Source organism: Colossoma macropomum, unplaced genomic scaffold, assembly GCF_904425465.1.
Source record: "Colossoma macropomum unplaced genomic scaffold, Colossoma_macropomum, whole genome shotgun sequence".
NCBI classification, from domain to species: Eukaryota; Metazoa; Chordata; class Actinopteri; order Characiformes; family Serrasalmidae; genus Colossoma; species Colossoma macropomum.
The window spans coordinates 33,811,075-33,872,022 of NW_023494786.1; the positions used below are offsets into that span (position 1 = coordinate 33,811,075).

General features: G+C 40.6%; 1 protein-coding gene across 1 annotated transcript; it reads right to left on the bottom strand.

Moving 5' to 3' along the window:
- Window positions 1–3,738: 3,738 nt before the first annotated feature.
- On the bottom strand, window positions 3,739–56,619 carry palm1b (paralemmin 1b). The gene is made up of 7 exons (XM_036565415.1): window positions 56,231–56,619; window positions 31,134–31,179; window positions 23,743–23,823; window positions 9,302–9,423; window positions 5,686–5,752; window positions 4,629–4,650; window positions 3,739–4,418 (listed from the first exon to the last, which is right to left on the bottom strand). Exons 2-7 carry the CDS (start codon window positions 31,176–31,178, stop codon window positions 4,021–4,023), a joined length of 735 nt encoding a protein of 244 aa, XP_036421308.1. The 5' UTR covers window position 31,179; window positions 56,231–56,619; the 3' UTR covers window positions 3,739–4,020.
- Window positions 56,620–60,948: the final 4,329 nt, after the last annotated feature.

The following is a 60,948-nucleotide window of genomic DNA, read 5'->3' on the forward strand; positions in this document are numbered from 1 at the left end:
TATAGCTGCGCTGTAGCTGAAATCAGAGTATGATTCAAAGGACTTTTATTTAAACCCTCTGCATTTCACCATGCAAAGAACCATTTAAGCATGCAAAGGGTTCTATATGTAACAGTTCTATATAGAACCATTGTCTTTACTAAAGAACCCTTGAAGAACCATCTTTTTTAAGTGTGTATGTTTAGGATGGTTTTATGTCTGCTGCGCACTCAAAAAGATGGTTCTTTATGGGTTCTTTAGTAAAGAAAATGGTTCTATATAGAACAAAGAACACTCAAAGAGCCCTTTGCATGATGAAATGGTTCTTCAGGTCGATGGAGAACGGGTTTTATATGGTTCTATCGACTGTTTAATAGGGTTCTTCTATCGTAACAGGCTTAAGATCATCGCAGTAGAAGAACCCATTTTGGTGCTTTATAGAACGCTTTTCAAAAGTGTTCTATATAGAACCATCTACAGTACACTCTCCATCAAGCTGAAGAGCCATTTCACAATACAAAGAACCATTTAATCATGCAAAGGGTTCTTTGGGTGTTCATGGTTCTATCTAGAGCCATTGTCTTTACTAAAGAACCCTTGTAGAACCGTCTTTTTTAAGTGTGTATGTTTAGGATGGTTCTTCTTTTCAAAATGCTTTTTCAAATGCTTTTTTCAGATGTTTTTCAAAAGGGTTCTATATAGAACCATCTACAGCACATTCTCCATCAAGCTGAAGAACCATTTCATGATGCAAAGGACCATTTAAGCATGCAAATGGTTCTATATAGAACTAGGAACACTCAAAGTGCCCTTTGCATGATGAAATGGTTCTTCAGATGGATGGAGAATGGGTTTTATATGGTGCTATCGATTGTTTATCGGGTTCTTCTATTGTTACAGGCTTGACATCGTCACAGTAGAAGACCCGTTTTGGTGCTATATAGAACCCAGTTAAAAAAAAACAAACATCTACCATAGAACCATCTACAGCACATTCTCCATCAAGCTGAAGAACCATTTAACAATGCAAAGAACCCTTTAATCATGCAAAGGTTCTCTGGGTGTTCTTGGTTCCATATAGAACCATCTATAGCACATTCTCAATGGTTTTATCTCTGCTGCACACTCAAAAAAGATGATTCTTCAAGCGTTCTTTAGTAAAGAAAATGGTTCTATGTATAGAACTATGAACACTCAAAGAGCCCTTTGCATGATGAAATGGTTCTTCAGATGTTTATATGATGCAAAGGGTTAATTTCTAAAGAACCCTTTACTAAAGAACCCTTGAAGAACCATTTTTAAGAGTGCTGTCTCGGTCGCTGTCTCGACTAAAACGGAGGAGAGAATTCAGATTCGCTGCAACAGCAGCTACGGGAAAAGCGCATCAGTGGGCGGAGCTTATACGCTTAGCACTGGTGCAGAAAACCTGGCTGGAGAACGGAGAACCGGGACGGTGTTCTGTTTGCGTCTCTCTCAGCGTGAACAGTCATAAACACATCAGGCATATTTACAGGGATTCAGCTCTGCTGTGACGTGTGATTGTGGACTACAGTCTGTGTTCCAGGACCCACAGTGGTCTGAGATGAGCGACGAACAGAAACAAAACAAACAAAAAACACAACACAAACGTTATAAAAGCAGGTTCCACTTTATATTAAGTGTCTCTAATAACTGTGTAGTTACATGTGAACAACATATGCAACGACAATGTAACTACTGATGATTTAGTCACTGTTACAGATGGACTACAGAAGCACAGCTTATGTAATTACACAAGTGTATCTTAATAGATGTAACAGTCTATTCTCTCTCGTGTAATTACAACAGGGGTAATAACACATGTTATTACTTATGTAATTACACTGGAACAGCGGTTTTAGATTTTTTCCAGCAGTAAAAGGAAGTATGTAATAACGTACATTAAGACGTTACTTCCCCAAAGCAATGTCTATATTACCACTCCATTATTACACAGTAACTACATAATAACTACACAGAAACTGTCCACTTATTATAAAGTGTAACTAACACTAAACTACAGGAAAGTTCCTCTGTTGAAGATACACTTGTGTAATAACATTAAGCAAAACTGACGGTGATACACGTGTAATAACATAGGCTGTACTTCTGTGATCCAGCTGTAACACTCACTAAATCATCAGTAGTTACATTGTTGTCGCATATGTTATTCATGTGTAACTACACGGTTATTAGAGACAATATAAAGTGGGACCATAATAAAAAGCATAATAACTTTGCAATATGTCAATATAATAATTTCATCTTATCAATAAAGCAATATTTCAGAAATACGACTATGAGAGAGATAAATAGCTGAATATTCATAGAGACGCTGTGTTTGTGTCCTTCATGTTCCGTTTAAAGTGAGACGAGTGAAACGACACCAAAAAAGCCGTCCAATCGGGTGGAACCTGCGGTTCTATGCTCTGTCCATCCACGAGTACTGAACATCATAAGGTTACATAATGAAAATATATGTTTATATATTTATATATATAGAAATGTTGAGACAGAAATATAGAAAAATATTAATAAAAATAAAAAAAGAAAAATACATACTGGACAACAATATTTTATAGATAATATACACACAGTGAAAGCACCTGTGCTGGACGAGCCCGCACGGCGTCCACTCTGCCCCCACCTGGACGCTGTGTGAGCTCGTTTCACAGGTGAGTTCACTGTGCAGGACACACAGTTCAGTGCAAAAGTCTTCGGACACCTGAGAAAAATAAGGTTAAAAGTCACTGATCTGGGCAGTGAGTGTTCATTTGCTCAGAAAAATACAAATATTAGAATAAATTATATTAAAAAATCTACAATAGACTCATTTTAAGTATCTCAGAATGTTTGACTGATCGTTTCCAAACAAATCCAGGCAAAGATGTTAAATATTTATTGAAAAAGAAGAAGAAATTCTATGTTTATTAATTCTGTGTTAATGTTTATTTGTATTTTCTCTAAATGGTGTTTTTGAGAACAAGAAATTGCTGCTACATTTTAATTCGCTACAGTATTTTTTTTACAATTTTTACTTTCTGTGTTTTACTGTATTATTTATATGAACTCATTCTAATGTTCTACAGTGTTTTTACAATGTTTTTAATGTTTAATGCTTTACTGTGTTAATATTTACTTGTATATACTCTATTGTTATACAGTGTTTTGAAGAGATCGTCACTTTATATATATTTTTATTATTATTTTTAACATTTATTCCAATGTTATATTGTGCTTTTACACAATTACAGTAATTAACAACATTGGAATTAAAATTTTACATCATTTCTGTTTAAAACAACAAGAAATTCTTCTTAAGTTCTGTTGTATTTGTGTTTGTGTATATATTCTGTTGTACAGTGTTTTTTATGAGATCGTCACTTTTTACATTTTACTATATCATTTATTACTATTTTACACTATTTAACATCAGAATTGTTCTAAAACAAGAAATACTTGTTCTAACAGTTTTTTATCTGTATTTGTATATATATTCTAATGTTATATAGTGTTTTATGAGATCTTGTCACTTTTCAAATTTTATTCTATTTTTTTAAGCATTTTAAAAAAATTACACTATTTAACATTGGAACGAGAAATTCTTGTTTTATTTTAACAGTATTTCTGTTTATTTGTATATATCCTAATGTTATATAGTGTTTTTTAATTAGATCTTGTCACTTTTTACATTTTACTGTATATTTTTAAGCATTTTAAAAAGATTTTACACTATTCAACATCAGAATTTTTTAAAACAAGAAATTCCTGTTTTGATTTAACAGTATTTGTTTATTTGTGTTTATTTGTGTTTATTCCAATGTTATGTGGTGTGTTTACTGACAAAAACGCGCTCGCTGCCCAGATTTAAACCGCTTTAGACCGTTTTCTTAGCTGTCCTGAGACTTTTGCTCAGTACTGTGCGTGTTTTCCGAGATCTTCCTCGCGACGTTGTTGGTTGGGTTGTGTGTTTTTCCGGGTTGAGGAGAGTCTGAAGTGAAGAGCTGAAGCTGAAGCTAAAGCTCACATGACAGTGCAACACTTGCATGGCTGCTTCTCCTTCTTGGCCTCCTCCTCTTTGGCCTCCTCGTTCTTCTTCTCCTCGGGGGTTTTCTCGGGGCTGGACGTGGTGCCGTTCGGCGGCGCCTGGTCGTCCTTCGCTCCCTCCGTCGCTGCTTTACTCTCTCCGTCCTCAATGACCACGAACTCGGCCTTCACCGTGTCCTCGATGCCGAGGGCCTTCTTGGTCTCCGCCTCGTCCTCCACGTTTTTGTAGCCCATGAACACCATGGTGACCGGGTGCTCGGCGCTGGCGTTCTCGACGGCGGCGTCCGGGCTGGTGCACTGCAGCTTCGCCTCGATACCTGTTACCGCTTTCTTGGTGGTGTCCTGAGGGCTGGGCTGGTGCACTCCGTTCTCCACTACGGGACAGAGGATACAAAGAAGATCAAAAGAGATTGAAAGTAGGGATTTTGGGGGGGATATTTTTTTAGTGCTCCAGCGCTAAAACTAAAGAAGCAAGACTCGGACACCAAAACAGGTCTCGGCTGATCGACTACGGTCAATTTTTTGTCAGCTTTTCATTTCGTCAGTTAGTTCATTTTGTCAGTTAGTCAAGCAGTGATTCTTACCTTTCCCAGGACCATCAGGCATCTGAAAAACAACAGAAAAGACTTTTTCATTCATTCACTTCACACTTCCATCGAGTCTAGCCTTAGCATTTTTACTGTATTTGGAGTGGACCTTTGTAGATGATTAATAAACTCTTAACAGATTATCAGTAACACATCAACAACACATCAGTGAAGTAGCTGTAGTGAAGCATCTGAATACACAAGTAAATATCTTGTAGATGTTCTGTTGATACATTACTTACATTAAGTAGATGTGTTGTTCATATGTTACTTAAATTACGCAAAACCTAACCTTACCAACCTTACCGAACACCTAACCCTCACCCTGGCCCTAATCCTAACCCTAACCGTAACCTTAACCTCAACCTAAAACCTAATCCTAACCCTCACCCTGGCCCTAATCCTAACCGTAACCTTAACCTCAACCTCAACCTAAAACCTAATCCTAACTCTCACCCTGGCCCTAATCCTAACCGTAACCTTAACCTCAACCCAAAACCTAATCCTAACCCTGTACCTAATCCTAACACTATCCTCAACCCAAAATCTAATCCTAACTCTAACCCTGGCCCTAATCCTAACCCAGACCTTAACCACAACCCAAAACTTAATCGTAACCCTCACCCTGGCTCTAATCCTAACTCTAAACTTAACCTCAACCTAAAACCTAATCCTAACCTTCACCCTGGCCCTAATCCTAACCCTAAACTTAACCTCAACCTAAAACTTAATCCTAACCCTCCCTGGCCCTAATCCTAACCTTAACATCAACCTAAAACCTAATCCTAATCCTAACCCTGACCCTAATCCTAACCCTCGTATGCTGTTACTGAGAGTGTGTTGAGTGTTTGTTTCATCTAAGCTGGACTCTCAGAATAAAGTGTCCCTGCATTCTTAAAGAGAAGCTGAATGAAGATCAATAGTGTCTCTAGCAGTGAAGGAAACCCAGCAGCACCAGGTAAACAATCCATATCTATTAGCTTTGATGCGCTTTCAGCCAGGTCAGCATCTTCTCCTCCATAATGTCTGTGTAGAGTAACTCAGCGGCTCTTACGTCCTGTTTGTCTGCGGCGGGTTTGGCAGGAACTCCGGTCTCCAGCTCCTCGATCTCCTGCTCCAGCCTAGCAAAACACATGATTACACTGATGGAGGCGGCTCAGCCCTTACAACCCTGCAGCCCTTATACAGGACTGTGCAAAACTCAGAGACCCCCTTCATTCAGTTTCATCAAAACGGCCATGAAGGACAAGTTATTCATTTTTTGAGTGTCAGGAAAAAAAATTATTTAACAAAAAAATTACCCAGAAGCCTCAACAGCTAAATCTACTCTCAGCTGTTTGAGTCAGTGAGTCTCTCTTTCCCTTCATTCCAGCTTCCATTCTTTTCAGGAGCCTCACTTTCAGTTCCTCAAAGAATCTGCAGACACACCTCCAAAGTTCAGTCTTAGAAGCTGGTTGATCATTTTCTGAAGTAATCAAACACATTCAGTGGTGTTGAGGTCTGGACTCTGGGGTGGTCAGTCCATCGTTCAGCTTCTTTGTTTGATGTGTCCGTCTCCTTTTCTCAGTGAGGTTCTTCTTGATCAGCTACACATCCTTTCAGACCCACAGCGCTGAGTCGTCTTCTCACAGTGGAAGGATGGACAGAAACACCTGTGGATGTTTTCAGATCTGAAGCAGCTTGATTTTCTCCTCTCTCTCAGAGATGAAAGTTTTAAGTGCTGGTTATCTGATGGGGGCAGTTTTGGTGTTGACCAGCTCTTCCAGGTGGTTGTTAGGAGACACATTTTCTCTGTAGCTTTTTATCAGTTTTTGAGCTCCAGTTTTGGAAATGCATTCATTTTTTCACTTTGACTTTCTCCAAATGGAGTATCTTACACATGATCTCCTCAGAAACATCATAAAAATGAATAACTTAATGTCAGTTTTGAGTGGATCTAACCTTCACTTAAATATCTGCTAATTTTCTGAATGGTGGGTATTTAGAGAGTGATTAATTTGGTTTTGAGAAAAAGTGTTTAAGTAAAAAGTTAGATCCTCAGGGTAAGATAAGATGCCACCCATACAGGGGACAAAAAGCATCGCAGCCCAAAGTTTAAATTCCTTAGATTTTCTTCATAAAGAAATAAACAAGCTCATTATATTTTGACTGTAGTTATGTTTTATACAGTCACTGTTCAGAGAAAACCACGTATCTCCAACTCCGGCTGTCCTTCATATCGTGTGAAAATGTCATGATGAATGAATCAATAGAAATGCTCTAAAATCACTTGGAATGAAATCTCTGGGGCGAGATGTCCCACTGTGTGGGGAATGAAGCCACTAAAGGGGAACTCTAGCATTGATTTCTACAGGATGTCAATACAAGGAAAGCAATAATATTCATCGCTTAATTGATTAACATAACAAATTGAAAAGTGCACAGTACATTAGGTGTGGATTATAATAATGTACACAATATAATTCCGCCTAACTACAAAATTTGCATATCAACGCTGTCCAAAGAAAAAATCTCCAAAATAGTAACTTTACAGGAGAAGGCAAAAACACTCTTACCTTTCAATGTAAGTCAATGTAAAGAGATTTCGGTAACGCTTTACTGTAGAGTGCTGTTCATAAGGCTACATGACACTTACATAAGCTTGTCATGATAACTGACATAACCCTCCATAACCGTTTATTAATGCTTATTCCAACATGCGTAATTCGCTACAAAGGTTAAATTGGCCAATTTTGATCAACATGGGCTAAAGTAGCCTTTATGACAGATGATGTCTGTTGTAATAAGCATTTATGAACAGTTATGTAGGGTTATGTCAGTTGTCATGACAACCTTATGTAGGTGTCACGTAGCCTCATGAACAGCACTCTACAGTAAAGCGTTACCGAAATCTCTTTACATTGACTTACATTGAAATGTAAGAGTGTTTTTGCCTTTTCCTGTAAAGTTACTATTTTGGAGATACTTGTTTTTCTTTGGACAGCGTTGATATGCAAATGTTGCAGTTAGGTAGAATTATATTATGTATATTATTATAATCCACACCTAATGTGTTGTATTATGCACTTTTCAATCAGTCATGTTCATCAATTAAACATTGAATGTTGTTGCTTTCTTCGTACTGACAATGCTAGATTTCCCCTTCTTTCCCCACACAGTGGGACATCTCGCCCCAACAGCTGCTCTGCTATAAAACCAAAACTGGTTCCAGTTTACGCTTCACCATCCTGTACATGCTGAACTCATGCATAAATATGGCATAATTTTACAGTGTGCTGTTCCTAAGGGGGCATCTTTCCCTCCTGTATTAAAAAGATGGTGTGATATTAATGTTTCCATTTCCAGGCCGGTAGGCTGGACCTGCTGTAGCCTTGCTGTGAAATTGAGTAGGCTGGATCTGATGGACAGCGTTCTCCATGAACGCTCCGAAACACCCTGACAGCTCCGCCCCGTCACGCCTCTGTGGTTGTGTGATTCGCTGGAGGAGACTGACTGATTGTATCTGACACATCCTCCCCCTCCTCTAACCAGATCTGATTACGGCTCAGCTCCGTAACCGAAGAGGAGATACCAACAAGGACGAGCTGAGAAACCTCAACACAGTTCTGATCGTTTTTCACCCCTTAAACTTTTTTTCTAAAAATGAAACATTTTCATAACTAGAACATAAAACTTAGTTTCACAATGGATACTGAATAATTAATTGTAGATACTGAATAATTCATAGTAGATACTTAATAAAATACAGTAGATACTGAATAATTCACAATGGATACTGAATATTTCATAGTAGATACTGAATAATCCATAGTAGATACTGAATAATTCATAGTAGATACTGAATAATCCATAGTAGTTACTACTTATTTCATAGTCGGTACCGAATAATCCAAAGTAGATACTGAATAATTCATAGTAGATACTGAATAATTCATAGTAGATACTGAATAATCCGTAGTAGATACTGAATAATTCATAGTAGACACTGAATAATCCATAGTAGTTACTAATTAATTCATAGTAGGTACCGAATAATCCATAGTAGATACTGAATAATTCATAATAGATACTGAATAATTCGTAGTAGACACTGAATAATCCATAGTAAGATACTGAATAATTCATAGTAGGTACTGAGTAATTCATAGTAGGTACTGAATAATTCATAGTAGATACTGAATAACTAGTGCTGATATTGACTTTTTAGAAAACAATTCAATATGTAATGAAATCTCAAATTTCACCACAATTCAATTTGACTGAATTATTTTAATGCAATTCTAAATTATGTGTAAAACTACACATGAACACACACATTTTTATGTCTGAGCTAGAAATTCTTATTTTGGCCAAAAATAAGTGTAAAGTTAACTGAAAGATATTCTAATCAAGCTGTTTCTAACATTCCAAAATCAGTGCACCTTCACTGTGAGGCACTGAGGCGTTTTTACACTCTTTTATTTCATCATTTGTAATTACATAGTGCTTATAAAGGCTTCCTGCTCTGCACCTACTGTCTTGCACTTTATCATTTATTACACGGCTTATTGTTTACTGTGCAGTTCATAACTTTTAGGGTCAATAAGTGAATATGAGGCTGTAGTTTAGGGGGTTAGGGAGAATATATTTCACTGTAATGTGAAGTGAAAGCTGCTGCAGTCAGTGCTGACCTGAGGATGGTTTTCTCCAGCTCTTTGGTTTTGGCCTCGTCCTCCTCCAGCTGCTTCTGAACTTCATTCTCTCCACTGGAGGGCGCTCCGTCCAGCAGCCATCGCTCCCTCAGCGCTTTAGACTGTTCAGGGAGAGAGAGCAGGGCGGATTCAGCGTCGCCGTACGCCACACACACACACACACACACACACACACACACACACACACTTCAGGCATAGGTTTGAAACAGTGCTGCACTGAATTCACTCCATTGATCATCTCTGCATTAATAAAACACATTGCATCAACACAATTACTGATAAAATACACTATTAAACACAAAGCTGCCAGAGAGGGTTCTCTGGAGTGCTAGAAGAACCACTTTTGGGTGCAAAAAGAACCTTTCATTTGCATTCGCACTGCACTGATGGGCAGATGCTCTTATCCAGACTGACGTACACTGACCTTTCATTAAGGAACGATTTTTTATAAATGAGATGCGTGAGAGTAAGGAACCTTTTTACAGTTTAAGGAACCTCTACATAAATGTATATACAGATTTATATACATTTTTCCTAGAACTTTTCCCCTAAACCAATTAGGAATCTTTATTTTAAAGGAATCATGGAAAGCTGAATGTCCTTTGCTTTGATAGACAGACTATGCATGGAAATACACTGCAAAACCAGCCTGTTTCTGTGATGTCACAAAACATTTACATATGTCCACCCATTTAGCTGAACAGTAGTTTAGCCCCACCCACTCATGCTGAAGTTACAAGGAGTGTTTCAGCTTGGTCTGCTTTATTTATTTACTTTAAAAAAAAAAAGGCAAAAATCTGAGCAGCCAATCAGAACAGAGCTCATTTACATATATTGGTCTCAAAGGCACAGTAACCAAAACAGCCTGTTTAATTCTAAGGGATACAGAGAACCTGGAAAATGATCACGTTTAAGTTAATTATGAGTGTTAATTATGACAAATATATATATAGGGCCCTTTAAGAGTATACACGGTTCCAGAAAAGGTTCTATGACTACACTCTTGAAAGAGACGGTTCTTCAAGGGTTCTTTAGTAAAGAAAATGGTTCTATATAGAACCAGGAACACTAAATAAAAACCATTTGCATGCCTAATGATTGATGGAGAATGTGCTGTAGATGGTTCTATACAGTACCTTTTCGAAAAGGGTTCTATACAGCACCAAAAAGGGTTCTTCTATTGTTTTTGTATTTTTTGGTGCTATACAGAACCATTTACAGCACATTCTCCATCAATCCGAAGAACCATTTCACCATGCAAAGAACCATTTAAGCATGCAAAGGGTTCTTTGAGTGTTCACGGTTCTATACAGAACTATTTTCTTTACTGAAGAACCCGTGAACAGCCATATTTTTGAGTGCACAACAACAGCATCATGAGAGGTTTTTCCTAGAACAGTAATCTGAACTGAGAGCCAATAAGATTGATAATAACTGAGTAATTATTGTTAATAATAACTGAGTAATTGAGTAATTAAATATTATAACAGTCTGGAGATTAAAGAGCTCATATGGTAAGTTAAGGCAAACCGAAGAGGAAAACGTGCTCATCTGTATTAAAGACGCTCTGAAAAGCCAGAGTCCCCAAACGTCTGACGGAGAGCGTATCTAACGCGACGGATCTCCAAACTCCCTGTGGAGGACTCTGAGGACCGGCCCGGTCTAATGGCCTGACGTCCACCATCTCCAGCCATCGAGGTCATTCATCAGCTCTTTCGATGACGCTAGCACATGACCATTAGCTGTCCATTAGCTTCTCACTTTAGGCATTCAGCTAATGCACTGCAGGCACATATCTGCAGAGTGAGGCACTACGGCCGGCGCCGGGTCCAGCACAGCTTCCTGTCAGGAGCTCCTGCTCCACATTAGTGTGTAGAAAGTTTGATGACCTTTCAGTTCTAGAACATGGTAAGCAATTCTGAGTGGGGTTATTAAAGTTCACTGAAACTATCAATAAAACTAAAACTAGCAGAAAAAACGAGCTCGTTAACATAAAAGTCAAACTGGCAGTTTTCAAAAAATTAAAACCAACATGTATAGAGACAAACACACACACACATTATGTGTGTGTGTGTATATATATATATATATATATATATATATACACACACACACACACACACACACACACAGATCAGGCATAACATTATGACCACCTCCTTGTTTCTACACTCATTGTCCATTTTATCAGCTCCACTTACTATATAGGTGCACTTTGTAGTTCTACAGTTACAGACTGTAGTCCATCTGTTTCTCTGATACTTTGTTTCCCCCCTTTTACCCTGTTCTTCAGAGAAGGAAAAGTGTTTCTCTGCTTGTACGTTTCCACCAGGTGCATGACAGGAAATAAAACTCAAAAATCTAGTCGCAGTCTTGCATTTAGTGACCCTACAAGATTCCTAGTCTTTGCAAAATCACAGTTTGTGACTAAAAACTCTGACACTGTCTGTAGATGTGAGAGGGTGTCAGACTGAATTGTCAGCATAAAGCTGATGAAAATGGATAAACAAGCTTCAAGATTAGTGTCTGAACAACACGTGTGCGGGTTATGCTATTCATACACTAATAGACGATGATAAGCCTCTGAAAAGACTTTAAAAAGACTTAAGTCTGACACTCTCTCACATCTAAAGACAACGTGTCATAACAGAGCTTCCAGTCACAGACTGGGATTCTGCAAACACTGGGGATCCAGTAGGGTATAACAGCCAGTAAAGGTGCGCTGTTCCTTTAAGAGGCGCTCAGGTGTTTAGCAATGGAGAGAGTTTGTGCTGTAACATGACAAAGGTCACCTGACTTTGTTCTTTTTTTTATTTCTATAAGTGACCTCACCGTGAGGATTTGGACTGGTTTCAGTTCTTGTGTGAGTGGACAGGTGAAGCAGTGAGACCTGGCTTTATACGGTCACACAGCTAACAAACTAGTTAGAATTACATTAATGTGTGTTTGACTCACTGGTTAGCATCTCCTCCATGATTCCTCTGCTTATTTCCCATCACCGAAGCTCTCCACTATCTGGACTGAAGTGAAAGTTGAGGCCAGACTGACTTCAAGCATTACAAGGGTCACTATTTGAACTTATAATACAACCTATAATAATATTAAACATGGTTGATTTTATCAGAATGTCAAGCTGAGAGAAAAACTGACTTAAGCCAGCCGTCCTGAACACTATATGGGCTAATCTAAGTCAAATGTCTAAAGATGGGCCTCATCAGTTTATCTATTATACAATATTATACAGAGGATATACATCTCCATTTTTTGTCGTTTTTCAGGTTTTATCATAATCTGAAAATGCCTGTTGTCCTTTACATTATGTGCAAATCTCATGATGATTGGACCAAAGAAATGGTCCAAAATGACTTGGGAAAAAGTCTGGTTCCATTGACTTACATTAAAAGTGAAGCAGGTTTTTTCCTTCTCCTGTAAAGTTACCATTTTGGAGATACAAGGTTTTGCTCCGACAACAGCAACATGCAGCACCTCACAGGAGATCTCAAATTAAATGTATTTCTAGTTACACCTGCAATATTTGTAATGCATTTATGCATTTGTCCTAGGAATGTTCTAAAGTACCAGATATTTGAACCTCTACAGTAGATATATTATCTAAATGGCTTGATCTCAGTGATCCACTGTCGCCGCGTTTATGTCTTTTAACTGAGGACTCAACCCTTCAGTTTTCTTCGATTCGGCGAAGGATGCTGATCGTTAGGTTTCACAGCTACCGAGAAAACTGTCTTACAGCTTCGGACTGTCCTCAGCTATGAAACTCTGGATATCTAGTTTTCATAATACAGTTTGAAAGGAATCTTACAGCAAAGCTCAGCAAGGCAAAGCAGTTAACAATCAGACACTGGGAGAATTTATACGACTCTACTGAAGAACTTTACTCTCCAATTAAATTATGTTTATTGTTTGGTTGTTTGTTTTGTATTGTCTTTGTTTTTTCTTTGATTTGTGTGTATTTCTAATAATATATGTCACCGTCCTGCCTTTCCCACCCCTGTTGTAAAATGCAGCATAAAATGCAGTAAAAAGTTCACATTTACAGCATTCAGCAGGCGCTCCAGCTGGAGTGATTATAGAAGCAAATAAGTCTGTTCGTCTCCAAGTTATCGATGTTCGTCTTAAATCTTTATCTTTGCCTTTTTGTTATCTACTCGCTAGACGAGACTGTTGTCTTTGTTGTTGTCTGCAATGGTGAAATCGCTTAAAAAGTCATCTGTGTGGCATTTAAGTGTTAATGAGAGCAGCCAAGCAGCCAAGTGAGTTCTTTTTTGGTGTGATTCTCACTGATCACAGCCTTTTTTACTGGCTGATAAATCAGTCTGTGCCTCATCATGACATCCCCACAGCGGAGCAGGTCAGAGGACGTTTCACAGTCCAGCTGAGTGGACGCCTGCGTTTCTGAATGAACAAACTGAGAGATGTTCCACAGGGGGCGCTGTGGAGCTGCTGTATTGTGGTCGAGAGGTGCCGTCTCACCCTGTACACTGTGTGTAGGATCTGCAGGGTCACGCTGACTCTCCTGTATGAGCTAAAGTGACTCAAATACACACTTACCTGCTGATCAGCTTCCTCCCTGCTGAGAAACACCATTAGAAACATGAGGATTAAATCACAGTAGAATTATTTCTGCCTTGTAGCTCTTTGAAACGTGTAGGAACCGTGTGGACAGTGCAGATTCTGAACACATTAGTGTCTGTGAGCAGAGATATGAGATATTTTATTATCATTTGAGTCTGATGAGAAGTTATTGCTGTGTTTACAGTCTTGTTTTGAGAAACAAAAAACGTCCTCTATATTTTGCTGCTTTTGTCCATTTCTAGCATCGAAACAACAGAAAGCCTCAAACTCAAACCTGTCCACACAGAATGGAAAAAGCAAATATAATTCATTATGTAAATAACCGTTATTAATTATGTAATATCCAGGGCTGGCAAAGTAAAATAAACTTAAATGCGATTAATCTCATTTGATCAAATTTGACTCTAAAGAAGGACTTATGTCCATTAATAAAGCAGGGCTTTGTGTTATAGCTGTATGAGTGGACACAATAAGCTTCATCAGAATGTATTTATCATCTTTAATAATTCAATAACATTATTTTGAACTCAGAACCTGAACATGAAGATCACGCGATCTCCACAGAGTGAACACAGTTTCCAATTTACATCACTGTCGTCCAGTGAGAGTAACGGTGTCTGCATGTTCTAATAATATTATACAGGCAGTGTGATAAGTACACTATATATATGTATATATATATATGGTCAATAAGTGTATATATCATATATTTGCAGTCAATAAGTGTATATCATACTATATATAGTCAATGAGAATATATATATATATATATATATATATATATATATATATATATATATATATATATATACATACATATACAGTCAAAGAGTGTAAATGTATCATATGTCATATATGCAGTCATATACATAGTCAATGAGTTTATAGATTATATATATATACGTAGTCAATGAGTTTATATATCATATATGCATATATATATATATATATATATATATATCACACACACATACTATATATAGTCAATAAGTGTATAGATCATATATATATATATACATATATAGTCAAGTTTATATATCATATATACAGTCAACGAGTTTATATATCATATCTTATATACAGTCAATGAGTTTATATACCATGTATATCATATATATCATATATACGGTCAGTAGTTCGGCTCCTCTGTGAATGTATCTCTCGCTCTCGTTCATTCAGCTCGTGGATTCTTGTTACAGTGGAGTCGAGGGGATCTGGAGCAGAGCTGCAAACAATGACTATTTTCATAATCATTAGTTGGTCCATTATGACTTTGATTATTCGATCAGTTGGTAAACAAAATCTTGCAGACGCAGGCTGTCAATAACGTTTCATTCAGCAAATTAAAAAAGATGTTTCTTCCTTTATAAAAAACATAAAACATCTCCCTTGTTCATATTTTACAAAAAGGGCTTTTATCAAGGACACAGATTCTCTGTGTCGCTTCTGAAAACTTCTGAAAGCTGCAGAACCAAAAAGGAATGACAGAAACAAATCTGACATGGTGTCTCAGCTGGGCTGCTTCTCTGCTCTAACGACACATCAAAATAAAAGTAAACAGCTTCTGTGTGTAAAGAAATCTGATATTAAACTCTACAGTCCAATTGAAGCTGGATTAGTTTGACCAGAGGAGGTCCGGTGATGTAATCTGACTAGCTGACTTGCACACGATAAAGGATCTGTTTAATTTCCCCAAATTACCCCAAACAGCCCGGATCCAAACATCATCGAGCAGCCATTTACGTCAGCGTTATGCAGCGGATGCCACACTTCCGAACAGTAAATTTTCCACCACACTGCTGCTTTTGTTGGTTTGCTGCTGGTTGATTTATCAATATTTCTCCCACCAGCACTGTCCAGCGTAGCCTGATGACGGGGCAGAAAGTATTGCTTTTCCTTTTCCTTTAGTGTGTTATGTGGCTTTTTGTGCATGTAGACATTCTGGAAAGTCCCAAAGCTCAGCATTCCCTCCATAGGGAGAACCTCTCTCCCACAGAACCCACTTTTCTCAGCTGCCTGAAATGCCTCGTTGGACTTTCAGGATCCACTCTGGATCAAACTGATCCGGCAAAAGCCACAGCGGAGTTTACAGCTGCTCAGGAGAGAAGGGTCTGTCTGCAGACTGCAGGACAGGGGCGGAAGGTGAAGGGGCGGGGCCGCTCTGGAGGAGACCGATCAGAACAGAGTGGAGGAACTGACAAATCAGAGCACACTGGGCTCATCAGGAGGCGGAGTTTAAAGACACAGGAGCTCTAACAGAGCGTTTCAGACAGAGGGTGAATAGAGATGTACAGTCTGAGGAAAATAGTGTGTTTTTGGAACATCAAAGCTGTAAATCGATTCTAGTAGACCTTATAAAAGCTGTGTTTGAGCGAGAGCTCTAGAAGAGGCCCTTTCACATTTTCACATTTCTTCTGCTGAGAGTAATAATCACAGGTTTGTCTTCTCAGCCTTAGAAACTACATTTAATTATACAGCAAAACTGCAGTCATACACCGATCAGGCATAACATTCTGACCACCTCCTTGTTTCTACGCTCATTGTCCATTTTATCAGCTCCACTTACTATATAGGTGCACTTTGTAGTTCTACAGTTACAGACTGTAGTCCATCTGTTTCTCTGCATACTTTGTTAGCCCCCTTTTACCCTGTTCTTCAGTGGTCAGGACCCCCATGGACCCTCACAGAGCAGGTACTATTTGGGTGGTGGGTCATTCTCAGCACTGCAGTAACACTGACGTGGTGGTGGTGTGTTAGTGTGTGTTGCACTGGTCTGAGTGGATCAGACACAGCAGTGCTGCTGGAGTTTTTAAACACTGTGTCCACTCACTGTTCACTCTATTAGACACTCCTACCTTGTCGGTCCACCTTGTAGATGTAAAGTCAGAGCCGATAGCTCATCTGCTGCTGCACAGTTTGTGTTGGTCATCCTCTAGTCCTTCATCAGTGGTCACAGGACGCTGCCCACAGGACGCTATTGGCTGGATATTTTTGGTTGGTGGACTATTCTCAGTCCAGCAGTGACACTGAGGTGTTTAAAAACTCCAGCAGCACTGCTGTGTCTGATCCACTCAGACCAGCGCAACACACACTAACACACCACCACCACGTCAGTGTTACTGCAGTGCTGAGAATGACCCACCACCCAAATAGTACCTGCCTTCAGACGGAACATTTCCATGAAGAAAACTTCTCAGTTCTTTCTCATCTGGAAGACATCATGGCTCAAATCTCTTCTCCCGCCCTCCCTTTCTCTCTCTCTCTCTCTCTCTCGCTCTCTCTTTTAATCAGGATCAGTGGGGAACTCTCTGAGCCTTCTGGGTCTCCTTAGAGAAATCATTGATTTCTGTGAAACAGTTTTAAAAACATCTGTAATTTTAGTTTATTTTTATGTAATATTAATCATCATGTTTGTTGCATTTAAACAAACTAAGTATTGTAGTAATACTTTTATGTCATTGTTCAGTTTTGATTAGAAACCTAAGGGTTAAAATCTGGAAACACCCAGTGAAAAACTGCCCAATCAGGATTGTTCTCTCAGTGGTATCTAGGTAGATACAGCCAACTGAGCTCTCCTATTGGTTAGGACTTCAGGAGCTGAACTGAAGGCCTTACATGCTTGATTAACTACCAACATAATTAGGATATTACAGAGGAATCAGTGCTTTGAGGCCAAAATAAGGTCACTCTAGTCGTCTAAAAGTTCTAGATAACTGACTGTGAACATGAGCCATAGTCTAAGAAGTGTCTCGGTTAGCTGTTAGGAATGGAAAACAGCAGCGGCAGCTCTTTACTGAAAGAGTCACTGTAAAACTGATACATACAAACTCAAAGCTTCAGATAAAACAAGCTTCAAATGAATCTGGAACAGCCAAAAATGCACCAGCTTAGCTTAGCGCTAATGTACTCACACACACACACACACACACACACACACACACACACACACACACAGACACACTCACTCACACACACACACACAGACAGACACACACACGCACACAGACACGCACACACACACACACACACACACACACACACACACACAGACACACTCACTCACACACACACACGCACACACACACACACACAGACACACTCACACACACACACCCACACACACACAGACACACCCACACACACACACACACACACACACACACACACACACTCACACAGACACACACACACACACAAAGACGCACGCAGACACACACACCCACAGACACACACACACACAGAGACTCACACATACCCACACATACCCACACACACTTGATTTATCAGTGACATTAGATACACCACAGACCTCCCTCTCTCTCTCTCCTCTTTCTCACTCTTTCTTCTCGTCTCTATTTTACTCTCCTTTTCTCTCCCTTTCTCCTTCTCCCCTCTTTTCCCCGTTCTTCTCATTCTCTCTCTATCTTACTATCTTTTTCTCTCTTTTTCCCTCTCTTTCTCTTTTCTTCCCGTCTCCCCTCCTCTTTCCTATTGTTCACTCTTACTTCTCTCTCTATTTTACTCCTTCTCTTTTTTCCCCTCTTTTTTCTTCTCAGTCTCTCTTTCTGCCTCTATTTTTTTCTTTTCTCTCTCTCTCTCTCTCTCTTCGTCCTGCCCCCTCTTCTTTCTTACCTTTCTCACTCTTTCTCTCTTATTCTTTTCTCTCTCTCTCTCTCTTTGTCCTGCCCCCTCTTCTTTCTTATCTTTCTCACTCTTTCTCTCTTATTCTTTTCTCTCTCTCTCTCTCTTTGTCCTGCCCCCTCTTCTTTCTTACCTTTCTCACTCTTTCTCTCTTATTCTTTTCTCTCTCTCTCTTTGTCCTGCCCCCTCTTCTTTCTTACCTTTCTCACTCTTTCTCTCTCTCTTATTCTTTTCTCTCTTTCTCCTTTTCCCTGCTCTTTCGTTTTCTCTCTTCTTCCTGTCCCCCTTCCTTTTTCCTCTCATTCTTTCTTCTCTCTCTCTCTCTTATTCTTTTTCCTCTTCTCATTCTCTTTCCACCTCTATCTTTCTCTCTATATATCTTACTCTTTTTCCATCTTTCTCTTTCTCTCATTCTTCCTGCCCCTCCTCTTTCTTATCTTTCTCACTTTCTTCTCTCTATCTTACTCTCTATTTCTCTCTCTTTCTCCTTTTTACCTTTCTCTTTAGTCTCATTCTCTCTCTATCTTTCTTTTTCTCTCTTTCCTTTCTATCCCTATCTCACTCTCTCTTGTTCTACACTCTCTGTTTCTATCCCCATGTCTCTTTATCATGTTCTCTCTCTCCTTCTCTCTCTCTCTCTGTTTTTCTTTTCTTTTCTCTCTCACTCTCTGTCTCGATCTCCATCTCTCTGTGTCTCTCACTCAGTCCCTCTCTCTCACTCTCCCTCTCTCTCTTTCTCCGACCCCCGCCCTGCTCTCCATTTCTGGCACACTGACTGTAACACTGACATCACCACACGTTCACACCCACATACACACACACACATATACACACAGACACACACACACACAGACACACACACACACACACACAGTGCCCTGGTGGTCCGGAGGGGGCTGGGGAGCAGGGATAAAGGATCTGAGCGTGCTCAGTAGGAAACACAGAGAAAAACAGCTCTCAGACAAAAGACAATAGCAGGTAAAAACCAACAGATTACACCCGACTGTCGGACCGAAAACAAAGCTATCGGCTTTTACGGCCGTTCAAACAGCACAAACACGCATGAATATGAATAGGAGCAGCGCCCCTCTGTATCGGGCTTTACAGGACTACTTCAGCAAAATTCAGTAAATTTTACACATTTTGTCTGCTTCTCTAGTCTTGCACTGAAGCTAGGATTACCTAATAACTCTAATGTAGCTAACAGCAAACAATGGAACAAATAATTAGCATCATACAAACTGCATCATCACAAACTCAAACAGTGTCAACAAAGCTAATTTATGGTTATATTTCCACAGTAAACCCCCCTAAATGTCGTCACTAAGCAAAGACATGCCTGGTGTCTGAAGTTTGCTTCTTTTAGCACTGGAGCTATGAGGCTAATGTAACAATAAGTAAAGGAACAAGGAGTTAGCATTGTGCTAACGGCATGCCTGAAGGCCCACTCACTCTAACTCTCTGTGGAGTCAGAGGCATCGCAGCATTAACCTCATGCAGTCATACAGCACTGAAAACACAGCCAGGCCACAACAATCAATGTGGAATCATATTAATTATTCAGCATCTACTATGAATTATTCAATAAGTGCTGTGAATTATTCAGAATCTACTATGATTTATTCAGTATCTACTACGAATTATATAGAATCTACTATGAATTTTTCAGTATCTACTATGAATTTTTCAGTATCTGCAATGAATTATTCAGTAACTTACATGAATTATTCAGTATCTACTATGAATTGCCCAGTATCTACTATGAATTACTCAGTATCTACTATGAATTATTCAGTATCTACTATGAATTATTGAGTATCTACAATGAATTATTCAGTATCTACTATGAATTATTCAGTATCTACTATGAATTATTGAGTATCTACAATGAATTATTCAGTATCTACTATGAATTATTCAGTATCTACTATGAATTATTCAGTGTCTACTATGAATTATTCAGTATCTACTATGAATGATTCAGCAACTAATATGAATTATTCAGTATCTACAATGAATTATTCAGTATCTACTATGAATTACTCAGTATCTACTATGAATTATTCAGTATCTACTATGAATTACTCAGTATCTACTATGAATTGCTCAGTATCTACTACGAATCATTCAGTATCTACTATGAATTATTCAGTATCTACTATGAATTATTCAGTATCTACTATGAATCATTCAGCAACTAATATGAATTATTCAGTATCTACTATGAATTATTCAGTATCTACTATGAATTATTCAGTATCTACTATGAATTACTCAGTATCTACTATGAATTGCTCAGTATCTACTATGAATTATTCAGTATCTACTATGAATTATTCAGTATCTACTATGAATTACTCAGTATCTACTATGAATTGCTCAGTATCTACTATGAATTATTCAGTATCTACTATGAATTACTCAGTATCTACTATGAATTGCTCAGTATCTACTATGAATCATTCAGTATCTACTATGAATTATTCAGTATCTACTATGAATTATTCAGCGTCTACTATGAATTATTCAGCATCTACTATGAATTGCTCAGTATCTACAATGAATTATTCAGTATCTACTATGAATCATTCAGTATCTACTATGAATTATTCAGTATCTACTATGAATTACTCAGTATCTACTATGAATTACCCAGCATCTACTATGAATCATTCAGTATCTACAATGAATTATTCAGTATCTACTATGAATCATTCAGTATCTACAATGAATTATTCAGTATCTACTATGAATTATTCAGTATCTACTGTGAATTATTCAGTATCTACTATGAATCGCTCAGTATCTACTATGAATCATTCATTATCTACTATGAATTATTCAGTATCTACTATGAATTATTCAGTATCTACTGTGAATTATTCGGTATCTACTATGAATTACCCAGCATCTACTATGAATCATTCAGTATCTACTATGAATTTCACAGCATCTACTATGAATCATTCAGTATCTACTATGAATCATTCTTTAACTAATATGAATCATTCAGTATCTACTATGAATTGCTCAGTATCTACTATGAAGCTAATGTGTAGGTTTTGTAGTTATGAAACACCCACAGGGGTCAAAAATGAGTTCCAAGAACTCTGGGAATAGAGATGGGTGTTTTCACACACAAACAGTGGGCTAATTGGTGGGGGGCTGAGGGTCTAACATAGCAGCACAGCGCTCAGTCAGAGAGGATACAGATTTTTCTCTGTCCCTAAAAACAGGAAGCTGCTGTTAGAGCCCCCCCGTCCCCTTTCTGTGACTTCAAAATGGACAAAAATCATTCTCACGTTACGCCTTTCAACAGAGGGGCTTTATATAGGAAGATCAGGGGGGGCGGTGGGTGGGGGGGGTTAATTAATTTCTCAGGCGGGACACACCCAGGCAGGCTGATCCCAGGAGCTTCTAACGATCCTCTGAATGATGACATCAACAAACCCACAGACACCTGCTCGTTTGACGCTCTTCCCACAGTTCACTACACTAATCAATAACAAGAAATTACCCAGAAGCCTCATCAGCTGAATCTACTCTCAGCTGTCTGATTGTTCAGTGAGTCACTCTTCACCTCTATTCCAGCTTCCATTCTTCTCATTCATTTTCAGGAGCCTCACTTTCAGTTCCTCAAAGAATCTGCAGACACACCTCCAATGTTCAGTCTTAGAAGCTGGTTGATCATTTTCTGAAGTAATCAAACACATTCAGTGGTGTTGAGGTCTGGACTCTGGGGTGGTCAGTCCATTGTTCAGCTTCTTTGTTTGATGTGTCCGTCTCCTTTTCTCAGTGAGGTTCTTCTTGATCAGCTACACATCCTTTCAGACCCACAGCGCTGAGTCGTCTTCTCACAGTGGAAGGATGGACAGAAACACCTGTGGATGTTTTCAGATCTGAAGCAGCTTGATTTTCTCCTCTCTCTCAGAGATGAAAGCTTTAAGTGCTGTTTATCTGATGGGGGCAGTTTTGGTGGTCTACCAGGTAGAGGGCTGCCTGGGACTGTTTTTTTTAGTCCCGCTCCCACCCGCGCAGCTCTGACGTCCGATATCTGACACAGTCTATTCACAAATACATTATTCTCTGCTGAAATAACACGGCAGTCATGGTCATCAGGCTCTCTGTGAAGCAACTTCACCAAACGCCATTTATTCCCAGTAAACACAAAGCAAGGATTGACCCCTTACCTGGCCGGGGCCCACCCGCCGACCCAAAGTTTTATTACACACTTATATAACAAGAATAGCTCAGCCAGTTTGCATTGAAGTCCCTGTAGTTACTGGATAATAAGCCTTAACATGTAATAAGACTGAGATTTTAAGGAATTAAACCACAGAGCGGTTTTGTTCTGTGTTTTGCTGGGCAGCCGTGGCCGTCAGACTGAAGGCTCTGTCGTCTCTATAAGCTACAAGAATTTGCATGTTGTTCATGTGATCGGCTGCTTCACAGCTCTTTAGAGTGACACTCATTTTAACTGTTCTACTGTTATTGTATGTTGTTTATATATGACCGTCAACACCTACTTTATTTAGGCTATTCACTCATTTTTCCCTTCATGCGTGCTTCGTTCCGCTCCTGCTGCAGTGGCCTGGTTACCCACCCACAACACTGAAAATTAGTCCTGCACTGCAAGATATTAAGAGTGTAGACCTCTACTATCGAGTCTTCCAGGTGGTCATTAGGAGTCAAATTTTTTTGGATCGTTTTAAATCTAATTCTCTCAGAAACATTTCCTGAAAACGAACTTGTACTGAATGGTTGTTTTGACTGGAAATGAACTAAATGAAGGGACGTCTGCACAGTTCTGTAAACAATCACTGTCATGTTTTGTTTCATAATGAATTACCCTAAGATTTGATTTACGTTCTGTATGGACAGGTTCAAAGCTGCACTTCAGACTTTTTCTGTTACACAACAACAAGTTTTCATCGAATTCAGATCATAATAAAATATCTCCTCTTTTGTGGTTTGGAGTGAAAGTTCAGAATCTGTACTTTCCACAGTTTCTCCACTCGTTTCAATGAACGACGAGTCAGAAATCATTCAGATGAAATGCTTCTGTTGTTGCTGATGATCGTTGTGGACCTTCTTAAGGTCAGTCATCTCTAAATCAGGTCTGCCTGGACAGAGACCACCAGCACAGCAAATGGGGAAAAAAAAAACCTCATCAGTTCTTGTACTACCTTAAGGTGTTGTAGCTGTCTGCGGTCGTCCTCCAGCTGTCTCCTTTTATTCTCTATCTCAGCCTGCCGCTTCCTCTTTTCCTGGAAAACAGAGAGAGAGAGAGAGAAAAAGAGAGAGAGAGGGAGAGAAAGAGAGAGAGAGAGAGAGAGAGAGAGAGAGAGAGAGAGAGAGAGAGGGGGGAGAGAGAGAGAGAGTAAGAGAGAAGGAAAGAGAGAGGGAGAAAGAGAGAGAGAGAGAGAGAGAGAGAGAGAGAGAGAGAGAGAGAGAGAGAGAGTGAGAGAGAGGGAGAGTGAGAAAGAGGGAGAGAGAGAGGGGGAGAGAGAGGGGGAGAGAGAGGGGGAGAGAGAGAGAGGGGGAGAGAGAGAGAGAGAGAGAGAGAGAGGAGAGAGAGAGAGGGAGAGAGAGAGGAGAGAGAGAGGAGAGAGAGAGAGAGAGAGTGAGAGAGAGGAGAGGAGAGAGAGGGAGAGAGAGAGAGGGAGGGAAAGCAAGAGTTCAGTAATTTTACCAGCCTCTCTTTATCACTTAGAATTAAACAGGTTGTTTTTGTTACTGTGCCTTTAAGATTGATATATGTAAATAATGCTGGAGGCTGAATGGGTGGAGCTAAACGGCTGTAGGCTGAATGGGTGGAGCTAAACGGCTGTAGGCTGAATGGGTGGAGCTAAACGGCTGTAGGCTGAATGGGTGGAGCTAAACGGCTGTAGACTGAATGGGTGGGGCTAAACTGCTGTAGGCTGAATGGGTGGAGCTAAACGGCTGTAGGCTGAATGGGTGGAGCTAAACGGCTGTAGCTGAATTGGTGGAGCTAAACTGCTGTAGCTGAATGGGTGGAGCTAAATGGCTGTAGACTGAATGGGTGGGGCTAAACTGCTGTAGCTGAATGGTGGGGCTAAACTGCTGTAGCTGAATGGTGGAGCTAAACTGCTGTAGCTGAATGGTGGAGCTAAACTGCTGTAGCTGAATGGTGGGGCTAAACTGCTGTAGCTGAATGGTGGGGCTAAACTGCTGTAGCTGAATGGTGGGGCTAAACTGCTGTAGCTGAATGGTGGAGCTAAACTGCTGTAGCTGAATGGTGGGGCTAAACTGCTGTAGCTGAATGGTGGAGCTAAACTGCTGTAGCTGAATGGTGGAGCTAAACTGCTGTAGCTGAATGGTGGGGCTAAACTGCTGTAGCTGAATGGTGGAGCTAAACTGCTGTAGCTGAATGGTGGAGCTAAACTGCTGTAGCTGAATGGTGGGGCTAAACTGCTGTAGACTGAATGGGTGGAGCTAAACTGCTGTAGCTGAATGGTGGAGCTAAACTGCTGTAGACTGAATGGTGGGGCTAAACTGCTGTAGCTGAATGGTGGAGCTAAACTGCTGTAGACTGAATGGTGGAGCTAAACTGCTGTAGGCTGAAAAGGCGTTGTTTTAACAATGTTTACATTCTGCATCAAACTGTTCCGTATATCGACCCTATAATCGTTACTTTCTATCAGATTCAGTTTGGTGACTCACTGCAATTAGTGTGTGTGGATAAAATGGATCAGCCAAGCTTTCCAGAAACATGAAGCTAAAGCGCTCTTATTGTAAATGCATGTCCATGGATGAGGCCAGCACAGTTCCTCTCTCAGAGTTAATATTATTACTGATATGATCTGACAAATCAGACGTTCTGCTGCTCTGTGCTGCACCATCACATCACTGAGGAGCCCAACAATCACAGGAAGTGACCATCTAGCAGAGGGAGAAAATCAGGAAAAGCTGAACTGGACTATTATAGGCACAGGCTCGGCCGTATCAGCATCTGCAGGAAACCCTCTCATGTCTGACATGAGAGAAGAGCAGCATTTAAAGACTGTAAGAGTGGCTGAGCGTGACTCTCCTCTCCTCATCTCCATCAATAATTCAACATGCTAAAGTGATTTTGTGAAGACGGCAGAACATCAAGAACATCAGCCTTTACATATCACAGTCAGGGCAGGAAACATTCTTCAAAGGGCCCATATTCTACATTTTTATACTTTATTCTTCCCACTGAGGTCCAGTTTGTGTGGTTTCTTGTACCAAACACAGCCATAATTTATTTTACCATGACCATCTATGCCTTAGACTTAGACAGGCTGTTGTTGTTGCTGTGCCTTTAAGACTAATATGTGTAAATGAACTCTGTTTTGATTGGCTGCCTCATTCCAGGCTGAAACACTCCTTATAACTTCAACATACTTTGTTAGCCCCCTTTTACCCTGTTCTTCAGTGGTCAGGACCCCCATGGACCCTCACAGAGCAGGTACTATTTGGGTGGTGGATCATTCTCAGCACTGCAGTAACACTGACGTGGTGGTGGTGCATTAGTGTGTGTTGTGCTGGTCTGAGTGGATCAGACACAGCAGTGCTGCTGGAGTTTTTAAACACTGTGTCCACTCACTGTCCACTCTATTAGACACTCCTACATTGTCAGTCCACCTTGTAGATGTAAAGTCAGAGACGACAGCTCATCTGCTGCTGCACAGTTTGTGTTGGTCATCCTCTAGTCCTTCATCAGTGAGTCACAGGACGCTGCCCACAGGACGCTGTTGGCTGGATATTTTTGGTTGGTGGACTATTCTCAGTCCAGCAGTGACACTGAGGTGTTTAAAATCTCCAGCAGCACTGCTGTGTCTGATCCACTCAGACCAGCGCAACACACACTAACACACCACCACCACATGAGTGTTACTGCAGTGCTGAGAATGATCCACCACCCAAATAGCACCTGCTCTGTGAGGGTCCATGGGGGTCCTGACCACTGAAGAACAGGGTAAAAGGGGGCTAACAAAGTATCAGAGAAACAGATGGACTACAGTCTGTAACTGTAGAACTAGAGAGTGAAACTATACGGTCAGTGGAGCTGATAAAGTAGACGCTGAATGAGTTTTAATGTTATGGCTGATGAACACAAACACACACAGAATTTAAAGTTGCTGTAGTTCAGTGTTTTAACCACTAGAGATGCACATATGTTCAATTTTGACTCATGCACCTTTGAATATGACCCAAAACTAAACTAGAGAATCATGAGGCCCTGTGTTTACATTTGTTATCTCGTGTTTGTTTTATAAATTCATTTGCAGTCTGATCTTGTGTTTGTATATATAGTGTGTCTCTGGTCTTCTGACTGTAATGTGAGGCCCAATCCCTCCCAGCAATCTGCAGGATCCACAACCGAATAGAGGTGGTCTCTACAACCGAATAGAGGTGCAAACCGGTAGCTATAAACATCCCTACAGTATCTGTACTTAGCGGCTGCCTGGAGTCCATGTGGAGAAGTAGCTGCTGAGCCTTGTGGTTTTTCCATGAGGCTGAAGTCTCACTAAAATTTTCCATTCCACCTTAAATGGAGCATCAGTGTCAAGCAACTTCTGCTCCACTTAAGGTGGAATGGAAAATTTTAATACGAAGCAGGCTGGGCTTTGTTTCCCGATTACTCCTTGCTCTAGTCGCTGGCTAATTTGGGTGATGTCTTCACATATGAGTCTGCATATCTGAGGTATCAGCACAGGGACTTGATACTCACATTAAGCAGTGTCAGCACTCAATCTGCGCCCATCAGTACTGTACTCGACTAAAACAACCTCACCAATTCAAACAGCTGAGCTGATCAACCATCAAAGGTAGACTAACCAAACCAGTTCTTTTCCAGTTCTGAGAGCTGCTCAGTGCAGCTTTTTTTAGCGCCTACAGTGGTGTGAAAAAGTGTTTGCCCCCTTCCTGAGTTCTTATTCTTTTGCATGTTTGTCACACTTAAATTTTTCAGATCACCAAACAAATTTAAATATTAGACAAACATAACACAAGTAAACACAAAATGCAGTTTATAAATGAAGGTCTTTTTTATTAAAGGAAAAAGAAATCCAAATCTACAGGGCCCTGTGTGAAAAAGTGATTGCCCCTAAACCTAATAACTGGTTGGGCCACCCTTAGCAGCAACAACTGCAATCAAGCGTTTGCAATAACTGGCAATGAGTCTTTTACAGCGCTGTGGAGGAATTTTGGCCACTCATCTTTGTAGAATTGTTGTAATTCAGCCATACTGGAGGGTTTCCGAGCATGAACCGCCTTTTTAAGGTCGTGCCACAGCATCTCAATCGGATTCAGGTCAGGACTTTGACTAGGCCACTCCAAAGTCTTAATTTAGTTTTTCTTAAGCCATTCAGAGGAGGACTTGCTGGTGTGTTTTGGATCATTGTCCTGATGCGCTTCAGCTCGAGGTCACAAACAGATATTGCGGATATTCTCCTTCAGGATTTTTTGGTAGACAGCAGAATTCATGGTTCCATTTACCACAGCAAGTCCTCCAGGCCCTGAAGCAGCAAAACAGCCCCAGACCGTCACACTACCACCACCATATTTTACTGTTGGTATGATGTTCCTTTTCTGAAATGCTGTGTTACTTCTACGCCAGATGTAACGGGACATACACCTTCCAAAAAGTTCAACTTTTGTCTCGTCAGTCCACAGAGTATTCTCCCAAAAGTCTTGGGGATCATCAAGATGTTTTCTGGCAAAACTGAGACGAGCCTTTATGTTCTTTTTGCTCAGCAGTGGTTTTCGTCTTGGAACTCCATGCAGGCCATTTTTGCCCAGTTTCTTTCTTATGGTGGAGTCATGGACACTGACCTTAACTGAGGCAAGTGAGGCCTGCAGTTCTTTGGATGTTGTTGTGGGGTCTTTTGTGACCTCTTGGATGAGTCGTCGCTGCGCTCTTGGGGTAATTTTGGTCGGCCGGCCACTCCTGGGAAGGTTCACCACTGTTCCATGTTTTCGCCATTTGTGGATAAAGGCTCTCACTGTGGTTCGCTGGAGTCCCGAAGCTTTAGAAATGGCTTTATAACCTTTTCCAGACTGATAGATCTCAATTACTTTGTTTCTCATTTGTTCCTGAATTTCTCTGGATCGCAGCATGATGTCTAGCTTTTGAGGATCTTTTGGTCTACTTCACTTTGTCAGGCAGGTCCTATTTGTGATTTCTTGATTGAGAACAGGTGTGGCAGTAATCAGGCCTGGGTGTGGCTAGGGGAATTGAACTCAGCTTTTCAAAGATGTGATAAACCACAGTAAATTTGTGTTTTAATGGGGGGGCAATCACTTTTTCACAAAGGGCCCTGTAGGTTTGGATTTCTTTTTCCCTTAATAAAAAAGACCTTCATTTATAAACTGCATTTTGTGTTTACTTGTGTTATGTTTGTCTAATATTTAAATTTGTTTGGTGATCTGAAACATTTAAGTGTGACAAACATGCAAAAGAATAAGAACTCAGGAAGGGGGCAAACACTTTTTCACACCACTGTATTACTTCTAGGAATATCATGGATTGGTTAAAATAGAACTACAGAATATTCTCAATTTATTGAATGAAATCTGTATTCCAATCACAGCCCGTATTGTCTTGTGACCCCTGTATCGAAGAAAATTAATCATAACATATAGTACCATAACACTCCTACCGTAAACAGTAGAACTCAATCTGCTCTGCAGTTTGCATGTAAGCAGTTGGAAAACATTGATATTGCACATGCCACCAAGTAAAAATAGCTCACAAATATCTGACTATAAATAACTGACTACAACTCCCATGAGCATGTGGACATGATTATATGATCTCATATAAAGGCTGCTTTGCATTGGCTTTGACCAGAAGTTCAATAATTATCTTATTAATAGAACTCAATCATAGAAAACAATCACAATTTCTGGAAATCATTAGTGGGGTTCCACAGGGATCTATCCTTGGGCCAGTGTGTTTTACATTACATATACATATAATAATTAATTTGAATGTAATTAAATAACGAGGGTGGAAAACACACTGAAAACTGGAGAATTCATTTTTATGCCGATGAGACGGTCACGTATGTTTGTGCTGACCATGCACAGTAGCCATGGAGTATTCACAGAAAGATTTGAACTTGTTACAGAAATCATTACTTAGCCTGAAACCAGTGTTGAATGAGGGGGAGACAAAGCGCATGTTGTTTTTCAGATCTCACAGAATTGATGTTTTTAATAAAGTAAATACTTTGAATGGCTACAAATATTTGGGAACTGGATCGATGACGGGCTATCTTTTACAGCAGACACTAACAAGACAGAGCTTGTCTTTCTTCTGAAAGTAGAAACAAAGTTGATCAGGCTACAATGTTCTCAGTACTGAATCAGAGCCATCTGTATGACTGCAGCTCCTTCAGTACAGAAAACTATCACAGGGCACTTTGTTTCATTACTGGTGATGGACCCATCTCTGTGAGCTGTACTGCCATCTTTGTACTTAAGAAGGAAGCATTTATTGATTTTTATTTACTCTAAGCTCTATCAAAACTGCGTCCAGCCTACATTTCAGCTCTTTCTTTCAGAGCAAATAAAAAATGTATTAGGCTGGTTCTGTGTACCATTCTCTCAGCCTAATTATAGTTCCTTAACCAGCAGCTTGTTGCTACGTCAGAATAACGAGCTCCGCCCACTCGCTGCTCAGCCAGCAGTTCGTTCTCCAGCTCCTTACACTAAATTCCCAAACTGTCATCACCACTGAGCAGCTTTTCAGTCGGCAGCTGTGACAGAAGAACAGCTAAACAACCTGGAATCAGCCAGAAATGAACCCAACACCATTCGCCAAACATGTAGTCTGATCTTCAGAGTCTGACCAAATCAGACTGAGCCATAAAACTGCCGCAATATCAGGTTTAGCTCAGTTTTGTCAGTTTTTGCCAGATCAGTATTAATGTTGTTTTGTTCCAGCCAGTCTGTAAAGCATCTTACAGCCCATTTAGTTTGGCGAATGGTGTTGGGTTCATTTCTGGCTGATTCCAGGTTGTTTAGCTGTTCTTCTGTCACAGCTGCCACCTGAAAAGCTGCTCAGTGGTGATGACAGTTTGGGAATTTAGTGTCGTCTCATCTTCAGAGTCTGACCAAATCGGCTGTCGGTCAAATGTGATCTTAACAGTGTCCGTTTTCTGTTTGTGGCAAAGTAAGAAGTAAAAACGTTCAAATGTCTTGAGCGTCTCCTACAGCCGCCAAAGTCGTTGCTTAGCAACAGCGTCTCAGCAGAGTGACAGTGTTTGTGAAAAACCCGTGATGTTATGGTGAAATAACAGCACAGTTAGAACGCCTCTCAACCAATCAGCTTGTGTGGCCGGAAATAACTGTTGTGTAATGTGGAATAACTAGTTAGTGCTAAAATACATCTTTTAACTTTTAGGCAATTTAAAAGACTTTAAAACAACCTGACATGCTGATGCATCTCTATACTGTACTATACTGTATGCCTTACAGGCCCCCACATAAATGAGACCTTGGTTTCAGGAGGCTACCCCGCCCCGTATAAATAAAAAAGTGTCATGATATAACATCACTCTGTGTGAGAATGTACACTTACAGCTATGGCCTGAAGTCGCTCTTGCTGTGTCAAAGCCTCCGACATCCTGCAAAACAGAAAAATAACACAGATTAGTGCTACAGTGAGTGTGTTTACATGCACTTAATAATCTGACAACTGCAGAAAATCACATTTTGTCAGTAATCTGATCAGTGCATTTACATGCACATGAGTAATCAGATAAAGTGAAACTCCAGGTCTACATGAGTCAGACAGTAATCGGATTTCTGCTTTGCAACCAGCCAATTAACTCACAGGAAGACGTGACGTAAACGTAACATAACACTCAAACTTAATGTTGAGGCTTTTTTTAAACATCGTGCTACTTTACCCGAAAATATCACTGCTGTCGGAAGAAAACCTCACATTTCCATTTTTGCCGTTTTTCAGTTTTTGACATAATTCAAAAATGTCTGTTGCTCTTTACATTGCATGTAAGTTTCATGATCAACGGACCAAAAGAAACGACCCAGAATGACTGGGAAAAATTCTGGTTCCATTGACTTACATTGAAAGTAAAGTAGGTTTTTTCCTTCTCCTGTAAAGTTGTCATTTCTGAGATACAAGGTTTTCTTCCGGCAACAGCGATATGAACATACGCCATCTAGAAGATGAAGAATATTTAAATTCTTCATTTCGTCAAGAATGTATTTGGTTTCATCGTTGCGGCAAAAGTGTTTTGCTGCGGCTCGCTGTAATGCTGCATGCTTATTTCCGGTACTGCCGTCTGTTTTCATACATGTGCAGACTGAGAAATCCAAAAGAAATCAGAGTAAGAGTTTACAGCACTGAGAAATCTGATTACTGAGCTCAGGTCCAGCCCTTTTCTTCAGATTCAGATTTTCAATCAGATTTCTTAATCAGATTTCTAGACCCTTACTCCAATCTAAGAAATCAGAGTGTGCTGTTTACACGACCACTGGAATAATCAGATATCTGCAGAAATCCGATTATGATCGGATTATTAAGTGCATGTCTTTGAGCTTCCAGTTCTGTAGAACAGCCTGCTGTACACCTCGAACTTCAGTGGTGTAATGAAATGGCGTGTGGATGTGGACCGTGCATTACAGCTGGGGTCTGTAATGTGTCCAGGAAGGCTATACATTATGAGTCCAGCTGCTCCAGACGTCTCTCCTCTGAGACAAAACAGGTCGATAGCCAATCAATAACGCAACGGGAAGCTTTTCTCCTTGTTCCTGGAAAACAAACGGCGCAAACGAGTGGGGCTACGCCGGCCGCACCAGGACAGCAGCGCTGAAGGACACAGTTATGAACAGCATGTAAACTTCAGCACTGTTAAACAGACTCGCGCATTCCTTCATAAATTGGTTCCAGATTTTTTTATACATGAAGCTGAACCTGAGGGAAAGCCCTGCTCTGTTACAGACACTCAAATAAATAAATAATTATATCAGCACAAAGACACACAGCGTTCAAAGCCTGTACCGAACCTAGAGTTAGGAGTCCTGATTACGCAGCTAACAGAGTGGAAGATAAAGAGGAGCCAACTTTATGATTTGAGGCCTCAGTATAAAAAGAGCTGCACTGATTTTCCTCCATTCAAATGTATAAATCGCCTCCACATGAATACAATATAATACATTAACACAATTACTGCTTAAAGGGGAACCCCACAGGTTTTTCAAAATTCCTCCATTACTCAGTGTGTGAGATGTAATCAGAGAGATTCAGAGAGGTTTGGTGTGAAATGGTTCAGATGTCTTTACAGTGGTGGTGATAGGAACCAGGGGTCGCCATGACTACAACACAAATATAGATATATTTTATTTACTATCCAGAACCACCAGTGAACCTACACGAGTCTTCTGAGTTTATATGGAATGTTGAGGATGGTAAATAGTGGGAAATCTGAAACAATAAGTTTTCTTTGGGGACTATTTTGCCTCACAACACCCTGCATACTGCGTATCCCTCCACCATGAATGGATTTTGAGGCCAGAATCTTCTCTAAACTATCCTAAAACAGTGTCTCAGACATCAGGCAGTGAATTCATAACCATTTCATGTAGTAACTTTCTGTGAGGGAGCTTTTAGAGGTGGACGTCTGGTTTCTATCACCACCACTGTGAACAGTTCTGACTCGGTAAGTTTCTCTAGAACAGAGCGTTTCACACCAAACCACTCTGAATGACTCTGTTTACATCTTAACCACTTAATTATGCAGGAATTTTGAAAAATGGGGTGTTGAAGTAAATAAACTGAAAGACTAACCACACATTCACATTAGCAGACAACAAAGCAACAGATGTCCAGTCATTTCCTGTGGGAAGTAGGCAGGATTTAATGACAAGTGACATGTTGAGTTGAAACTTTCTGTAAATGCTCTATGATGTACTGAAGCAACAATCTAACTGATTGGCTCAAACTAAATCCTCAGATCAATCACAGACACCGAGGTCTAGTCTTGGCTCTTTGAACTTTTTGTTCCTACCCGTATTTTGTTTTTATTCCCAATTATATCTCACAAAAAATGGAAGAGAATCTTATAAACTTGTAAACCTATAAAAACGGTTCATATTTTAAACAATACAGAAAGGCTCAAGGTGGCATGTATCCTCCAACAAGGGGACCTGTTTGTGTTGTTCAGTGTTGTTAGCTGTTAGTTTAAGTTGTGTGTGTGTTTATTGTGTTATTATTTATTATGTGTCAGTTTGTGGGTTTAGTTGGAGTTTTTGTGTGTGTCTGTGTGTGTGTGGTGGGGGGTAGGGGGCGGGGTGGGGTGTTTGGGGGGGGTTTCACTGTCGGGGTGAAGCCAGTGGCTAGAGGTGACGTCCCCCTCGAGTCCCTTTTTTGCCAGTGTCTTGCATAAAGAGCACTTATTGTAGCAGAACCAGGCTCCCCCTGTGTTTCCTCTTCTGCTGATGCTACAATCGTTTTTCATTTTCTTGTCAGAAGCTCAACAGTGTACATGCCCACCCATGACAACAAGAGTAGCCTCGAACACACCCACAAGAGAGAAACTTGAGGCGACATTAGTGACCCGTCATCCCCAAATTGGAACGTACACTAAGGCCTCGTCCACAAGTATCCAAACATTTTAAAAACAGCTTTTTTCCCCAAAGTCAAGTCCAGTCAAAGTTTATTTATGTAGCGCTTTTTACAACAGGTGTCGTCACAAAGCAGCTTTACAGAAAAATCTGGGTCTGACCCCCACGAGCGTCGCCAATGGCGACAGTGGCAAGGAGAAACTCCCTAAGAGCAAGGGAAGAAACCTTGAGAGGAACCAAGACTCAGAAGGGGAACCCATCCTCCTCTGGTCGACACCGGATAGTAAACAGCGTTAGAATGAAATATTAAATACAAAACAGGAAAAACAGGTGGAGCAACGGTTAATTAGATAGTTTGAGTTTATGCTGCAGCAGCAGGAGGGTCAGTTCATGAGGGTGAGGTTTGCACAGCTTTGTACAGCATGAAGCTCAACGGTGGTCAAAACAATGCAGATCATCCAACGGAGATGGAGCTCTGGTGACTCTAGCAGCTCTGGTGGCTCCCATATGGTGACTCAGGCAGACGTTGCTCAGGGGCTCAAATAAAGGGACTTTCAAAAATCTCACTTTCAAAAATTTCACCACTTTCAAAAATCTCCCTGTCCACACGTCAACACGTCTCAACACGTCATGACGTTCCATGTCAGATGCCACAAGAAGAACAATGTCAGCATATTCATACTTTTTTTTGTCAGCATATTCATACTTTTAACAAAGTAACAGCGGCGATTTACAAACACAGCAGGCTTTGAACTGCAGGCCGTCTCACACAAACTCAATGTCCGATTCCTGCCAGAAAATAAAAGTCTAAAAAAGCGCAAGAAAGCCTGCCACCTGCTGCCTTGTGGCTGTTTACGTTGCCATGGTTACGTCACGGTTACGTCACCATCTTTGAAACACCAACACATACATACATACATCATCTAAACCGCTTATCCTTCTGGGTCGCGGTGGGGTGCTGGAGCCTATCCCAGCTGTCATTGGGCGGAAGGCAGGATACACCCTGGACAGGTCGCCAGTCCATCGCAGGGCAGACAGACATACATATACAATCACACACTCACACCTAGGGGCAATTTCAGCATTTCCAATTGGCCTGACTGCATGTCTTTGGACCGTGGGAGGAAACCGGAGAACCCGGAGGAAACCCACGCAGACACGGGGAGAACATGCAAACTCCACACAGAGAGGACCCCGGTCGCCCGGCCGGGAATCGAACCCAGGCCCTTCTTGCTGTGAGGCGACAGCGCTACCCACTGCACCACCGTGCCGCCCCAACACCAACACAGTCCTTATCAAAAATCTTCTATCTGAATATGGTTAATGATCAGCAAATCACATATATTTCTACATACTATAGAATATAATTAAAAATTTTAATTTAATTATATTATATTATGACATATAATAAAATTCTCTACTGCTGGTAATTATTTTCAGTACTTCAATTACATAATCAATCATAACAATGATGGTAATTACCATTATCAAGTAATTGTAAGCACTTGATACAATAATTAGATTGAGTTTACTTACAATTGTGTTATTATCATCATGATAATGAAAATATCATTACTTAATTACATCAATTAATTACTCTCTAGAGTAATCTATAGAAAGACAATTTAAAATCATTATTTTTTTTATATACACACACACACACACATATATATACATATATATATATATATATATATATACATATATATTATATATATATATATATATATATAATTTAAATTTAGAATGAATTATAATTACAATCATCAAGTGACATATATTATTATTCATAAATTAATTGGGGTATTTCTGACATTTGCAGTCAAGGTGACACCTGATGTAAGAGAACTGTAGCAGTATATTTGACGCCTCTGCTCTGGGGGGTTAATAAAAAACAGGAGAGCTCAGTTTAATTAAAAACATGTTAGCACCACCAAATCACCCCCGAACTGCTGCGCACACAGAAGCAAACGGAAACCCAGTCGTCAGCTGGATTTCAGAGTCCTGCAGATGCAGTAAATGTAAACGGCTACAGACATGAGCAAGTTAACAGCAGGATGTCAGCATTTTTTTAAAAATCACAGTTTTGAGTGATCAAAAATGCTGTTATTGCGTGGACAAGAGGCCAAAACACAGAGAAAAACCTAAAATATCTGGATACGTGTGGATGGGATCACTTCAACGTTATTTCATACACAATAATAACTCATTCATTTATACAGAGAAGATTTAAATATTACAAACTATATACTAAAATGTATGTTTAAATATTTAATTTAATATTTTAAGAATTCTGTGAACAGTGGGGCCATTACATCATAAATAATATGCTTTACCTATATTTATGCTAATTTTTGTCAAGTTATTTTGCTTTGAGATTTAATCTCCACTTTTACAACTGTTTTATTTTAACTACAGCTTTCTGTCTTTTTAAAAATCTGCTTAATTTCTTTATTCTAACACACTTAACTCATCTTCCTCCTTTATTTTCCTCCTTTATTTTCCTCATTTTCCCCTTTTGCCTCCTTCATTTCCCCCATTTTCCTCCTTCACCTTCCTCATTTTCCCCTTCATCTTCATTTTCCTTCTTCATTTCCCCATTTTCCTCATTTTTCTTTTCCTTCTGCTCATCTGAAAGCTGTTCAGGACGAGTTGACTACAATCATTTTATGCATTTATCTGAAACCAAACATTTGTGTAGAGATTCCATGTGAACGCTGGTGTAAATGTGTTAGTGGTTGTGGCATCACAGTCTTAACGAATGGACTGCTTTGTGATAATTACTGTTGTTATCAATAAATACATAAATACACATGTAAAGAATAAAAAACTATGTTTTTGCAGCTTAGTTTCCGTACATAAACTCTGTGCAGCAATACATTTTGAAACGGTAAAATTTTGATGACAGAAGTCCTTTAACTCTATGGAACCGAGCGTCTTGTGAGCGATCCATTCTGAGAACAGGACCCCTTAAACTCATTATGGCTTATATTCCTAATCGTTTTCTCATGTTTAGGAATAGAGCTTGTGTCACAGACTGAACAAAAAGCTTTCTTCAGATCACAATCTTTTAATTGACCCTTGGCCTTGAAGGGTTAAGCATTATTTTCAACCAGGCAGGACTTATTATGAAGCTTACCTCATATCCTACAGGCTGTGTTGATGTATTTTATTCATGTGGACACATTTGAATCAAATAAATTCAGCATATTTCAGTGACTGTGCAGAATAGCAAACATACACCCACACACCAATCACTCACGCTCATATATGGAAGAACTGGATCTCCTGAAGTATCCGCTATAATAAAGACTCATAATAATGCCATAAGAAACTATATGAGTGCCACTTCTATAATAATCTGAAATAATATGTTCTGTATTCTGTTTAATACTCTATGGATATACTTTTCTGGCAATTGTCGGTTGATGCCGATATCTGATATTTTTCATGTACATACGCTATATGGCCAAAAGTATGTGGACACCTGACCGTCACACCTATATGAGCTTGTTGGACGTTCCCATTTCAAAACTATGTGCATTAATATGGAGTTCTCCCCCCTTTGCGGGCTCTAACAGCTTCTACTCTTCTGGGAAGCTTCTACAAGATGTTGGAGAGTGTCTGTGGGAATTTGTGTCCATTCAGTCAAAAGAGCATTTGTGAGGTCAGACTCTGATGTTGGACAAGAGGGCCTTTGTTAGCCCCCTTTTATCCTGTTCTTCAGTGGTCAGGACCCCCATGGACCCTCACAGAGCAGGTACTATTTGGGTGGTGGATCATTCTCAGCACTGCAGTAACACTGACGTGGTGGTGGATCAGACACAGCAGTGCTGTGTGTGAGTTTTTAAACACTGTGTCCACTCGCTGTCCACTCTATTAGACACTCCTACCTTGTCAGTCCACCTTGTAGATGTAAAGTCAGAGACGATAGCTCATCTGCTGCTGCACAGTTTGTGTTGGTCATCCTCTAGTCCTTCATCAGTGGTCACAGGACGCTGCCCACAGGACGCTGTTGGCTGGATATTTTTGGTTGGTGGACTATTCTCAGTCCAGCAGTGACACTGAGGTGTTTAAAAACTCCAGCAGCACTGCTGTGTCTGATCCACTCAGACCAGCACAACACACACTAACACACCACCACCACGTCAGTGTTACTGCAGTGCTGAGAATGACCCACCACCCAAATAGTACCTGCTCTGTGAGGGTCCATGGGGGTCCTGACCACTGAAGAACAGGGTAACAAAGTATCAGAGAAACAGATGGACTACAGTCTGTAACTGTAGAACTACAAAGTGCACCTATATAGTAAGTGGAGCTGATAAAGTGGACAATGAGCGTAGAAACAAGGAGGTGGTCATAGGTGTAGCTTGCTTTAGTGAACTATAGTAATTGAATGTACTGTAAGATTCCCACAGGAATATGAAATTCCTGTAGCATTACTGAGGTCTTTTTCCATAAGCACTGAGAAATTCTGGGAAAAGTCATTTTCCAGGCCAGCACTGAGGACACAGTCACCAAGTATCAGAGTTAACTGATAAAATGAGGTCAGCCATGCAGTGAGGGAGATGGGCAATGGAAGGCCAAGTTAAGTCTGGCACAAAGCTGCCTTTTGTCACAGTGTTTTATTGCTGTGTTCCGGGTCTGGAGCAGAGAAAGAGCCTCTCTCCTGAAACACAGCCGCGGGGAAGAGGCATCCAGCTGATTACGGAGAACTCGGCGGTCCACCCAGCGAGCGCCAGTCACATGCCCGAACGCTCCGAGGACAAACTGCAACATGTTTACAGATAACTTCTCTCTCTCTTTCAGTCTCTGTCCACAAATTTCACACTCAAAGAATCGCCCACAATGGGGGGCTGATCACACCGCACCGCCAAATCCCAGCAACGGCCAGAAGGAATGCCATCCAAAAATGCTAGCATGACTAGGGATGAATAAAAGCCAACAGCAGCCGATTAGCGTGATTATCATTGGTGTAATGTGTGCTGCCATTTCATTCTTCATTAGCATGGTTAACATTTCAGGGTGAAACGTCAGTCTACTCTTGTACGTATGACTAGAGGTGGACAATATGGCTAAAATATTACATCATAATACTTCGAGACATTTACATGAATTGAAACACGATATTTAGATTTCATCAGTGGTGGTCAGTAACTAAGTAAACGTAATTCATTACTGTACTTAAGTAGTTTTTCGTGTATTTGTACTTTACTGAAGTTTTTCCATTTTGGGCGACTTTTTCCTTTCACTCCACTACATTTCAAAGTCAGATATCTCACTTTTTACTCCACTACATTATGAGAAATCTGTCGCTCCTTTTGGTTTATGTGTGTATAAAAACGTAACATGTCAAAACGAAAGAAGCGCAAAGTAAGAACACCAATCAGGGCACAGCGGTCACTTTGTTTTGAGCTTGTTTTGACCTGTTGGTCATACCGACCCAGTGCAGCACACGGTTCAACATCAGTGCAACAGTGTAAAATTCTGGGAGAGTCTATTCAACATAAATGATGAACTAACCTAACTTTGTGTAAACAGACCACAATATAGAAATATGTACTCATATGCAGTTGTGACTGACGGGTCTTTATTCTGAATTTATACAAACACATTTCATTTTATAGTAAATTAGTTTTGTCTAGTTTATGTTTATGAACAGAGACCTACAGATGCAGTTTAGTAAAGGAAACTCATTTGTGAACCTGAGTTTAAAGTTTTTATTAAACTTAAACTTGTAACTAAGTTCAAATAAATCTTAAACTGAAACTTTGCTTGTTTGTAAAGTGATTTCAGAACCACTCAGTTCTACCTGATGGAAACTGTTTGCCTTCAGTGTTTTGTGCTTATGATAATTTTAATAGACATCAGCGTCACTAATTAATGACTCTATTAAAAGACTGGTTTACCAAGAGAGACACTGGAGTATTTTCACCTAAAATGAGTTAATGAAGCGAGTCTTGTTCTAAAAATGATAACAGGACATTAAAGTCATAATTAATCTTTTAGTGCTTTTACTTTCGATACTTAAGTACATTTGAAAGGTGAATACTTTAGTACTTTTACTCAAGTGGAGGTCTAAAGGGAGGAACTTCTACTTTTACTGCAGTAATATTTTACCTTGGGTGTCTCTACTCAGGTACATGGTTTGTGTACTTCGTCCACCACTGGATTTTATAGTTGGAACAGACAAAATAGAACCTGTAGTGCTGCAAAAAAATACTACAATAATAATATCAGTAAATAATAATAAAATAATAAAATAATAATAAATAAACTAAACCTGCAATGATTTTTATTCAACGTTTACGAACTGCCGCCCTAAATCCAAACAAACAGGCCTAATTATGCTCACTTTGCAATGAAACACGCAGTTACTCAGCATCTTTAAGTACTGACAATATCAACAATATACTCAGAAAAGCATATTGTGGCATAATTTATCATGACGGCAATAAATATTGTCATATTGGACAATACTTTGAAAGAATGCTTTAGCCAAAGATGCTAGCATGACTCACAATAAATGAATGCTGCGTTTGTACGTTGTAATTTTCCAATTCCAACTATGAAAAATCAAAGGAAACTCCCCCTCGGCTGGGAACGCCTACTCAGGATAACTTCAACAGTAATAAAGAACCACTTCTCTACATTAAAACGACATTAGATCAGTCAACTGGACTTGGTTAAATCTATAACACTGACCATGAAGCTCACCCTGCTAGAAAAACCAGGATAGACCAGCATACGCTGCAAAAAATATCATCTTATCAAGTGTAAATGTCTTGAATGCAGTCAATAAATCTAATATTCCTCATTATGAGACTGTTGTAAGAATATTATCAGATTATTCCACCTGTTTCTGTACATTTTTACTTGTTTTAAGTGATTTTATCTGGTGAAAGTGTCTTATTCCATTGGCAGATTAGTTTAGTTGTTTTGAGAAATAATGATCATTTTGCTCATTTCGAGAAATCATGATTAAAACAAGTAACATGATGTGCCAATGAAATAAGACACTTTTATAAGATAAAACTGCTTAAAAACAAGTAAAAAATGTCTAGAAATAAGTTAAATAATCTCACAATATTCTTACAACAGTCTCATAATGAGAAATATTAGATTTATTGAGTACATTTTAGATGTTTACACTTGATAAGATATTATTTTTTTGCAGTGTATGTTGTGTGTTGGATGCTGGTATGCTGGTCACCCAGCATGACCATGTTGGGTGACCAGCCAAACCAGCACCAGACCAGCATAAACCAGCTTAGACCAGCATGGAATGCATACTGGTCTATACTGCTTCTTCAGCAGGGCGCTGTTTTGAAAACGTTAAAATTATCATCCCTGCTGAACATATCCAAGCGTTTGGGCTGTTTTAATGGGTTGATATCACAGTGTAAAGGACTCTAATGGTTTAACAGGTGACCAGTGTCTGGTTCTAAATGCATCTGATGGTTTCCTAATGGGATCTAAAGGTCTTCTACAGGAAACCAGTGGTCTCCATTGGAAATGTTTAAGCCAATTCACATTAGAAATCAAATTGATTAGGTTTTAATCCTGATGGTTCTTTTTCAGCAGGGATGTATATTACTAACATTAGCTAGCTTATTGCTAACAACACCTGCATTCATGGAGGCCTCCATGTTTTTCCCCCACTTTGTAGTACAAATGTACAGAGGTTCAAAACGGCATGATTCACACTTCTGAGCCAAGTTGAACAAAGCACAATTTCTGCAAGGCTGACCTGATATTAACAATAATATTAACAGTATTAACTAAATCCAGCAACAGCTTAAAAGTTGGCTCCTGTTGGTGTCCAGTACCCAGACAGTGAGCATATATTGGTCCGCTGGCTTGATAGGGTAGGTTTGCCACTGCAGGTCCATCCTCAGACCACCCAGATTACTGTCCTGCACACAAGCTCTAACTAGTTTTTAATCTCCTCAAACTGATTTTAAATGCACACAGACTTTTATTTTGGAAAATAAACTAAGACAAATATTACAAACAACTGAGAGAGAAAAAATCATGACTAGGCCTGATATAAAATGATTTTATAGAAACACTGAGATGGATTAACATTATTCACTAAACTAATTTACACAGTGTAACTAAAGAAATGAAGGAAGAAAAATCAGTAAACTGGACTGTGAGTGGAAAATGAGTGATGATCAGTGGACTTTTGTCCATCTCTCTGCTCAAACGCTGGTGGGCCGCCTGGAAAACACTGAGCAAAACGCCAGTGGACCACCAGCTCAGCCATCAGTGCCAACAGTGGTCCACTATCCTCTACTATGTCTCTAATGGTGTTCTGTGTTTTCCATGATGGGTTGATATCACAGTGTAAAGGACTCTAATGGATTAACAGGTGTTCTAGGACTGATTCCAGATGCATTTGATGGTTTCCTAATGGGATTTAAAGGCGGTCTCTAGTGGTCTCTAATGCTATCCATTCAGCCAATTCCCATTAGAAAGCAAAAGCATCAGGTTTTAATAGTATGGGGTTCTAATGGTCTTTTTTCAGCAGGGACAATGAGTAGCAACAAATGAAAGCTAGCCACTGGTTAGCATGATCTACTGGCTGACCAGCTCCTTCTGGTATTAGCAATGCTAATCAGGCATTCTGTAAACAGCGACTTACTCCTGCACAAAGGCCACACAAACCCTGCATAAGCCTGAGGGAGCACTTTAGCCAAACATGCTAGCAACAATAACATGTTTTCCTTTGTGTAATGCTAACCAGCTCCTACTAGCGCTGATTCTTCACATTAAAATAAGCACAGATTCTCCACAGAGAACAATCTCTGCACATTTTACTGCACAAATAAAGTTTAATTGCTAAATTTGACATATTTGGGGAGAAATATGACATAAAATATGGCCTGTGCAAAAGTTATAGCACGTTTTTTCATGTCAAATACCCAGATAGCAAGAGGATGGCGGACCACTGTTGGCCCACTAATGGCAAATCTGGTGGTCCACTGGTTTTGCTTAGCATTTTCTGGGTGGTCCACCAGTGGTTAAGCAGATTATTAGACAAAAGTCCACTTATCATCACTCATTTTCACTCACAGTCCAGTTTACTGATTTTTCTTCCTTCATTTCTTTAGCTATACTGTGTAAATTAGTTTAGTGAATATTGTTAATCCATCTCAGTGTTTCTATAAAATCATTTTATATCAGGCCTAGTCATGATTTTTTCTCTCTCAGTTGTTTGTAATATTTGTCCAAAATAAAAGTCTGTGTGCATTTAAAATCAGTTTGGGGAGATTCTAAAGCAGTTAAAATTGGTATGCATGACAGTAATCTGGGTGGTCCGTGGGCGGACCAGCAGTGGCAAACAGTCAGTGGGGGGCCGACCTTATCAAGTCAGCGGACCGATATGCTCGCTATCTGGGTAAATAGAAATTGTGCACTAAAATTGAAATAATTTGAAATAAAAATTCCATATTTATGTTTACATTTACGGATGGATATGGATTTGCCATTTTTTGTGTCCTGCTGAAGGCCTAAGTAGGCCGGTACGCGTCTGCACACACACATATATATGTGTCAAAAAAAAGCTACTTATATTTTTCTTAAGACAGTCTGCCTGGGAATTTCTTTGCTCTGGGATCTATTTTGTACGTCTTGTGGACACAGACAGATTATCTCATCTTTACCACTCCCAGCAAGAAATCATTACTTTAGCCAGCGCCTACTAGCGGTCATTCTTTACATTAACATAAGCACAGATTCTCTATAGAGAACACATGTTAATGCCACCGGTGGTTCCAAAGCGCACTTCGTCATATTCTTTACTTCATAACTTTCATATTTCATAAGCTACATTCTAAAGGTGGGGGTCGTATGAGAGCTGTAACTGTCTTCTTTCCAGTCAAATAGATGGGTGATGTCATTTTAAACCCTTATAATAAAAGAAGCTGATCTCACAATTTTTTTTTCTACTGAAAGTCGACCCATTTTTCCACAAATCTGATCTATAAACTGGATCTCAGATGGCGTCTCTTCCGTGATCTGCTCTGTAAAAAATATTTTTATAAAATAATACAAAGAGCATCTAAGATTTTTGGCTCTCAGCAGTAAATTGTAAGCATAAAGCATTATGTTTATGATAAAACACATTTTCTGTTAATTTGAGGGGAGCTTTAACAAAAAAAAAAAAATTACGTTTATTTCATGCAGTTACTGAATAATTTGCCTTACGATTTGGGCATGTAAATTCAGACGGACAAACCAAAATATACCCAAGAGGTTGAATTTGGAAATCAATACAATTTGACTGGGGGTGTTCAAACTTTTGCACACGGCTGTGGCTACGTTTTACTTATTTCACTGCATTTGTAGCCCTGCAGAAATGTTATATAATGCTAATTACTACAGTGCAGTATGTTTACGTATGGGCAGATATGTACATGAACAATATTGTATCGTAACATCAGCCCAGAATTGCCGTATCGGTGCCTCCCTGGCTGCAGCTGCTCCTTTAACGCTGATGTACTCCTGCACATGCCCACACATAACGGAGCTGTTTGTGAACTTTGAGCCACACACAGTTATGAGATCAGCGTCAGAACCTCATCGTCGGGCGGAAAGTCACTCAGTTAGAGACACACTGCCAATGATTCATGCACGACACCTACTCACAGCGCTGCGGAGCCAACAAACCGTAACACAAACCACGGCACCGAGAAACCGACCGCACGCAGAGCCAGGCGAACATCTGTTAGCACTCGCTAAGGTTCTTAAATCACGCTGAAGTTCCTGTAAAACTGACCCGCGAGCTCATCTCTCATATCAGCCCAATTAGCAAATCCGTCCACGTCAAGGGCCGGATGATCCCGGTTCACCATTCTCCTGTTATCAGCTCCATCACCGCAGGAGACCCGTAATCTGACCTCCACTCTCAGCAGGTTTTACCCAACTAATCTGGGATTATTCCAGCCAAACACAACACTGCAGGATTACCGTTCTCCACCACCACGAACAAACCCAAGACAAAGGTTTTAGAGGCCAGGAGTAAAGGTTAAGGCTCTTTTTCTGAAAAAGTGGCCTGCTTAATCTCGCGCGGGCAGCTTTTCTCATCTGGATTTCAAGCAGAAGAATGGAAAAGCATCAGGGAGTCCAGGAAAAACACCGCCCAGGCCAGCTCCTTCAGATCGGGGAGCTGCAGTGCGCCGCACAGAGACATTTCTCAGTCTATCTCCAATTCTGATGGACGCCGCTGGACGCCACACTCAGGCCGCCGGGTGACCTTTTCAACACATCGCTCACGAGCCGATAACGGAGCTCTACATGCCAGAGAAAAGCAGCAGCCAGTGACAGCGAGAGGTCCTTCCAGAAGAAAACTTACTTCCACAGGGCTCTTCGGGGCGAACCACAGATGAACCGCTTTCGGTTCTCTGAAGAACTGTAACTAGGGCTGCGTTCAACATGGTGTTCCAACAGCGCTGCCACCATTCTGGTATACTCTGGTAATAAGATGGTTCTTCAAGGGTTCTCTTCCCATAACAATCGTACAGTACATTTGGACAATTACTATAGCTTACTAAAGCATGCTACATACACCAATCAGGCATAGCGTTATGACCACCTTCTACGCTCATTGTCCATTTTATCAGCTCCACTTACTATATAGTTTCACTTTGTAGTTCTACAGTTACAGACTGTAGTCCATCTGTTTCTGATACTTTGTTAGCCCCCTTTTACCCTGTTCTTCAGTGGTCAGGACCCCCATGGACCCTCACAGAGCAGGTACTATTTGGGTGGTGGATCATTCTCAGCACTGCAGTAACGCTGACGTGGTGATGGTGTGTTAGAGTGTGTTGTGCTGGTCTGAGTGGATCAGACACAGCAGTGCTGCTGGAGTTTTTAAACACTGTGTCCACTCACTGTCCACTCTATTAGACACTCCTACCTTGTCAGTCCACCTTGTAGATGTAAAGTCAGAGACAATAGCTCATCTGCTGCTGCACAGTTTGTGTTGGTCATCCTCTAGTCCTTCATCAGTGGTCACAGGACGCTGCCCACAGGACGCTGTTGGTTGGATATTTTTGGTTGGTGGACTATTCTCAGTCCAGCAGTGACACTGAGGTGTTTAAAAACTCCAGCAGCACTGCTGTGTCTGATCCACTCAGACCAGCACAACACACACTAACACACCACCACCATGTCAGTGTTACTGCAGTGCTGAGAATGATCCACCACCCAAATAGTACCTGCTCTGTGAGGGTCCATGAGGGTCCTGACCACTGAAGAACAGGGTAAAAGGGGGCTAACAAAGTATCAGAGAAACAGATGGACTACAGTCTGTAACTGTAGAACTACAAAGTGCACCTATAGAGTAAGTGGAGCTGATAAAGTGGACAATGAGCGTAGAAACAAGGAGGTGGTCAGAATGTTATGCCTGATCGGTGTATACATTATATAGTCTTTAAAAAGATCTTCAAGTTCTTCAAGGGTTCTTTAGTAAAGACAGTGGGCCTCGTTCACCAACCGTCCTTCTTAAGACCCACTTATGCAGTTTTTACGAAGACTCTGTCATTCACCGATGTTCTCTTATCTGGGATTTGTTCTCTTAGGTAAGAACAGAATCTACACACACTCAAGAGCACAAAGGTGAGAACAGTTCTGCGCTTTAAGAACACGACATGAATCTGACGCAGGACCTTTCTCAAGAACACACTGAAGAACAAACTCAGGAAGATACTGGAGAATGAGACCCGGTGACTCTATATAAAACATGAGCACTCAAAGAACCATTTGCATGCTTAAAAGGGTTCTCTGCATGGTGAAATGGTTCTTCAGATTGATGGAGAAAGTGTTGTATACTATACAGAAAATGGTTCTTCTATTGTTACAAGCTTGAGAACCATTTTTGGTGCTACGTAGATCCCTTTTGAAAGGAGTCATATACAACATACCCTCCATCAATATGAAGAACCATTTCACCATGTAAAGAACCACTGAGGCATCCAAATGGTTCTTTGAGTGTTCTTGTTCCATACAGAACCACTGTCTTTCCTGAAGAAGCTACTTTTTTACAAGTGTATAACTATAAATGATAGAATTTCTTGCTCACATTTTTACAATCTCAAGCAAAAAAACATGTAAGCTTTGCTTGACTCCACATATTGAACTGCAGAACCCTGTTATTGTGCAGGTTCTCACTATCAGTTCAGGTCAGTATGACCCAGTGTGAGCCAATTTAGCTGCTTTTAAAATGAACGAAAACACAATTACAACATTAATTGCAATTATTTCCATGACAACTCTTCATCAGGTAATGTTTCGTGACAGGCCTACCCCTGAAACCAGTCTTGGTCTGGTTTTGCTCTGGTTCTGAGCAGCCTCCCCAATTCTAAAGCACAACACAATCACAACAACACGCAGAGGAGCTCACTACGAGGCATTATCTCTCCAGGAATTTGGGAGGAAAGCTTACGAGGCCGAAAGATTTGAGCTCATGCAGTGCAGACGGTAAAGAAAGGCACCAAACTGGAGAGAAATCCTTCATCTGTCAAGACTCTGGGCCTCTCTGGCAGGAAGGGAGGAAACCAGCCTTCCATCCAGCTACACAGATACAGCCACTCTCAGGACAAAGATACGGGCCGGTTATGCAGGTCACAACAGCTAGTAACACTTTGGAGCTGTCAGCCTCTTTCTGGAACCTTCTGGACATTTTCCAGCCTCCAGCTCGGTGCAGTAAAGAGACCTGCAGGCTGAAATTCAGGTCCAGAAACTGTTTAACAGCACGATCTCTCGCCCTGCCTCGCCATTCAGAAACGCTTTGAACACTGATATACACATTAGTCTCAAATATACACCCTTAACAAGGAGTTCTTGATGGTAGACAGAACCGTGAGAACTCGGAGAACCATGTGAATGCTCTAATGGTTCTTCGCATAACTAACTGGTTCTTCACCATGGAAATGTGTGTAGCATAACCATGGAAATGATTGTAGTGTAACCATGGAAATGGGTGTAGCTAGCAATGGAAATAGGTGGTGTTTCCATGGAAATGTGTGTAGCATAACCATGGAAATAGGTGTGGCATAACCATGGAAATGATTGTAGTGTAACCATGGAAATGGGTGCAATGTAACCATGGAAATGTGTAGCGTAACCATGGAAATGTGTAGTGTAACCATGGAAATGGGTGTGTACTGTAACCATGCAACATGGGTGTAGTGAAACCATGGAAATGGGTGTAGCAAAACCATGGAAATGGGTGGTGTTACCATGGAAATGGGTGTAATGTAAACATGGAAATGGGTGCAACGTAACCAAGAAAAAAGATGTAGCGTAACCATGGAAATGAGTGTAGTATAACCATGCAAAATAAGTGTAGCATAACCATGGAAATAGGTGTAAGGTAACCATGGAATTGGGTGGTGCTACCATGGAAAAGGGTGTAGTGCAAACATGGAAATGAGTGTAGTGTAACCATGGAAATGAGTGTAGCATAACCATGGAAATGGGTGTAGCATAACCATGGAAATGGGTGTAATGTAACTATAGAAATGTGTAGTGTAAGCATGCAACATGAGTGTAGTGTAACCATGGAAATGGGTGTAACGTAACTATGGAAATGGGTGTAGCATAACCATGGAAATGGGTGTAGTGTAACCATGGAAATGGGTGTAGTGTAACCATAGAAATGGGTGTAATGTAACCATGGAAATGGGTGTCGCAAAACCATGGTAATTAGCATTGTGCAACCATAACAGTGGGCTTAGCCTAACTATGGAAATGGGTGTAGTGTAACCGTGGTAATAGGTGTAATGCAGTCATGGACATAGGCTGAGCCCACTGATCCACATATCAGTGGTGTAGCTGTATCTCAGATGGATGTTTATCAACCAGTCCATGCTCTATTTGTACTTCCATTGTCTGAATTATGGCAGCTGGACAGAGTAGACCTGCACTATTTGTAGATTTCCCCACAGCCTCTGAATCAATTTAGAGTCACGTAACCATGGAAATGAGCGTAGCAGAACTGTGGAACTGGCAATCCCCAACCCAAACTACATCTGTTCATCCTAATCTGATTATAGTTCTTTTATTTTTCGGTTCTCTTCAGAAAAAAGGTTATTTTAACATTTTAACCATTTAACCAAAGCAACAACAAAAAGGGGGCAAAACCTTTGGACCAAATGAGTGTAGAGGTGTGGGTTTACTTTTCATGTGACGCTGTCTTTTCTCCTCAGTGGACGATGTGCCAACACGTTACTTTATTAGAGAAATATATTTTCACTGTTTCTGGACCAGGCTAACATCAGCTAGAGTAGTTAGCCTAGTTAGCGCTGAACCTGCGCCAAAGCTGGACATACTACCTCTGCCTTCTCCATCACGGCCTTAACAATGTGGCAATGCACTCACATTCAAGCACTACTGTTTCTTAGTAGCAAAGAATAATATAAACACTCACAAAGCTGTCACTTTAAAACCACTGGTTCCCTGAATTGTTGGTCTGAATATTTTCACTGTGATGAAATGTAACTAATAACATCCAAAGAGTAACTTCAGTATTCAAACACTGGCACCTCAAACCGTTAACCGAGCACTCGAGTACCTATAAACACCCCCAGCCACAGCCAAATAAAGAGTCACTAGTTATCGTATTACTGGCTAGAGTTGGACGATATGGCAAAAATATTATATCACAATACTTTAAGATACACAGTATGCAACAATATTTATTTTTTCAAACATCTGATCAGTTGGAACAGAAAAAAAAGAGCCAGTAGTGCTACATTTTAAAAAAATACTATGAAAAACTGCAAAAACAATGATTTTTATTCAATATTTGGCACTAAATCCAGTCAAACAGGATGAATTTTGCTCTTTTTAATGAAACAGGCGGTTGGTCAGCGTTCTAGAAGCACTGACAATATTCACAACATGTTCAGAAAAGTATATTGTATTGTGACATAATGTATCATGATAACGATATATAGTGTCATATTGCCCAGCCCTATGGTTGGCTATATTTTTATGACACAGAAAAAACAGGGCATCAATAAACAGTGTGATTCAAAAAGATTGATCCGATTTCAAAGAGCCATATTTTCACAACCGTGAGGCACCGAGGAACCAATCACAATCCAACTGAAAGAGGGGGTCATAGAGTTTCTGACTGTCACCGGAAGATGGCTCCCTTCAGTCTGAGAGGAGATGAGACCCCTGAGCAGAAAGCGTTCTGCGTTCTCCACTTCAATAAGAGTGAATCCGTCATAACTGTGCAGAGTGATTTTCGTGGGCAGTGAACCTCCAACATCTCAGAGCGTTCGTCGTTGGTTCCACAACACTGGATGATCTCTGAAATTGCACTGAAAGAGCCGTGAGTGCAGCGACACCCGACATGCTCAATCCAGTATGGGATGAGTTTGACTATGGCGTTGATGTTGTCTGTACAGCTGGAGGAGGTTCAGACTGAGACCTTGTACAATTACATAATAAACTTTATGCTCATTTAAACCATTTACAGTTTACTGCATTGATCTGTAATGATTTACAAGTGAAATAAATCATTTTGAAATCAGATGAATCTTTTTGAATCACTGTTTTATTGTCCAGTTTTTATATAAGTTGAGCCCTAGTAATAACATCCACAATAAACAATGTACTTGTTCACTTTCTGACACTTCTGCACGCTGCTGTCAGTGAAAGGGACAGGCAGAAGCCGTATCCTCAGCAGAGCGTCTAGGTGAAGAATGCAGAGAGCTTCAACAGACACGGCCTGGCCAGATAAGAGCTGCTCTGTTGGGAAAATGGCACGACAGGCATGACTCCTTCAGCGTGCTCGAGTGGACTGAACAGCTTTCTAAATCAGGGTCATGGGAGTCTGCAGGCTAACACAGGCTTTAGAGCTGAGATCAAAACATCAATACAGCAGTACATCGTTAATAAACGCTTTGATACGAGATTCAATGTGTTTGTGAGTGTACTGATATTTCTGAATCTGCTTTAAAGGAGTCAGAACTGTTCACAGTGGTGGTGATAGGAACCAGACGTCCACCTCTAAAAGCTCCCTCACAGAAAGTTACTACATGAAATGGTTATGAATTCACTGCCTGATGACTGAGACACTGTTTTAGGATAGTCTCTGATTCTACAATGAACAATTTCCCATCGAACCCCTCTGAATGACTTTGTTTACATCTCAAACACTGAATCATGAAGGAATTTAGAAAACGTGGGATTCCCCTAGAAATCTGGTCCATATGTTCTCTGAGCTTGAGCCCAAACCTTATGAACAACAGTGAAAATTATATGCAATCAGTCAAAATGAAAGGTACTGTTTGATGTTCACCTGAAACACAACTATACAAAATACAACCCCCTTAGACCAGGGGCGCCCAAACTTTTGTGCAATGTTTGTGGTGGACTGAGGACCAAAACAGTAAAAATAAAAAAGCTCGTACATTTTTCAGAACATTTCTCTGAATTGTGTAACTAAAATACTTTAAATATACAATATTAAAAGAACAATAAGAATGTAATATGTTCTATACAGTATAGAAACATGTTTGTTCTCTTATTGGTGTGGGGGGTTTGGGGGGGGGGCAACTTTTTAGTGGTCTAAATCAAACATCCTCTCAGGCTATCTCTGGGCAGTCCTGCTTTAAACCAGTCAAAACAAGCTGTGTGGCATTACTAAACATACTTGTTGGACATGAATGAGTTAACCACATTTTTGTTATCTGTCTAGGACTGGACTGTCAATTATATTAGTAATCAAGTAATCTAACAAGTATTTTGATGATTCATTGAGTAATCGTACACACAATTTAGAACAGCAAACATTTACCCTACTTCATATACATGCAACGCGTATCTATTAGTGAGCTCCTTCTGGTGTGGGTTTCCTCTCTTTCAATGATGCACACAAAAGCAATTTGAGTGTTAGTAGCTCCCCCTTGTGGACAATGTTCAGGCTGCTAAAGACGGCTTTACAATGACATGCAGACTCCCTGTTTATAATTCAGTCACTAAGCTGATTCACCCAGCCAAGAGCGTAAATTTTAATTAATTAATGCACTCTGTAGTTCTACAGTTACAGACTGTAGTCCATCTGTTTCTCTGATACTTTGTTAGCCCCCTTTTACCCTGTTTTTCAGACCCCATTGACCCTCACAGAGCAGATACTATTTGGGTGGTCTAATAGAGCGGACAGTTAGAGGACACAGTGTTTAAAAACTCCAGCAGCACTGCTGTGTCTGATCCACTCAGACCAGAGCAACACACACTAACACACCACCACCACGTCAGTGTTACTGCAGTGCTGAGAATGATCCACCACCCAAATAGTACCTGCTCTGTGAGGGTCCATGGGGGTTCTGACCACTGAAGAACAGGGTAAAATGGGGCAAACAAAGTATCAGAGAAACAGATGGACTACAGTCTGTAACTGTAGAACTACAAAGTGCACCTATACAGTAAGTGGAGCTGATAAAATGGACAATGAGCGTAGAAACAAGGAGGTGGTCAGAATGCAATGTCAGTTAAAAAGTAAAAAATTATTGTTTTCATGCCACACAGACTAAAACTGTGCCTGCCCTCACTGTACACTAACGGTGCTAAATCTATTATTTGCGCAGGCTCTCCTGATCAATACTGTGGCCTGCTTTAGAGAGGCCCACTGACCCAGTGTTTGAAAAGCTCACTCGAGCGTAAAGTTGACTGACACAGCTTTTGGCATTGACAGTGGGACTCTGTCCCAGATACCAGATCTGCTGCCAAATCTGAGCGAGTCACTTTCTTACGAGCGAACAGTAAAGAAATGCCTTCAAACCAATGGCAGTTCAACTCAGAGCATATTGCAGTGGGCATGAGGATCATTCACACTGTGTAGGTGTATTTTTCCAAGTCCGTGCAGCTCGGCCCGCTGACGGATGGTGAACACACTGACAAAGTGGGCGGGGACATCATTACAGGAGACCAAGAGCAAAGACTATTATCCTTATGACTGTTGCAATGTACTTTGTTAAGTAAGGCTCTCCTAAGAGGCCCACAGCCTACGTTTTGTTGTCGTTTAGAGCTGACGTCCACTAACGGCATTTGTGTGGTTTCATGTGCCAAAATCAGCCGTAATTCATTTCACACGGAATTCAAAATGAAATTCTTTACCCCTTAGAATTAAACAGGTTGTTATTACATTGCCTTTAAGACAAATATGTAAATTAGCTCGGTTCTGATTGGCTTCCCTGTATTGTTCTTCATTAAAGAAGCAGTCAGGGCTGAAACGCTCCTTATAACTTCATTGTGAAAGGGTGGGGTTAAAATGCTGTAGGCTGAATAGGTATATATACGCATACGTGTCTTTTGTGACATCAAAACAATAAAAAAAACGTTTACTGAATAATTCATAGCAGATACTGAATAATTCATAGTAGATACTGAATAATTCATAGCAGACACTGAATAATTCATAGTAGATACTGAATAATTTATAGTAGGTACTGAATAACTCATATCGTATTGAATATTTAATGGCAGATACTGACTTATTTACAGCAGATTCTGAATAACTCATAGTAGATGCTGAATAATTCATAGTAGACACTGAATATTTCATAGTAGATACTGAATAATTTCATGGTAGATACTGAATAATTCATGGTAGATACTGAATAATTCATAGTAGGTAATGAATAATTTCATGGTAGATACTGAATAATTCATGGTAGATACTGAATAATTCATAGCAGACCCTGAATAATGTACAGTAGTCAGTGGTTGGGGGGAGGGTCATTAACCTTCAGAGACTGAGCAGCTGAAAACAAGTCCTACATGAATACAATACAGCATCCTAAGAAATAACTTTAACGTAATGATGATAATAATAACAATAATAATAATAATAATAATAATAATAATAATACTGTCCTTCAATCATAATTAGCTTATCTTCTGTGTTTTTCTCTGCATGATCCAAGTGTCTCTGTTTTAATCCAATTTTGTAAATTTAATTTATAATTATAATCCCACTGTCCAGCACTGAGGATGGGTTCCCCTTTTAGGTCTCGGTTCTTCTCAGTGGTTCTTCCTCATGCTCTTAGAGGGTCTCTTTTTGATTCTTGGTTCCTCTTAGTGGTTCTTCCTCATGCTCTTAGAGAGGTTCTCCTTTTGAGTCTTGGTTCTCTCAATGGTTCCTCCTCATGCTCCTGGGGTGTGTTTTCCTTTCCTCATGAGGAAGAACCACTTAGAGGAACCAAGAGGAACCAATCTCTGCCATGCTGGACAGTGTGATTATTATTATAGATGAAATTTATATAGATTTAATGAAAACAGAGGTGCCTGGATCACACCACATCTCGGAAAATCAAACATTTCTGCTATAGACGTTTGATCTAGAATATAAACATTGCTTTTAAATGTCCGTTCACTCTCCAGTCCATACAGTCCCTGTATGAACGCTAAGCTGGACAAAACAGTCTGTTTCGAATTTACTGTTTTTGTGATGTCACAAACATCAACACATGTACACACATTCACCTATTCATCTTACAGCAGTTTAGCCCCGCCCACGTATTTCAGCCTGGACTGCTTTTTGAATGAGGCACAACACAGGGCAGGACATATCATTCGTAAAGGGGAATAAACAAAATATTCACATAACTCAGTGTGTGAGAGGTAAACAGAGAGATTCAGAGTGGTTTGGTGTGAATTGGTTCATATGTCTTTACAGTGGTGGTGATAGGAACCAGGGGTCGCCATGACTACAACACAGATATAGACTTTTTATTTACTATCCAGAACCACCAGTGAACCTACACGTCTTCTGAGTTTATATGGAATGTTGACGATGGAAAATAGTGGAAAATCTGAAATAATAAGTTTCTTTTTTATTATTTTGCATTACAACACCCTGCATGTATGTAGTAAAACAGTGTCTCAGTCATCAGGCAGTGAATTCATATCCATTTCATGTAGGAACTTTCTGTGAGGGAGCTTTTAGAGGTGGACGTCTGGTTCCTATCACCACCACTGTGAACAGTTCTGACTCTAGAACGTAGCATTTCGCACAAAACCACTCTGAATTACATCTGTGCGTATAGTAGTTGTGTGTGTGTGTATATATATATACATATATTATATATAGAGAGAAAGACACACAAGCACATGCACACACATTTATTTTTTGTATTTTGTATATTTATATTATATTGCACAGCTATAGTTATAGTTATACAGTATAGTATTTAATGCTATATCTTTTCTTACTATATTTTACATTTTTTTTTCTTACTTATGTGTATTCTATGTCATGTTTGGTGCTGGAACACTCATTTTGCCTTGGGGGATTAATAAACTGTTATCCGAATTACTGTTTACATCTTAACGCGGGAATTCTGAAACACGGGTGGAGTTCCCCTTTAAAGGCAAAGTAGGCAGAAAGCATGTTTAATTCTCAGGGATAAAGGGAGGTTAAAAAACAGCTGAAATGGTTGTTCACCCACATAAATGTCACAAGTGGAGCTCAGATTTTAAAAACAAAAGGCATGAAAATGTAAGATCTTGGCCCTTTAACGGCTTTAAAGGGACAACAGTAACAATGCCACCAGCTACACGGCAGCAATGGATCTCAGCTGAGCTGTCAGTGAACCTAACTGCCCACACGGCCATATTGGATGGCACGAAGCTGAAGTTGCTTCTTAATCGAATTCTTCCGTTCCACCTTAAATAACAGCGAGGCGCCTGAATGTAACTGCTGCACCATTTAAGGTGGAACGGGAAGATTCGAGCAAGAAGCCAGTTCCAGCCTCATCACACCGGAGCATCCCACCCATTCACGTCCACAATGTGCTCTGCAGGGCTGCTGCTGCACGAGCCCACATGCTCGACCTGATTTAAGACGCTCGTGCACATCCATAGGGCTCGCGAAAGACCCGCGTGCAATCTCGGCAGAGGCAGTCTGGCGGGTTATCCTGCATCAATCCAGCTGCTCGCCTCGCTGATTGGACCGTCCGTGCTTTAATGCAAAGCGAAGCGCCATTGCGAAGCCTTCATGAAAGCAGCGCGCGCGCTAAAGCGACAGAAAACTGCAACAAATGAAAAACAATAACCAGCTGTACTCACTCAGCAGGCTGCTCGGGTCCTCTGGGGGGAGAAACGTGCTGCCTCGAGCCTCGCCTTCAATGCACGAGACGAAAAACAGAGAAAAACACTAATGGTATTAACAACCACTATTGACTTGTAGGTAGGCGTGCAGCTCGTGCGGCTGATGGTGACTCCTCTCGTCTCTCGTAGCCCTTGACGTAAGATTTTGCTTGTTTGTTGTGTTGTCTTCTTTTGCCAGACCATGCATATGTCTCTCTATCTCTCTCTCTCTCTCTCGCTCGCTCTCCCTCCAAAAAGCACAAAACCACAGCAGGTCGCGCTCGCTCTCTCTCTCGCTCTCTCTTTCTCTCTCTCTCACATGGTGTAGGTGCGTAATGGATGATGGAGAGAGGACGCGCGCGCGCACGCCCGCCCACACGCCCATACACGCAAGCATGCACACATACCGCCTCTTTGTTTATCGCGCTATAATTGTTACTACTATCATTATTATTGTTATTATTGCTTGTTTTTTTCTTTCACACCCGTTTTCCGTCAGGCCCCGCCCCCTTTGCGCTAAGATTGGCTATTGCTCCACCTCTACTGGGCAGACTGCCAGTGAGCATGTAGTACTAGCCAATGACAAAGCAAGAGGGGCGGGGGCAGCAGCCCGTGTAAGAGGCAGGGCTTGGCGGAAAACGGGTGAGAAAACAAATAAACCAAAAGGGTGTTTGGCCACTTTATTAGAAACACCTACCCTTTGCTTCCAGCTCACTGGCCACTTTATTAGAAACACCCACCTTATGCTGCTACTCACTGGACACTTTATTAGAAACACCCACCCTGTGCTACCACTCACTGGCCACTTTATTAGAAACACTCATCTTGTGCTTCCACTCGCTGGCCACTTTATTAGAAACACTCATCTTGTGCTTCCACTCGCTGGCCACTTTATTAGAAACACCCATCTTGTGCTTCCACTTGCTGGCCACTTTATTAGAAACACCCACCTTGTGTTTCCGCTAACTGGCCACTTTATCAGAAACACCTACCTTGTGCTTCCGCTAACTGGCCACTTTATCAGAAACACCTACCTTGTGCTTCCACTAACTGGACACTTTATTAGAAACACCCACCTTGTGCTTCCACTCATTGGCCACTTTATTAGAAACACCTACCTTATTGTGCTTCTATTAACTGGCCACTTTACAATGTTTACAAAGTCAGGAGCATCATCCTTTGGATTAGGCCTGGTTTTAACACAGTCAGGACATTTACAGCAATTGGGGGAACTTCACCAAATTTTTAAACTTTCTGTACAGTGGTGATAGGGACCAGGGGTCGCCATGACTACAACACAAATATAGACATTTTATTTACTATCCAGAACCACCAGTGAACCTACACGAGTCTTCTGGGTTTATATGGAATGTTGATGATGGAAAATAGTGGAAAATCTGAAATAATAAGTTTTCTTTGGGGACTATTTTGCCTCACAGCGCCCTGCATGAATGGAGTTTAAGGCCAAAATCTTCTCAAAACTATCATAAAACAGTGTCTCAGTCATCAGGCAGTGAATTCATAACCATTTCATGTAGTAACTTTCTGTGAGGGAGCTTTTAGAGGTGGACGTCTGGTTCCTATCACCACCACTGTGAACAGTTCTGACTCAGTAAGTTTCTCTAGAACAGAGCGTTTCACACCAAACCACTCTGAACGACTCTGTTTACATCTTAACCAGTTAATTATGCAGGAATATTTAACTCCCCTTTAAGTTAAGAAAGCTGTTAATGAAGACCTGGTGGTGTTATAAGTAAACTGAAGGGGTGTTTTAAGCTACTGAAGGCTTTACTTGGAGTTTTCATCTACATAAAACATTAAATGTGAAACGAGTATGAGAAAAAGGCTGTAGAGATATTAAAACGTGGTGCAATGGAGATTAAATCCTGCTCCTGTAGTCCTCAGTAGCAGTACTGTACATTACCACCAGAGCATTGCCTTAATAAATCACACCCTCTAGTGGTGATAAACATGTGTACATCTGTATCTGCACTCAGAGAATACATTCAGTCTGAGAGGCCTCATTTATATAATTTTCAAAATGGCCATTAAGTACAAGTTGTTCATTTTTAGACAATATTCCTGAGGGAATTAGATACAACATAATCCACTTGTATTAAAACGGAGAAAGTGAAAGTGAAAAAACAGGAGTTTCCAAAACTGGAGTCCAAAAACTGATTAAAGCTCCAGAGAAAGTGGGCCTCCTATCAACCACCTGGAAGACCTGGTCGACCCCAAAACTGCCCCCATCAGATAACCAGCACTAAAAACTTTCATCTCTGAGAGAGAGGAGAAAATCAAGCTGCTTCAGATCTGAAAACATCCACAGGTGTTTCTGTCCATCCTTCCACTGTGAGAAGACGACTCAGCGCTGTGGGTCTGAAAGGATGTGTAGCTGATCAAGAAGAACCTCACAGAGAAAAGGAGACGGACACATCAAACAAAGAAGCTGAACGATGGACTGACCACCCCAGAGTCCAGACCTCAACACCACTGAATGTGTTTGATTACTTCAGAAAATGATCAACCAGCTTCTAAGACTGAACTTTGGAGGTGTGTCTGCAGATTCTTTGAGGAACTGAAAGTGAGTCTCCTGAAAAGAATGGAAGCTGGAATAAAGAGTAAGACTGACTCACTGACTCAAACAGCTGAGAGTAGATTTAGCTGATGAGGCTTCTGTGTGATTTTCGGTGCAGCATTGCTGTGTCTGATCCACTCGCACCAGCACAACACACACTAACACACCACCACCACGTCAGTGTTACTGCAGTGCTGAGAATGATCCACCACCCAAATAGTACCTGCTCTGTGAGGGTCCATGGGGGTCCTGACCACTGAAGAACAGGGTAAAAGGGGGCTAACAAAGTATCAGAGAAACAGATGGACTACAGTCTGTAACTGTAGAACTACAAAGTGCACCTATATAGTAAGTGGAGCTGATAAAATGGACAATGAGCGTAGAAACAAGGAGGTGGTCAGAATGTTATGCGTAATTGGTGTATATTGGTACTGAAATAAAGTGTCCAGGTGTGGAGTGTCCAGATGTGCAAGATGTGCGATAAGGTGTGCAGATGTGCAAGATGTACAATGTCCATATGTGCAGACAGATAAAATAAACCTGTAATTTATCATGAGAGATTCAGTCCTCATCTCTCCTCGTCCCTCGTCCCTCTTCTCTCTGACCCCACTGGGAAGAGTTGAAGAGCCTGATGGCTCTGGGGACAAAGGATCTCCTGAGTCTGTTGGTTGAGCAGCTCCTCTTCCATCATGCTCCTCTTGTCCATGATGATGGTGTACAGCGGGTGGCCATCATCCTCCATAATGGAGAGCAGTTTGTGCAGCGTCCTTCTCTCGGCCACCTTAACCACAGAGACCAGTTCCACACCGACCACTGACCCCGCTTGCCTGACCAGCTTGTCCAGTCGCATCTTGTCTTTCTTCTTCATGCTTCCTCCCCAGCACACCACAGCATAAAGACAGCTGGCAACCACGGTCTGATAGAACATCTGCAGGAGCTTCCTACAGATGTTAAAGGAGCCCAGCCTCCTCAGGAAAGAGAGCCGGCTTTGCCTCTTCCTGTCTGGAATTTAACAGGAAAACAGATAGAAAGTGGCCTGTGATACAGCTGTGGCACATTTATTATTGCAGCGTGTTCGAGAAAGGCCTTTGTGTGTTAGTGTTAGGTTGTGTTTTCTCGATAGCCTTTATTGCACTGGGTTCATTCTGCTGAGGGCTCTTATTGTAGAGGGCGGGGTCAGGAGCGTCCCTGTGAGCTGAGAGAGAGAGAGACGTGAGCTGAGTAGTGAACGAGCTGTTAGTGAGGAGCTGTTTAACTCTGCTCATGTATGGCGTAGCTGTGGCCAACAACAGCTGGAGAATAGAGCACCACCACCTGTGTCCATCTATCTATCTATCTGCCTGTCTGTCTATCTGAATATGAATCTATCTATCTTTCTGCCTGTCTGTCTATCTGTCCATCTATCTATCTGCCTGTCTGTCTATCTGTCATCTATCTTTCTGCCTGTCTGTCTATCTGTCCATCTATCTATCTGCCAGTCTGTCTATCTGTCCATCTATCTATCTGCCTGTCTGTCTATCTGTCCATCTATCTATCTGCCTGTCTATCTGAATATGAATCTATCTATCTTTCTGCCTGTCTGTCTATCTCTCCATCTGTCTATCTGCCTGTCTGTCTATCTGAATATGAATCTATCTATCTATCTGCCAGTCTGTCTATCTTTCCATCTATCTATCTGCCTGTCTATCCAAATATGAATCTGTCTATCTGCCTGACTGTCTATCTGTCCATCTATCTATCTGCCTGTCTGTCTATCTCTCCATCTATCTATCTGCCTGTCTGTCTATCTGAATATGAATCTATCTATCTATCTGCCAGTCTGTCTGTCTGTCCATCTATCTATCTGCCTGCCTGTCTGTCTATCTGTCTGTCTGTCTGTTCATCTATCTATCTGCCTGTCTGTCTGTCTATCCATATATGAATATATCTATCTGCCTGTCTGTCTCTCTGTCCATCTATCTATCTGCCTGTCTGTCTCTCTGTCCATCTGTCTATCTGCCTGTCTGTCTGTCTATCTCTCCATCTATCTATCTGCCTGTCTAATCTATCTATCTATCTATCTATCTATCTATCTATCTATCTATCTATCTACTCTACCTACCTCTCTGTCTTCTGTCTG

Coding starts and splice junctions, on each gene's coding strand:
- palm1b (XM_036565415.1), bottom strand. CDS start 31,178: ATGTCGGAGGCTTTGACACAGCAAGAGCGACTTCAGGCCATAGCT. Junction 9,424..23,742: donor GACAGCTACAACACCTTAAG/GTAGTACAAGAA, acceptor CTCCCTGAACAG/TCTAAAGCGCTGAGGGAGCG. Junction 5,753..9,301: donor CTGGAGAAAACCATCCTCAG/GTCAGCACTGAC, acceptor GTGTTTTGCTAG/GCTGGAGCAGGAGATCGAGG.